Genomic DNA, 72089 nt, shown 5'->3' on the forward strand with positions numbered 1-72089 from the left:
TTCCTGCGATCGATGTGCTCTACTTGGTAACCCTGAAAATGTCCAGCAATGGCATCAACTTCACGGCGATAAGCCGCCATGAGAGGGTCCTTGGAATCCCACTTGCCTGACACTTGTTGGGCCACTAAATCTGAGTCGCCAAAGCACCTTACCCGGCTCAAGCTCATCTCCTTAGCCATCCGAAGACCATGGAGCAAGGCCTCGTACTCAGCTGCATTGTTAGTACAGGGAAACATCAACCGTAGCACATAGCAAAACTTGTCACCTCGAGGGGAAGTTAATACAACTCCAGCCCCCGAGCCTTCCAATTGCCTAGACCCGTCGAAGTGAATAGTCCAGTATGTATTATCCGGTTTCTCTTCAGGCACCTGCAGCTCTGTCCAATCGTTGATGAAATCCACTAATGCTTGAGATTTGATAGCAGTGCGCGGCATGTATTTTAGACCATGAGGCCCAAGCTCTATAGCCCACTTAGCAACTCTTCCTGTGGCTTCTCTGTTTTGGATGATATCTCCTAGGGGAGCAGAACTAACCACAGTGATAGGGTGACCCTGGAAATAATGCTTAAGCTTCCGGCTTGCCATGAACACACCATAAACAAGCTTCTGCCAATGTGGATACCGCTGTTTGGACTCAATGAGTACTTCGCTGACGTAGTAAACCGGCCGCTGAACCGGATACTCCTTACCCGCTTCCTTACGCTCCACCACCACAGCCACACTGACGGCTCGTGTGTTAGCGGCTACATACAGCAATAAGGGCTCCTTGTCAACAGGAGCAGCAAGGACTGGGGGCTCAGCCAGCTGTCTCTTCAAATCCTCAAAAGCAGCATTAGCAGCATCATTCCAGATAAAGTCATCTGTTTTCTTCATCATCTGGTACAGTGGCATGGCCTTTTCACCCAAACGGCTTATAAACCGGCTCAAGCAGCGATGCGACCCGCCAGACGCTGGACGTCGTTTATGCACGCCGGCTTAGCCAGAGAGGTGATTGCTTTGATCTTTTCCGGGTTAGCTTCAATGCCTCTGTGAGAAACCAGAAAACCCAAGAGCTTGCCTGCAGGAACACCAAAAACACACTTGGCCGGGTTAAGCATCATCTTGTAAACCCGGAGATTATCAAAGGTTTCTCTAAGATCATCTACCAAGGTCTCCTTCTCCCTGGATTTAACCACGATATCATCCACATAGGGATGAACGTTGCGCCCAATCTGGTTATGAAGACAATTCTGCACACAACACTGGTAAGTCGCCTGTGCACTCTTGAGTCCAAAAGGCATAGAGACATAATAGAAGGCTCCAAAGGGAGTGATGAACGCCGTCTTCTCCTGGTCCTTAACTGCCATTTTAATCTGATGGTATCCAGAATAAGCATCCAAAAAACTTAAGCGCTCACAACCCGCCGTAGCATCAATAATTTGATCAATACGGGGGAGAGCAAAAGGATCAGCCGGACAAGCCTTGTTTAATTCCATGTAGTCCTCACACATCCGCCAGGTGCCGTTCTTCTTGAGCACGAGCACCGGGTTAGCTAACCATTCTGGATGAAAAACTTCAACAATAAACCCGGCCGCCAAGAGCCGGGCTACCTCCTCACCAATGGCTTTCCGCCTCTCCTCATTAAACCGCCGGAGGAATTGCCTGACCGGCTTAAACTTCGGATCAATATTGAGAGTGTGCTCAGCGAGTTCTCTAGGTACACCCGGCATGTCAGAAGGTTTCCATGCAAAGATGTCCCTGTTCTCACGGATGAACTCGATGAGCGCGCCTTCCTATTTCGGATCCAGATTGGCACTGATGCTGAACTGCTGAGATGAGTCACCTGGAACAAAGTCAACAAGTTTAGTCTCATCAGCGGACTTAAATTTCATTACCGGCTCATGCTCCGTGGTTGGCTTTTTCAAAGACGTCATATCTGCCGGGTCAACATTGTCCTTGTAAAACTTCAACTCCTCTGTTGCACAAACAGATTCTGCGTAAGCCGCGTCACCTTCCTCACACTCCAAGGCTATCTTTCGGCTGCCATGAACCGTAATGGTCCCATTGTGACCCGGCATCTTGAGCTGCAAGTACACGTAACACGGCCGTGCCATGAACTTGGCGTAAGCCGGCCGCCCAAATAAAGCATGATACGGACTTCTTATCTTAACCACCTCAAAGGTTAATTTTTCCGCCCTGTAGTTGTACTCATCTCCAAAAGCCACTTCCAGCTCGATCTTACCAACTGGATATGCCGACTTACCAGGCACCACACCATGGAAAACAGAATCAACCCCATACGACGGAAGGTCTCATAATAGAGGATGTTGATGCTGCTGCCTCCGTCCATGAGCACCTTAGTGAATTTATATCCCCCACCTGAGGAGCCACCACCACGGCCAGGTGACCCGGATTATCAACCCGGGGAGGGTGATCTTCCCTACTCCACACAATAGGCTGCTCAGACCATCTTAAATAGCGTGGAACCGCCGGATCAACAGCATTCACAACCCTTTTATGAAGCTTCTGATCTCGCTTGCAAAGACTGGTGGTAAACACATGATACTGTCCACCATTGAGCTGCTTTGGATTGGTCTGGTATCCCCCTGCTGCTGCTACTGATGACCCTGGCCGGGCTGTTGATTAAAGCCCCCTTGAACATTCTGAGAATTGGAATTTGAACCGCCGCCCGGGCCATGAAAGCCGCCACCGCCTGAGCCGCCGCCCGGGCCACTGTTGCCATTGAAAGCATCGGAATTTTTAAAGGCCTTCATGATGGCGCAATCCTTCCATAAATGAGTGGCCGGCTTTTCCCTAGAGCCATGCCTTGGGCAAGGCTCATTCAACAACTGTTCAAGCGTCGGGCCTGACCTGCCGGCTCGGGGAGGTGGTCTCCCCTTACGCCGGTGGTTGCTACCCTGTGAATTGGCGTTGGCCACAAACTCCATACTGCCATCAGCCTTACGCTTGTTACCTCCCTGGTTCGCCGGGTTATGCTGGGGGCCCTTGCCATTGCCATTCCGTTTTCCCTTCCCTGTCCTTTCATCATCCGACGCGGGATCCTTGGTACTATCAGAATCGGCGTACTTGACCAGAGCCGCCATCAGCGTACCCATATCATTGCAGTCGCGCTTGAGCCGCCTGAGCTTCATCTTCAGGGGCGCAAAATGACAATTCTGCTCCAACATTAAGACTGCAGAGCCGGCATCCATCTTATCAGATGAATGTATTATCTCCTTGACTCGGCGAACCCAATGGGTTGTAGATTCACCCTCCTGCTGCTTGCAGTTAGTCAAATCCACAATTGACATAGATTGCCTACATGTATCTTTAAAGTTTTGGATGAACCGGGCTTTTAGCTCAGCCCAAGACCCGATAGAGTTAGGCGGCAGTCCTTTCAACCAAGTGCGGGCAGTACCATCTAACATCATGGTGAAGTACTTGGCCATTGCCGCTTCACTGACCTCCAGCAACTCCATGGCCATCTCGTAACTCTCGATCCATGCTCCGGGTTGTAAGTCAGCCGTGTAATTAGGCACCTTCCTAGGCCCTTTGAAATCCTTGGGCAGACGTTCATTGCGGAGAGCCGGCACCAGACAAGGGACACCTCCAGTCCTCGTAGGTATACCCGCATCGACAGAAGCCGTCGGATAAGCCGGGGGCGGCTGGTAAGCCGTCAACTGAGGCGCCTGCTCTGCCTCTTGCCATGCTCTGTCTTGGTCTACCGCGTGAAAGGCTCCGTTATGAGCCGGGCCGTGGCCAGGAGGCAAGTCATGGCGTCGGACATTGCTTGAGCCGGTTGCTGAGACCATGTGTCTGCTATAACTCGGGCTCCGGCCTGGACGAGGGGTTGAATGGATCCTGTCCCGGCTATAAGAATATGCCTCCTGCTGCGCCAGAGCCGTCTGAAGGAGTTCTCTGACCCGGCGGGTTTCAACCGCCGTTGGAGAGTCGCCATCGATTGGGAGAGCCGCCAGTCGCGCCGCCGTGGCGACCATGTTTTCCAACGGGTTGGCATAATGACCCGGTGGTATTGGCACGTACTGAGGCGGGGCAGCGTTCACCCGGGGAGGCCCCATCACTTGGGGCTGAATTGACGTTCCAGCCCCGGGCGTCGTGATCTCTGGCGGGTTACTGGGCCCTGCACCAGGCGTGTTGAAGAGGTTTCGTGGATCGTAAACCGGAGGGAGTCGAGATTGGGCCTTTTGATGCCTCCTTCTCATGACCTCATTGGACGCGTTCTGATCCATCGTGAGCTGGAAAGACTGTGCCTGAATCAGCTGAGTCTGGGCGTCGAGAGCCGCCCTCTCCGCAGCCATCCTGATCCCTTCCGCCGCCAGATCCTCCTTGGCTTTTGCTAGATCCAACTTTAACTGTGCCACCTCCGCGTCATGCTGAGCTTGATCCGCTGGGGCGACCGTAGCGGTTAACAGGGCCGTCATCTTGTCTGTGAGATCCATCAGCACCTGAGCCGGCGAGGGCACAGGGCTCCCTGCCCCGGCGGCGGGGTTTTGAACAGGTTGTGCGCCAGCCATGAAGATTCCAACCCGGCTTGGCGGCTCGAAGGGGTCCGGAATACTGTCGCCATCGGAACAACCCCTGAGCCTGTCATCTTGAAGTTGGTATAACGAGTCGGTCTCCTCTGTGGATGACTCGCCGTCAGAGCGAGCGGCCGTCTCCTCGCCAGATCCAGATCTTTCAGGGAGTCCTCCATGGACGCATCCCACGAAAGCATGCTTCAAGGCAGGCAGAGTTCGGGCGGGTCGTGCACGCTGAGCCGTCTCGATGAGATCGGCGCAGAGGTCCGGCTCAAGGCCCGGCTCACCAATCTTGCCAATAAAGACATGGATTCCACCGAAGGGGACCCGGTACCCGTACTCGATTGAGCCGGCGTCGGGGCCCCAGTTTGCATCGTCGATGTAGAGCTTGCCGCGACGACTCTTGGTCATCCGGCCCACAGCGTATCCCTTGAGCCCTTCGAAGCTGCCCTTCAAGAACTCAAATCCACCGTGCTCTGGCCCCACGGTGGGCGCCAACTGTCGTGGAATTATCATGGCAGATGTCCTCGTGCAAGGACTTAGTCGTGGAGCCATCGCAGCTAGGAAGCTTAAAGGGGTTAAGCGGGACAAATGACACGAGGATTATACTGGTTCGGCCCCTTACAGTGAAGGAAAAAGCCTACGTCCAGTCAAGGTTGTATTGATTAGGGTTTCGACGACCAGGAGCTAAACCGCCTTGCCTGGTTATCGATTTGATCTTACTTGTCCCTGAACCGCCGCCGGGTCGTCCCTTTATATAGGGAGGTTGACGCCCAGCGGCTCTCAGAGTCCCGGCCGGCTTATAACAGTGTCCGGCTCGGACTCTTAACTATTCTTGCCTTACACTACAAGTTTCACCATAACGGCAGTTTATCACTACGGGCCTTAAGCCATCTCCGAGTCTTAAGCCCATTACTGACCCGCCGTCCTCAAGATTGGTACTGGGCTTCACGTGATGATCATTATGAGTAACCCGGCCCCTCCTGGGCGGGTGACTCTAATGGTTATATCCTCAACAGATGCCCAATTACAAAGATCTCAAGCCAACGGAAGTCATTGGAAGAATTGTTGCTCATGAGATGTCACTCAAGGATAAGGAAGAGCTTCACAACAAGTCAAGTGGTGCTTACAAAGCCTCATGTGATACTCCCACATCTTCAAGTGAGAAACAAACCTTCAATGAAGAATTGAGCTTAATGGTGAAGAACTTCAACAAGTTCTACAAAAGTAGAAGCAAAGAAAGAAGTTCCAAGTCAAGGTCCTACAATGACAAAAGATCTTCTAGTCGTGAGCGTAATTGCTACAATTGTGGAAGACCCGAACACTACTCCAATGAGTGTACGCCCCCTACAAAAGAAGAGAAGATTCTCCCAAAAGAAGAAGTAGAAGAGAAGAATCACCACCAAGAGAAAGGAGGAGAGATGATCGTTATGAACGAAGACCCTCTCGGAGAAGCAAGGATTCAGAAAGAAAGGAAAAGTCATCAAGGAGCTACACAAAAAGAAGACATCAAGCTCATGTTGGTGAGTAGGTATCCGGCTCCGACTCCGACAATCACTTCGAAAGAAGTTATCACTCTGACTCCGAATATACTCAAGATGAAGGTGTTGCCGGTCTAGCACTTGTGTCAACCAAATCCTATGACATATTTGACTCACCAAATGAAGGAATTGGAAGATGCTTCATGGCCAAAGGTCGAAAGGTAACACATCCCGAGTATGTTGATTTCAATAGTGATGAAGATGATTTGCTAGGTGATGATGATTTACTTGTTGACAACTCTAGTGATCAAAACTATGATGAAACGTCAATTAATCATGCTAATCAAGATAAAACGAATGATGATGATAAGAAGGAGATTGAGCGTCTAACTCAAGAACTAAACACTCTTAAGTTAGCTCATGAAACTACCTTGGAAAATCATCGAGAACTTTTAAAGACTCATGATAAGCTACGCTTTGAAAAGCTCAACCTTGAGCAAGAGCATGAGTTTTTAAAGGCAATCAATGATGATCTTCGCAAGAAAAGTTCTTCTTACATTGCCAAGCGTTTACTCTTGTCTACTTACATGCCACAAGTTAAATCTAGCAACCAGAACAAGAAAGATTCTTCATCTAGTTGTAACAACAATCATGCTAAATCCAATGTTGATGCTTCTAGTAGTTCTCTTAATTCCACTAGTGATTCTCTTAGCCAAGTTACACTTGGGCAAGAAAATATCTTATTGAAGGGAATCATAGAGAAAGGTGTTTACAAGAGTCTTGCCGGAAGTAAGCAATTTGAGAAAATTGTGCGCAAGCAAGGAAGACACCGGAAGAATCAAGGTGTTGGTTTTGAACGGAAGTTTGATGCCAATGGAGTTGAGTGGGAAGAAGATCAATACCCCAAGACGAAGTTTGTTCCTCAACAAGAGAAGTATGATCCTACTTCTTTCAAAGTAACACAAGCTCAAGATGATCTTCCACCACAAGACCACAAGCAAAAAGGCAAGGATAAGCTTCAAGAGGAAATTGATGCATTTGAAGAAGCACCTAAGGCCTTGGTCAAGTGGGTTCCCAAGACTACATCAAGTTCCACTTCATCAAGTACAACCACGACTCCAAGGGTTCCCATGAAAATGGTGTGGATCCAGAAGAAGAAGAACTAGAGAGTTCTTGAGGGTGACTCCGCCAACATACTTCACTCCTATCATTTTGGCAAGGACAAGTGCAAACAACTTCCATATCTTGCACTAGTTCAAGGAGTCACAAACCCTCTTGTTTGTAAGACAAGGGACAAGGTCACCTAATGACTTCATGGACATCATCTTGTGTATGTGTCACTCTATGTCTATGGATATCCTTGTTTGTTCCTTGTGGGACTAACCCGTGTAGGTATTGAAAGTGCAACTCACTCCAAAGGATTGCTCCAAATGATCTACATCAACATTGAGCATCTACATCTTCAACACCTACATGAAGTCATCATCGACAAAACCCAAGGTTAGTTCATTCCCTTTAGGGGGGATATCACATCTAGGGGGAGCTTTACTCAAATCAATGAGCTAAAGCAACTCTAATGGTGTGAACACAACAATGCTTTATCTAAAAGTGGTAACCCCACTTGTGCTTAAACGATGAGTATGACCTATGATCAAGTGTTCTCATTTGACTCCTATGTCAATATACTCATATATAGATGACCTAGTCATCGCCAAATTGCTTGATAGATGCTAGAATGTTTGTGCATGCTTTGTCACATATTTCATTTGCCATTTTAATTGTGTGAGCATGTTGGATGCATATTTTAATCATTCGAGGACATCCATTTGTTGCTATGATTGTTTGGCTCTTTCTCTTTTGCCAAATGGATGGACAAGAATGCCTAAGAACACCCTCTAGCTATCTATGCTTTTCTCGTCTCAAACTCTATTCATGCTACATCACAAAGTTTGATCAAGTCAGATTCGAACCACTCTGTGTGAGGATCACTCGGAGATCGCGATTCGTCATAGACTTAAACCTCCAAAACCTCTTTGTGCATCTCGGTCTGACTGATTCATCCTTTTCGGTCCTACCGAGTCACCAAGTTGATCTAGGGTTTTCAATCTTGGTGCAACCGATTAGAACTTTTCGGTCACACCGAGTTGCAGTAACTGCTTGCAGTTTTGCATCTTGGTGCCACCGAGTCGTTCCACTCGGTCACACCGACAGGGTCAGGTTATATATACCGCTGGGTCAAAATTTGGAAATTTCTCCGAACCCCTTCGCCCATGCGTAACCTACTCTGCCTCCTCTGGTCTCCGGATCGTCCTCTCGTCGCCAGCGACCTCCCGTCGCTGGTCTCCGCCGCCGTCAACGGAAATCTTCTCCGCCGTTGCCGCTGTAGCAAGTTCTTCGCCGCACTATGGTACGGACTTGATCATTGTGCTAATCTTTAACTCCGATTCTTAGCACATTGCTTTGCCATGTTTCTTGCCATAATTGAAATCATCCTGTCCAGCGAAAACGTCCCGTAGATTAGTTTTGATTTGAAAATTTAGGGTCAGATCTCCGCCGAATTCATCTCGGACCGACCGAGTTGTAGAAATCGGTCTCACCGATTTTGGCTTAGGCCAGAGCACACGCATTTTCGGTCCGACCGAAGATTGCAAATCGGTGTGACCGAGATCGATTCTCTGGGAAACCCTAGCAGTCTCGGTACCACTGAACCGTGACTCGGTCTTACCGAGTTCACTAGTTCAGGTTCCAAAAGCTGCTTCGGTATCACCGAGTTTACAAATCGGTAGATCTGAAATGCTTTCTGTGAAGAACTAAAACTAAGTTTTTAAGTCATCTGTTTTGCAAAAACTCCTTTACTTTGTGATGCTCATCTACTCTACCTCATCTACAACCTATTCACAGGGTCTGCTAACAGTTTGCTTGCAAGATGTCTGACCAAAGTGACAGCCAGAACAAGTCAGAGGAACAGGTTCAGTTAAGTGAGGGCACTAGTCCCTCTAGCAGCTATGATGATGGCAGCAGGAGCACTCCAAGCAATCTGCCAAAGGGTGCTACCAGAACAAGGAAGAAGAGGACTTCTGACTCTGAAGATGAAGATTATGTGGCTATTGAAGATGAAGCCACTTCTAAGAAGAAAGTGCTGAAGAAAGAGTATGGCTCAGCTGCTGCAACTAAGCAAGGTCTGAAAACTAAGATGCCAGCAAGAAGACAACCCATGTCTAAGCCAAGGAAAGTTGCCACAGGTGAAACTATGAAGTTCACTATTAAGTCTGAAGAAGAGGCAGCTGGAGAAGATAAGAAGAAGAAGAGGGCCAGAACCACTACTGCCAGAGTTCTTGGCAAGCCCTCAATGAGGAAAGATTCTGAAGAAGAGTAAGAGGAAGAGGATGCAGCGCCAGCACCCAAAGCTCAAAAGCTTATGGGAGATGCAATTAAGGCAGGGGCTGCTCCATCTAATTCCAAAAATGCTCCTAAGACTGCTGCTCCAGCTCCAAAGCCCAAACCCAAGAGGAGCACCAGGAACATCCCTGCTGAGGAGAAGAACAAGGCCCCAGTGCCTCAAGCTGCTGAAGAAGAAGAGGAAGATGATTCTGTGGTTTTGAGGAAGCTGAAGCCCAAGATCCCTGATCACAATGATGCACACCCAGTTGCAGAGAACATGAAAATCAGGAAGGATTCAGGATTGAGGCTATGGAGAGAGTCTGATCCATATGCTACCAGGAGAAGGACTGCTGTGGACTACAGATTCCACACTAAGGAATAGCAGGACTTCTATGAGACTGTTTTACTTGACAAGAAGCCCATAGTGTGTGACATGAGATGGGCTGATTGGGAATTCATCAAGGAGAATGATGATCACTTCCCTGGTGTATATGACAGCTTCAAGGCATGTGGAGTTGATGAGTTTGTGGCTCAGAAGTTCACCAATTGGAATGATGAGCTCATTATGCAATTTTACTCCACTGCACACTTCTATCCAGATGGAAGGATTGTGTGGATGTCTGAGGGTACTAGGTACCAGTCTACTGTTGAAGAATGGGCAAAACTCATAAATGCTCCTGAGGAACATGAGGATGACTTGGATGTCTATGCCAAGAAGAAGAAAGACCACAACTCTATGGCCAATATGTACAAAGAGATCCCTGATGCTGCTTTGGACACACATAAGTTTGGATCTGTACACTATTTGTTGTCTGGTCTGCCAACAATCAATTGGATTCTGAGGACACACTTCTTCCGAAGTCAGGTGATCACAAGATGATCAGAGGACATGCTATCAACTTGCTGCACATATTTGATGTCCCACAAAAGTTCAAGGTTATGAGCCTGATTGTGGAAACAATTAAGAGGACTGCAGCTGATCAGAAGAGAAGTTATGGATATACCCCACACATCCAGGAGCTCATCAACTCAAAGATGGGCAAAGGCAAGTACATCTTGGACAAGGAGCATCTACCCATCTATCCTGAATTTGAGGACAACACAGTTGTCATGACTGAGAATGAACCATCATCTATGCAAGCACAAGAGAAGAAAGCCAAAGCTAAAGCTGAGAAGGCTGCAAAGATGCCAACTATGGATGAGGCATCTCAGGTCTTCTTGAAGAGCAAGCAAGACCAGCTTGGATATCTGATCCAATCCACTCTGAGGATTGAGCAGGGCCTGGCCACCCTGGCCAAGAACCAGGAGAGCTTGGAAAGGATTGTTGAGACAAAATTCTATGACCTTGATGTCAAGATCACAGAGATCCAAACTGCAGTTGAGCAACTTCAGGAGGAAGCAGAGGAGAAGAAGGGCAATTCTACCACAGATGCATTTGCTAGAGTGCCCAGAGGACAGAGATCTGCTGAGTGCCAGTGACAGACACTAGAGCTACAGCATCAGCACCAGCAGCTACAGCTCCAGTTCCAACTCCAACAGCTACTCCACCAGCTCCAGCCACTTCATCAGAAGCTTTCGTCCTTGGCGTTCTCTCAACACCACCTCCCGAAGATCAAGCCTGAGAGTCATTTAGCACTATGCATTTTCAAACTTTTTGGTAACTTGTTGCCAAAGGGGGAGAAAAATGTATAGATCATAGGCTTCGAGAGAGAGAGAGTGTTGGTTTTTATCTCTCTTTGCACTCTTTTTGGTTGGTTTGAAACTTTACTGCGTGCTTGTGTGATACTACTTTGTGTCCTTGTGAGATACTTATTTGGTCAAGTGTTTGATCATATGCTACCCTTAATGCTTGTTGGATAATGCTATCTTTCATATCCTATTATGATCATTCACTTTGCTTGGTGATGAGTGCATGCTTTTAATCTCTATCATTTTGAGCGCTCCACCAAGATGTATGTGAAATGGAAGAGTAACCCATGATCCTAATCGATTGTGCATTTGCATTCAAAAGCAAATCTTAAATAATGCACAAATTTAGGGGGAGCTCTTGCTTATCACATACTTCTCAAAGCGATGATGTTTCTTAATCTTATTTATCATTTGTCGAAGCTTTGATCTATATGTTGTCATCAATTACCAAAAAGGGGGAGATTGAAAGTACAACTATCCCCAGGTGGTTTTGGTAATTCCTAACAACATATAGCTCATTGAGCTAATGCTATTCCAAGATAAATATTTCAGGAAAGCTCAATGTTTGGCATGGCATGGATTAGAAAGTGGACCCTTCAAAATGCTAAGGACAAAGGATTGGCTCAAGCTCAAAGCACAAGACTCTACATTTTCTATTTTAGTGATCCAAGATCACATTGAGTCTATAGGAAAAGCCAATACTATTAAGAAGGGATGAGGTGTTGCTTAATGAGGATCTTGCTCAAAATGCTTAGTGATATGCTCCAAAACCCTCCACTACTTTCTCATATCCACATATGTCCTAAACCAAAAAGTCCAACTCGGCCCCACCGATTCTTTCCATCCGGAGCCACCGAGTTCAGTTGACATAGCCACTGCCAGAAACCCTAATCAATTTGGTCTCACCGATAGGGATCTCGGTCTCACCGAGATGGGATTGCAAACTCTCTGTTTCCCTTCGTAACGTTTCAGTCAAACCGAGATGAGCGATCGGTCCCACCGAGATTGCAATGCAAACTCTTTGTTTCCTTTTCGTAACATTTCGGTCCAACCGAGATGAGCGAAGCAGTCCCACCGAGTTTGTCTGACCAACTCTCTGTTTGTCTATTACCAAAATCGGTCTCACCGAGTTTGTGTAATCAGTCTCACCGAGATTACGTTATGCCCTAACCCTAATAACATCGGTCCCACCGAGTTGACATGTCGGTCCCACCCAGAATCCTAACGTTCACATTTTGAACTAAATCGGTTCGACCGAGTTTAATGATTCGGTCCCACCGAGTTTGGTGATTTGTGTGTAACGGTTAGATTTTGTGTGGAGGCTATATATACCCCTCCACCCACTCTTCATTCGTGGAGAGAGCCATCCGAACATGCCTACACTTCCAATACATATTTTCTGAGAGAGAACCACCTACACTTGTGTTGAGGACAAGATATTCCATTCCAACCACATAAATCTTGATCTCTAGCCTTCCCCAAGTTGCTTTCCACTCAAATCTTCTTTCTACCAAATCCAATCCTATGAGAGAGAGTTGAGTGTTGGGGAGACTATCATTTGAAGCACAAGAGCAAGGAGTTCATCATCAACACACCATTTGTTACTTCTTGGAGAGTGGTGTCTCCTAGATTGGCTAGGTGTCACTTGGGAGCCTCCGACAAGATTGTGGAGTTGAACCAAGGAGTTTGTAAGGGCAAGGAGATCGCCTACTTCGTGAAGATCTACCCTAGTGAGGCAAGTCCTTCGTGGGCGACGGCCATGGTGGGATAGACAAGGTTGCTTCTTCGTGGACCCTTCGTGGGTGGAGCCCTACGTGGACTCGCGCAACCGTTACCCTTCGTGGGTTGAAGTCTCCATCAACGTGGATGTACGATAGCACCACCTATCGGAACCACGGATAAAAAATCTCCGTGTCAACATTGCATTTGCTCCCTCAAACTCATCCCTTTACCTTCATATGCAATTGTTTTACATTCCACTGCTATACTCTTAGAATTGCATGTGTAGGTTGATTGCTTGACTTGTGCTAAGTTGCTAAAATCTGCCAAGAACTAAAATTGGGAAAAGGCTAGATTTTTATTTGGTCAAGTAGTCTAATCACCCCCCCTCTAGACATACTTCCGATCCTACACCCTTCCCCCTCTCTCCCTCTTGGTGGATTCCTACTGGGACTTGGAGTCCTAGTAGGATTCCCCTCTTGGGGGCGTGCCCTAGGGGCCGGCCGGCCTCCCCCTTGCTACTTTATATACTGGGGCAGGGGGGCACCCTAGAACACACAAGTTGACAGTTGTCTTAGCCGTGGGCGGTGCCCCCCTCCACAGATTTCCACCACGGTCATATCGTTGTAGTGCTTAGGCGAAGCCCTGCGTCGGTAACTTCATCAACACCGTCACCACGTCGTCGTGCTGATGGAACTCTCCCTCGGACTCAGCTGGATCAAGAGTACGAGGGACGTCATCGAGCTGAACATGTGCAGATCGCGGAGGTGCCGTGCGTTCGGTACTTGGATCGGTTGGATCGCGAAGACGTTCGACTACATCAACCGCGTTACTAAACGCTTCCGCTTTCGGTCTACGAGGGTACGTGGACACATTCTCCCTGCTCGTTGCTATGCATCACCTAGATGGATCTTGCGTGTGCGTAGGTAAAATTTTAAAATACTACGTTCCCCAACACAGCGCGTCTTCCCAACCCTCGCTGCTACTAAGTCGCAGAAGCCACCTTTTCCCACCCCTCCTCCTCTCCCCCTCTCTTCCTTTCACTTTCCCCTCCTCTCTCCCTCACTTTGCTTCTTCCTCACTACTTCCCCCCCATTACTCTCTTTCTTCTACCTCTCTTTCTCTCTCTTTAATGCTCTCCTAGTGATACATTTCCAACATATCTATAATATTTGATTGTTCCATGCTGTTATATTATCATTCTTGGATGTTTTATAATCATTTTATAGCAACTTTATATCATTTTTGGGACTAACCTATTGACATAGTGCCCAGTGCTAGTTGCGGTTTTTTGCTTGTTTTTTACTTCGCAGAAAATCAATACCAAACGGAGCCCAAACGCAGCAAAACTTTTTGGAGATTTTTTCTGGACCAGAAGACACAATATGGGCCGAAGAAGTACCAGAGGAGTGCCCCGATGGGGGGCATAACCCACCTGGGCGCGCCTGGGGGCCCAGGCACGCCCTGGTGGGTTGTGCCCACCTCTGTAGCCTCCTGCACTGCCTCTTTGCTCTATAAATACCCCAATATTCCAGAAACCCTAGCGGAGTCGACGAAAATCAATTCCAGCCGCCGCAAGTTCCAGAAACCACAGATCCAATCTAGACACCATCACGGAGGCGTTCATCATCCTCATTGGTGCCTCTCCGATTATGCGTGAGTAGTTCATTGTAGACCTACGGGTCCGTAGTTAGTAGCTAGATGGCTTCCTCTCTCTTTTGATTCTCAATACAATGATCTCTTGGAGATCTATTTGATGTAACTCATTTTGCGGTGTGTTTGTTTGGATCCGATGAACTTTGAGTTTATGCTCAGATCTATGTTTTTATCCATGAAAGTTATTCGAGTCGTTTGATCTCTTATATGCATGATTATTTATAGCCTCGTATTTATTCTTCGAATCTTAGGTTTACTCAGGCCAACTAGATCGATTTTTCTTGCCATGGGAAGAGGTGCTTTGTGATGGGTTCGATCTTATGGTGCTTGATCCCAGTGACAGAAGGGGAACCGACACGTATGTATCGTTGCTATTAAGGATAACAAGATGGGGTCTACTTCTACTTAAATAGATCTTGTCTACATCATGTCATCGTTCTTATTGCATTACTCCATTTCTCCATGAACTTAATACACTAGATGCATGCTGGATAGCGGTCGATGTGTGGAGTAATAGTAGTAGATGCATGCAGGAGTTGGTCTACTAATCTTGGACGTGATGCCTATATAATGATCATTGCCTGGATATCGTCACGATTATTTGAAGTTCTATCAATTGCCCAACAGTAATTTGTTTACCCGCTGTATGCTATTTTTCTCGAGAGAAGCCACTTGTGAAATCTACGGCCCCCGGGTCTCTTCTTTATTATATTTGCCTTCGAGATATATTTTCATTGGCTTTTATTTTCAGATCTATTATCCAAAACCACAAAAATACCTTGCTGCAATTTATTGTTATTTATTTTATCTGGCGTTCCCGCGTGATCTATTTATCCAATCTACTACAATTTTACCGACCTTTTTACCCGTGAGGGATTGACAACCCCTCTCTTACGCCGGGTTGCAAGTATTTGTTCGTTGTGTGCAGGAGCCGTTCACGTGGTGTTGCGTGGTTCTCCTACTGGTTCGATAACCTTGGTCTCATCACTGAGGGAAATACCTACTGTAGCTGTGTTGCATCATCCCTTCCTCTTTGGGGAAATACCGACGTAGTTCAAGCCGCATCAAAAGGAATTTCTCACGCCGTTGCCGGGGAGACATCATCAACATCTACTAGGGTCGTAATCACAAATCTCATCTCCTTGAAATTTACATTATATGCCATTTGCCTCTCGTTTTCATCTCCTCCACTTCACAAAATTTGCCGTTTTATTCACCCTCTTTTCCGTTCGTCATTTTCTCGTCAGATCTGTCTTTTTGCTTGTGATCTTGTTGCTATCGCCAGCATGACTCCTCCTTTGGCACTGGATTTTGAAGTTTTATACTTCAAACAGAGACAAGGAGAAAATTTGAAAGATGCTTGGTATAGGCTGATGGAATCCTATTGCATTTAATCTCTAAAAGGGTATGCAAAAAATTTGGGGGGTACCGGCATATTTTTAGACCCAAACCGGCTCAAGGCATCAGCCGCCTCATTCTTCCTTGTATCAAGATGCTCCACTTGATAACCCTTGAAGTGACCAGCAATATTATCAAGCGCCCACGATAAGCCGCCATGAGCTGGTCTTTGGAATCCCAAGTGCCTGAAACTTGCTGAGCCACCAGATCTGAGTCGCCAAAACACGTGATCCTGCTTAAATTCATCTCTTTGGCCATTCGAAGTCCATGGAGCAAAGCCTCATATTCAGCTGCGTTGTTTGTACAAGGTAACATCAACCGTAAAAAATAGCAAAATTTGTCACCTCGTGGGGAAGTCAAAATATCTCCAGCCCCCGAGCCTTCTAATTGTCTGGACCCATCGAAGTGAATAGTCCAATATGTGTTATCAGGCTTCTCCTCAGGCGTCTTCAACTCCGTCCAGTCATTGATGAAATCCACAAGAGCCCGAGACTTAGTAGCTTTCCTTGGCACATACTTTAAACCATGGGGTCCGAGCTCAATGGCCCACTTAGCCACTCGGCCTGTAGCCTCTCTGTTATGAATAATATCCCCTAAAGGAGCAGAACTGACCACAATAATAGGATGGCCAAGAAAATAATGCTTCAGCTTACGACTGGCCATGAACACCCTGTATACCAGTTTTTGCCAATGTGGATATCGTTGCTTAGACTCAATTAACACCTCACTGACATAATAAGCCGGCCTCTAGACTGGGTACTCCTTACCCGTCTCCTTGCATTCCACCACAATCGCCACACTGACAGCCCTATTGTTAGCCGCCACATATAAGAGAAAGGGTTCTTTCTCAACGGGAGCCGCAAGGACAGGTGGCTCAGCTAACTGCTTTTTGAGTGCCTCAAACGCCTCATTAGCAGCATCACTCCAGACAAAGTGATCTGTTTTCTTCATCATCTGGTACAAAGGAATTGCCTTCTCACCCAGGTGTCTTATGAACCGGCTTAAAGCCGCGATACGACCCGCCAAGCGCTGGACATCATTGACACACGCCGTCTTATCCAATGAAGTGATGGCTTCAATCTTCTCCGGGTTACCTTCAATGCCCCTCTCTGAGACCAAAAAGCCCAAGAGCTTGCCCGCAGGCACACCAAAAACACACTTGGCCAGGTTAGGCATCATCTTATAGACCTGGAGATTATCAAAGGTCTCCTTTAAATCATCTAACAGAGTCTCCTTCTTTCTGGACTTGACAACGGTAGCATCCACATAAGCATGAACATTGCGTCCAATCTGGTTATCAAAGCAGTTCTGGACACAACGCTGATAAGTCGCCTGTGCACTCTTGAGCCCGAAGGCATAGACACATAGTAGAAAGCCCCAAAAGGTGTGATAAAAGTTATATTTTCTTGGTCTTTAGCTGCCATCTTAATCTGATGATAACTAGAATAAGCATGCAGGAAGCACAAATGCTCACAATCCGCCGTGGCATCTATGATCAGATCATTACGGGGAAGAGCAAAAGGATCAGCTGGACAAGCCTTATTAAGGTCTGTATAATCCACACACATACGCCAGGTGCCATTTTTCTTATGCACCAGCAAATGGTTAGCCAACCACTCAGGGTGAAAAACTTCAACGATGAAACTGGCCGCCAAGAGCCGGGCCACCTCTTATCTAATAGCCTTACGTCGCTCTTCATTAAAGCGGCGAAGGAACTGCATCCCCGGCTTAAACTTAGGATAAATATTAAGAGTGTGCTTAGCGAGTTCTCTCGGTGCACCTGGCATGTACGAAGGCTTCCATGCAAAGATGTTCCGATTCTCATGAATGAACTCGATGAGCGCGCCTTCCTATTTTGGATCCATGTTATCACTGATGCACTACAAAAAAAGACACATCCGTGACATTTTGGGCCGAACGAAGTTTTTTCCTGTCATGCTTATGACACTTCTATGATGGTAATTGTGACAAAACCCGGTATCATCATAGATGTGGTGGGCTCCTACTTCTATGACAAAAAATCATGACATAAAATGGGCTTTTCGTCCTGGGTGGGCCAGAGACGCAGCTGCATGACATTCTTTGGGCCGTCCATGACGGAAAAAACTGTGGTAGAAGCGAGGGCGAGGAAAATATCGGGGAGTACCAGGTTATGGTGGGTGGTCGGGGGCCGAGCGATGCGCGTTTCGCTCGTACACGTATGCACGTGGGTGCGAGGTGTTGGGATCTAACTGAACCCGAGCGAGGGTTCGCCTACTGAACCCGAGCAATTACACGGCAGGCTACACGTTACTGAACCCGAGCGATTGATCGAGCTGGCTGTTAACTAAACCCGATCGAGAGATTCCTTCGCTACTGCTGCTAACTGAAGCCGATCGAACCCTGCTGCCTCCTTCCCTTGCTGAACAGTGAGTGTTGTTGGGGGGGGGGGTTTGGATGAATAGTTCCCGATGGGGGGTTGGATGAACAGGGCACCGTGGTAGTAGAGGCCGTTGCCGCTGGATGAACAGGACCCCGATCGAGCCGGTTGGGGGTGGATGAACAGGACCCCGTGGAGGGCTGGATGAGTAGGACCCCGTGAAGGGCTGGTTGAACAGTAGCCGGTGGAGGGCTGGATGAATAGTAGCCCGTGGAGGGGTGGTTGAACGGGACCCCGTGGAGAGGGTTGGTTGAACAGTAGTCGGTGGAGGAGCGGTGGAGGCTGGATGAACATGAGCCCGTGGATGAACAGTCACAGGTGGAGGCAGAAGGGGAGACGCTGTGGATGAACAGTCACAGGTGGAGGCTGGTGGAGGTCGATGGTGGATGAACGGTAGCCCATGGAGGCAGTCAACGGTGGAGATGAACAGTATCCCGTGGAGTCCCGTTTTGCAGTACGCCACACCCCTCCCGATGAACAGGACCCCCGTTTCGACCGTAGAGCTCCAACACAAGTCTGTTTCCTACGTTTTGCGGTACGCCACACCCCTCCCGGTCAACAGGACCTCGTTTCAACCATAGGAGGTCCATGAGAAGTCCGTTTCCTCCATTCTGCGGTACGCCAGACCCCTCCCGATGAACAGGATCCCGTTTCGACCGTGGCCGGTCGAACACAAGGCCGCTTCCTCCATTCTACGGTACGCCAGGCCTCGTTTCGATCGCCTGTTCCGTCCAAGCCGGTTGGCTCCCGATGAACACGGCGTATTCCGTTGCCTCCCGATGAACACGACGCATTCCGTTGCCTCCCCATGAACATGACGCAGTTTCTCCGTTCCGACCCAGCCATTTACACGAGCCCTGGCCAAACGTATGCGCAAGTAGGTGTTCGAGACCCCGCCCGTATGTACGTACGTGGCTGTATTTACTTTCTTGCACCCTGGCTGATGCGGAGCATCCTACGGTCATCCCCATGGACCTACAATCGTCTCATCAAGAGCCAAGAGGACCTATCACACGAGCACGAGCTAGAGCTCTCGAGAACGAGGTGACTTCTTTCCTTAGTGATATCACATATGATCCACTCGAGACATGGCTACTACCTAAGTCCGATATGCTATGCATGATTAGGTGTCAAGAGGACCCTCCTGGATATGTACATGATGACGGACAAGTCGCCAAGTCCATGGATGAAGAAAACCAACGGGAAGAGTCAAGAACACCTCCCAGGCCCCGGACATCCGGCCAGGACCCCAGACATCCGGCCCATGGAGCATCCTCCTCAGCAGCTTCCCAGCCGCCCACCATCTACAAGCCCCGGACATCCGGCCCCAGCCAGGACATCCGGCGCCACGCACCAGAACCTACAGAAGCTGCCTCCACCAGCCCGAACATTCGGCCTCCTAACCCGGACATCCGGCTCCGTCTGTCTGCGCACAGTAAAGGGCCGAGGCCCACGTACCCTTTCGCCCCCTAGACTATATATACTCCTCCTCCTCCCTCTTTCTAGGGTTAGCATTGGTTTAGCTCATATGTGAGATAGAGCATTGCTCATCCATACGGATCTACTCCCCGAGAGAGATTGCGGCCCCTCTACGGAGACGATCCACGTTGGATTCAAGACCCCCTCTTGGGTGGCCCCATCAAGACCTCCTCACGGAGAAGAACCGGTTACCTTTGTATCGTCCTTTGTTGGATTTGGATCTTGTATCTCCCCTTGTGTTTCGAGGATCTAGCATATGTGTGACTATATCTTGTTGGTTTAGTGATTCCTCTTGTGTTTTCCCTCGTTTTCTCCACGTGTTCTTCGTGTTCTTAGTTGAGATCCACTCCTTTCGTGAAAGATCGGCCGTCTAGGGTTCCACCCTACATCATCTTGGTATCATGTGCCACGTTGATCACGATTTCGGAGCCCCCTCTCTTTGTTTTCTAGCCTAGTTTTGTTGATTTTGTCCCAAATTCGAAAATTGCCCCACAAAAATAGCCCCAATTTTTTTTTGTGATTTGTTGGTGTGATGAAGTTTTGTTGGATTTGATCCGCGGATTTCGTGTGTTGCAGGTAGATCTAGCTTTTCCCCCATTTTTCCCCAATTTCCATCCACAAAATCTTCAGAATTTTGCCCCGGATTTTACCTCTCCACGCGGTGTTCATCGAGTTCGTCCACGGATCCAGAGCCCGGACATCCGGCCCGACAGCCTGAACATCCGGCCTACCCCGGACATCCGACCCCTAACAGCAACACTTCCATCCACCGCTTCCTTTCCGTCTAACTTTCGTCCAATTTTGTCTCGGATACCACCACCACTTCCGCATAGCACCACCATAGCCTTTCCCGCTACCAACTCCAACAATTTTTGACCCGTTTTTGCTTTGAGAATTTGAGTTGTGGTTTCTGTGTCCTATTGTGTTTCGGCTATCTAGGTACGGTTCGACATCAACATCACCACCGCTCATCTTCGCCAAGGACTACTATGAACGGCTACATCACTTTGGTATCACCCTCACCTTGGTATCATCTTGGTATCATGATATCATCATACTTTCTTGCATTTGCATTGATAACCCCATAGCCTTACTTTCGCGTCACTTACCCATCGAGACTAGCCTTTGAGTATTGCCGGCAACGTGACTTGTGCACATTAGTGATCATACTTCGAATAGCATACATACAATATCATCGTGTTGCATATCTTGGTATCATTTCTTGTTTCACAAAGTTGTCATCACATACACAATTGCTATCTTGGTTCGTGAAGCATTGCATGAGAAAAGAGCTCAAACAACAAAGAGCCAAACAAGCTTTTAAGCAAGAAGGAAAGATAAGCAAAGAGCTTATAAGCAAGAACCATAGCATCATACAACATTAAGATTGTCATACTCGATCATCTTGGATCATATCATCGGAATACCATACATATAGCATACTTGGGGTAGAAGTCGTTGCATTTTTGCTTAGTAGGTTGTGCACAAGTTCGTATCCGCCTATTGTGCAATCGTGCTAGCGTCTCTCTAGTGTTGTGCAACAAGAGCATTTTCGTGGGTTCCACATTTTGGCTCACCCCTTGGTTGCCCGACCCCACTTATCTATTTGCGTGTGTGTTTCCATGTACTTTATCTTGCTATTGGTCTACTTGTTGCATTTAAAAATTTGCGAATATTTTCCAACATTATTGAATCTCACTTACATTCGCATCAAATTTTGTGCCACCATCCTAACCGAGCTCCACCATAAGCTTTTACTTGTGTAGGTGTGAGAAACCGACAAGAATTGGTACCAATTGTGTTATTTCCTTGTTACACATTGAGTGATCTTTGATCCATCTTCAACATCGGTCAAGGTACATTTGGTATAAGTTCTTCTCTTTCTCCCACTCACATGTCTTTGTTTGGAATGATGGATAGGCCAAGTACCTCTACCAACCCACTCTTCCTTGAGCAAGACGACGACCCGAACAACTACGTCACCAAACTACACCTCTTTGGTACACAACGAGCTTTGCATGAAGAGCAACTAGCAATGAGCGACCGCATCGACAACCTCGCCGCCGACTTGCGACTCTCCGAGCGAAGTACAAGAGACTACTTCGACAACAAGCTCGACAAGCACAAGCATGAGAATGACGCAAGAATGGACGAGATTCGTGGCTTGTTGGTCAACCGCTCTTCTACCACTTCGTCCTACTCAAGACGGAGCCGCTCGAGTCGACACTCTGACGACACTATCTCCGGCTCAAGTACCCCGACATCGAACACTCTTTGTCGTGCCGCGCGTCAAGATCGTCAAGCAAACCGCAATCCTCTCCACGACAACGACTCTCAAGAGCAAGCTCGCGTGCAAGAACGTCGACACCGTCAAAATCAAGCTACATTCGTGCAAGCACAAGAACGGCAACACCAACGACAATAAGAACAATAGGAACGAGCGCGACAACATCAAGATGCACAAGACGCCGAGGCACAACATCAAGAACAACAACTATGAGAAGCTCAATCACTTGAGGCGCAACGTGCCCTTCGAGATTCAAGTCATGCCGTAGCCAATCGAGGCCGACAAGCCCGTCTACATCAAGAAGCACTTCGCAACGAAGCTCAAGAAAGGATTTACCAAGCACGTGTGCATCGACAAGCTCCTCCACAAGCTCGCCAAGAACATCACGTTCAACAAGAGCAAGATGACAATGGAAATCCTCCAAGACAAGAGCAACATGAGTTCGACAACCCTCCTCGCCAAGAGCAACATGAGATTGTCAATCCTCAACGACATGGGCGTCATCATCCCCGACCCCAACATAATGAAGAGCAACGATATGGCAAGCTAAAGTTCACCATGCCCAAGTTCACCGGAAGCAATGACCCCGAAGAGTACATATCATGGGCATTGAAGGTTGACAAAATCTTCCGCTTGCACAACTACGAAGAAGAGAAGAATATCGCAATGGCATCACTTGAGTTCCAAGACTATGACCTCATTTGGTGGGAACAAGTCATTGAGCGCCAAGAGGCAAGAGGCGAAGCACCCATCACTACTTGGGCGCAAATGAAGGATGTCATGAGAGCACGATTCGTGCCAAACTACTACAACCGCGACCTCTTGAAGAAACTCCAACTACTCAAGCAAGGAACCAAGAGCGTTGAAGAGTACTACAAGGAAATTGAGATTGCCATGATACGAGCCAATGTCACGGAAGCTGATGAGAAAACTATGGCGCGTTTCTTGAATGGACTCAACCATCCTATCAAGAAGATCGCCGACTTCCAACCATACTCGAATCTCATCGAGCTAGTGCATCAAGCTACCAAAGCGGAACGCCAAGTGCAAGATGACCTCAAGTACACCAAGTTTGCATCCAAGTCCTACGGCTTCTCCAACAATCAAGCTTCAACGGCTCCAACACCTTCTACCTCAACCAAGCCTTCTACAAGCAACGACGACAAGTCAAGTTACAAGAAAACTTCGACAAGCTCAAGTCGTCCTCCTACTTCAAGCAACTTCAAGCCGAAAGCTTCATCATCATCTACCCCAACCGATGAGACCGTCAAGACAAGTTCCTTCAAATGTTTCACATGCGGAGGCCGAGGCCACAAGTCCTTTGAGTGCACAAACAAGCGCACCATGATCCTCAACGACGATGGAACCTATGATTCAATGAGTGAAGGAGAAATGGAAGCCCTTGAGTAAGTGGCCATGCACCGGCAAGTGAACAATGAAGAAGAAGATGATCAAGTATTTTGTGACGAAGATTCGAGCCCCGCTCTTGTTGTGTCCAAGGTCTTGACTATTCAACATCAACAAGACGAAGACCAACGATGCCACATCTTCCACACAAAGGCCAGCATCAATGGAAGGTCCGTCAAGGTAATCATCGATGGAGGGAGTTGCCATAACTTCGCAAGTGAAGAACTATGCTCCAAGCTTCAATTGGTCAAGATGAAGCACCCGCACCCCTACAAGGTTCAATGGCTAAGCGACACCGGCACCATCCAAGTCGAGCATAGAGTACAAGTTCCTTTCAAGATTTGAGCTTACGAAAGACACTTTGGAGTGTGATGTCCTTCCGATGACCGTGTGCCACCTCCTTCTTGGACGGCCATGGCAATTCGACCGAGGTGTCATCCACAATGGTCGTACAAACGACTATAGCTTCAAGATGAAAGGAAAGGAGTATGTGCTACGACCTATGTCTCCAAGCCAAGTGATCGCCGACAAGCAAGCGACACATCATGGAGAGAATAGTGAGAGAGCGAGCCACCAAAAAGAGAGTGAGCGCCACAAGCCCAAATTAAGTGCCTCCACGATGAGCGACAAGAAGAACTTAGTCCTATTTGCCACCAAACGTGAGATGAGAGAACTGTGCGAGAACCCATCAAGTGTTATGCACTATGTCCTTTTGTGCAAGGACGGAGCACCAAAAGCTAACACCTCTCACGATCTACCTTTAGTGTTATCTTCTTTATTGAAGGAATTCCAAGATGTTTTCCCCGACGAGCTACCTCCGGGTCTACCTCCACTACGCGGGATCGAGCACCGAATCGACCTCATTCCCGGATCGCCACTTCCAAACAAGGCTCCCTACCGAGTTAACCCCGAAGAAACCAAATAAATACAAAGGCAAGTAAAGCATCTCATTGATCATGGACATGTGCGTGAAAGTTTGAGTCCTTGTGCCGTACCGGTCATTCTTGTGCCAAAAAAAGACGGTAGCTTTCGCATGTGTTCCGATTGTAGACCCATCAATGCTATCACCATTCGCTATAGGTGCCCCATTCCACGCCTTGATGATATGCTTGATGAGCTTAGCGGTGCCACTATTTTTTTCCAAAATTGATCTCAAAAGTGGTTACTATCAAATCTGCATACAAGAGGGTGATGAATGGAAAACCACTTTCAAAACTAAGTTTGGTTTGTATGAGTGGTTAGTCATGCCTATGGGTTTATCCGAAGCACCTGGTACTTTCATGCGTCTTATGCATTATGTGTTTCGCCCTTACATTGGTGAATTTGTTGTGGTCTACTTCGATGATATCCTTGTTTTTAGCAAATCTCTCAAAGAGCATGTCACCCACCTTCGCACCGTGCTACAAACTCTTTGAAAAGAGCAACTTTATGCTAATATGGAAAAATGCCATTTCGGTGTTGATAAGCTTGTTTTCTTAGGTTTTGTAGTATCTTCTAAGGGTGTTCATGTTGATGAATCTAAGATCAATGCTATTAAAACTTGGCCCCAACCAACAAATTTGCAACAAGTGCGTAGTTTTCTTGGTTTAGCCGGTTTCTACCGTAGATTTGTGAAGGATTTTAGCACTAATGCTTCTCCTTTACATGCTTTGAGCAAGAAGAATGCACCCTTTGTTTGGGGACCATCGCAAGATAGAGCTTTCAGTGAGCTTAAGAATTTGCTTACTCATGCTCCCGTGCTTGCATTACCCAACTTTGACAAACCTTTTGAAATTCATTGCGATGCTAGTGGTAATGGCATAGGAGGTGTGTTAACACAAGAGAAGTGCCCCATAGCATACTTTAGTGAGAAACTTTCCGGAGCGCAACTCAATTACCCCATCTATGACAAAGAGCTATATGCTTTAGTGCGAGTTTTGCATGAATGGGAACATTACCTTCGCCCTCATGAATTTGTCATCCATACCGACCATGAAACGCTTAAGTATCTTAAGGGTCAAACTAAGTTGAAAAAGCGTCATGCTAAGTGGAGTGAGTTTATTGAGTCATTTCCTTATGTCATCAAGTATATCAAAGGAAAGGAAAATGTTGTGGCGGATGCGCTTTCCCGTATATGCATGCTTGTTACTCAAATTGAATTGAATGTCATTGGCTTTGAGCACATAAAAGACTTGTATGAGCATGATCCTACTTTTGCTATTACTTATGCCAAGTGTTTGACGCATACATCTTGGGAACGCTATTACATCAAAGATGGTTATCTTATGAGAGCTAACAAACTATGCATCCCGGAGTCTTCTCTTCGTTTGTTGCTTTTGCAAGAATCTCATGGTGGAGGACTAATGGGACACTTCGGATGCGACAAGACATTTGCCACGCTCTCCAAGAACTACTTTTGGCCAAAGATGTTTCGTGACATCAGCCGCTTCACCAACCGATGCTCTACATGTCGCAAAGCTAAGTCTAAAGCTAAATCTCATGGACTCTATATGCCTCTTCCAATTCCGTATCAACCATGGGAAGATATTAGCATGGATTTTGTGCTTGGTTTGCCTAGAATAAGAAATGGCAAGGATTCCGTTTTTGTTGTTGTGGACCGATTCTCCAAAATGGCTCATTTCATTCCTTGCAACAAGATAGACGATGCTTCACATGTTGCAAATTTGTTTTGTAGGGAAATCTTGCGCCTTCATGGAGTGCCAAAGACGATTGTCTCGGACCGCGACGTCAAGTTCTTGAGTTACTTTTGGAAGACCTTGTGCGCCAAGCTCGGAATCAAGCTTTTGTTCTCTTCGGCATACCATGCACAAACCGACGGCCAAACGGAGGTGATGAACCGCATGCTCTCCACTCTACTACGCGTGTTGATAAAGAAGAACATCAAGGAGTGAGAGGAGTGCCTACCTATCGCCGAGTACGCCTACAATCGTGCAAGACATTCGACTACCGGCAAGTCCCCCTTTGAGGTCGTGTACGTCTTCAACCCGTTTTCCCCATTGGACATTCTACCTCTACCGCTACAAGAGCGCACAAACATGGACGCGAGTGCCCGAGTCAACTACGTCAAGAAGATGCATGAAGATACAAGGCACACCATCGAGTGCCAAGTACAACGACTCGCGACCAAGCTCAACGTCAACAAGCAACCCATGATATTCAATGTTGGAGATCTTGTGTGGCTACACCTTCGCAAGGACCGCTTCCCCAACGAACGCAAGTCCAAACTTCTACCACGAGACAATGGACCCTTCAAGGTGCTTGCACTCTACAACAACAACGCCTACAAGATCGACATCCCACGCGACAAGTACTCCGTGAGCGACATCTTCAACATCAAAGATCTCTCCTCGTACCATGGTGATGAGGATTTTGATCCGAGGTCGGATCTTTCCCAAGGGAAGGGAGATGATGCGGAGCATCCTACGGTCATCCCCATGGACCTACCATCGTCTCATCAAGTGACAAGAGGACCTATGACATGAGCACGGGCTAGATCTCTCAAGAACGAGGTGACTTCTTTCCTTAGTGATATCACATATGATCCACTCGAGACATGACTACTACCTAAGTCTGATATGCTATGCATGATTAGGTGTCAAGAGGACCCTCCCGGAGATGTACATGAAGACAGACAAGTCGCCAAGTCCATTGATGAAGAAAACCAACGGGAAGAGTCAAGAACACCTCCCAGGCCCCGGACATCCGGCCAGGACCCCGGACATCCGGCCCCTGGAGCATCCTCCTCAGCAGCCTCCCAGTCGCCCACCATCCACAGGCTCCGAACATCCGGCCCCAGCCCGGAAATCCGGCCAGAAGCCCAGACATCCGACGCCACGCACCAGAACCTACAGAAGCTGCCTCCACTAGCCCGGACATCTGGCCCTTCGGGAAGGCCCGGACATCCGGCCCATCGCCCGGACATACGGCTCCGTCTATCTGCACACAGCAAAGGGCCGAGGCCCATGTACCCTTTCGCCACCTAGACTATATATACTCCTCCTCCCTCTTTCTAGGGTTAGCATTGGTTTTGCTCATCCATATGGATCTACTCCCCGAGAGAGACCGCGGCCCCTCTACGGAGACGATCCATGTTGGATTCAAGACCCCCTCTTGGATGGCCCCATCAGGACCTCCTCACAGAGAAGAACCGGTTACCTTTGTATCATCCTTTGTTGGATTTGGATCTTGTATCTCCCCTTGTATTTCGAGGATCTAGCATAGGTGTGAATATATCTTGTTGGTTTAGTGATTCCTCTTGTGTTTTCCCTCGTTTTCCCCTCATGTTCTTCGTGTTCTTAGTTGGGATCCGCTCCTTTCGTGAATGATCGGCCATCTAGGGTTCCACCCTACATCACTGGCTGTACGTACGTGTACACGATATTAACGGGACTGTGTGACATGCTATGTGCACGCCTCTACTACGACACCCCCCTTGCTTACATGGCCACGGTTCATCGCTGCAGCCTGCAGACAGACCGGTCGTATGTACGTACACTTTCGCGACCAGAATGACAACGCTACGTACGCTTCGACCAGGTGGGTCCCGACTGTCAGGTACTTCCTTGCGTGCGAAGATGTAGCTGGTGGGTCCCAGTAGTCAGGGGGCGAATCATTTTTTCCCTGTAATATAGACGCACTTCCTTGCTGCGGCCGTGGACCCAGCTGTCAGCCTCCCCACGCACGTATTTTTTTGCCGTGGAAGTCGTTCGTTGACCACATCGACCACACCGTGCCGAGAGCACCAGGGCGGTGGACGACGGCGAGGCCTAGGAAGGGGACGACGCGGAGCCGGGGAAGACACGGCAGTGGATGCCAACGCGGAGAGTAGTATGAGGGTTCACTGGTTCGGCTGCGGTGTGAGGCTGCAGTCGCCGCAGAATAACAGGGGGTGTGGGTGAGTAGAGGGATGGCATGGCCAGCGGAGAGTGTAGTAGGGGGCGGTGAGGCCTCCACGGCATCACAGCCGGCCACGGGAGGCAGGAGCACGTGGCACGACCGACGCTGGTTTGGGCGTCCGGAGCAAGAAGACCAGAGGTTGAAGAAGCACTATGGCCGTTGGATGGACATCGTACGGCCACTGGAGCTAGAATCGTTCATATTGACTAAGTTGACAAAGCCCTCCGTCCGCGTCAACTTAGTAGGCCCACAAGTCAGCCTCCAACTATGGTGGGTCCCTGCTAGCAGGGGGAGTATTCATTTTTGTGTGCGGAATAAGGAGGCACTTCCTTGCGTGCGAAGATATAGCTGGTGGGTGATACGTCTCCAACCTATCTATAATATTTGATTGTTCCATGCTATTATATTATCTGTTTTGGATGTTTAATGGGCCTTTATATGCTCTTTTATATTATTTTGGGACTAACCTATTAACCGGAGGCCCAGTGCCAGTTTCTGTTTTTTTTGCCTATTTTAGAGTTTCCCAGAAAAGGAATACCAAACGGAGTCCAAACGGAATGAAACCTTCACGATGATCTTTCTTGGACCGAAAGCAATCCAGAAGACTTGGAGTTGAAGTCTGGAACACCACGAGGCGACCACGAGGTAGGAGGGCGCGCCCAGGGGGTAAGTGCGCCCCCACCCTTGTGGGCCCCTCATAGCTCCACCGACGTACTTCTTTCGCCTATATATACTCTTATACCCTAGATCGATTAGGGAGAGCCACGAAACCACTTTTCCACTGCCGCAACCTTCTATACCCGTGAGATCCCATCTTGGGGCCTTTTCCGGTGATCTGCCGGAGGAGGAATCGATCACAGAGGGCTTCTACATCAACACCATTGCCTCTCCGATGAAGCGTGAGTAGTTTACCACAGACCTTCCGGTCCATAGTTATTAGCAAGATGGCTTCTTCTATCTCTTTGATTCTCAATACAAAGTTCTCCTCGATGTTCTTGGAGATCTATTCGATGTAATACTCTTTTGCGGTGTGTTTGCCGAGATCCGATGAATTGTGGATTTATGAACAAGATTATCTATGAATATTATTTGGTTCTTCTCTAAATTCTTATATGCCTGATTTGATATCTTTGCAAGTCTCTTCGAATTATCGGCTTCGTTTGGCCTACTAGATTGATCTTTCTTGCAATGGGAGAAGTGCTTAGCTTTGGGTTCAATCTTACGGTGTCCCTTCCCAGTGACAGTAGGGGTAGGAAGGCACGCATTGTATTGTTGCCATCGAGGATAAAAAGATGGGTTTTATATCATATTGCTTGAGTTTATCCCTCTACATCATGTCATCTTGCTTAATGCGTTACTCTGTTCTTATGAACTTAATACTCTAGATGCATGCTGGATAGCGGTCGATGTGTGGACTAATAGTAGTAGATGCAGAATCGTTTCGGTCTACTTGACACGGACGTGATGGCTATATTCATGATCATTGCCTTAGATATCTTCATAACTATGCGTTTTTCTATCAATTGCTCGGCAGTAATTTGTTCACCCACCGTAATACATGCTATCTTGAGAGAAGGCACTAGTGAAACCTATGGCCCCCGGGTCTCTTTCTTATTATATTACATCTCTTTTATTTACATCGCATCTCGTTTACTATTTTGCAATATTTACTTTCCAATCTATACAACAAAAATACCAAAAATATTTACTTTACTATCTTTATTAGATCTCACTTTTGCGAGTGACCGTAAAGGGATTGACAACCCCTTTATCGCGTTGGTTGCAAGGTTCTTGATTGTTTGTGCAGGTACTAGGTGACTTGTGGGTTGTCTCCTACTGGATTGATACCTTGGTTCTCAAAACTGAGGGAAATACTTACGCTACTTTGCTGCATCACCCTTTCCTCTTCAAGGGAAAACCAGCGCATGCTCAAGAGGTAGCAAGAAGGATTTCTGGCGCCGTTGCCGGGGAGATCTACGCCAAGTCAAGGCATACCAATTACCCATCATAAACCCTTCTCCCTCGCATTACATTATTTGCCATTTACCTCTCATTTTCCTCTCCCCCACTTCACAAAGATTTGCCCTTTTCTTTCGCCCTTCTTACGTTCGATCTTGTGTTACCATGTGCCTTCTTTTTGCTTGCATCTTCGCTTGCTAAAAGTTTATGGATCCTCATCCTCTTGCTAATCTTTTTAAAAGATCCAATTATGATGAACCAATTGCTAGTGAGTTTAGTGCACTAGATTATCTTTATGAGGTTTTGCTTGAAATTCATGAATCTGAAAATTGTGATGAAGTGTTGAAAGAAGAAACTTATGAAGTGATTCATGATAGCTCCTTGAATGAAAAGCATGATTGCAATGATATTATTAAAAATTCTATTAATGTCAATTGTGTTAATGATATGCAAAACCCTAAGCTTGGGGATGCTAATTTTGCTATGTCTACTACTTGTTGCAATGATCATGATTGGGGTGATTCTTCTTATGATCAGGAAAATTTATTTAAGCCCCATGATGAATATGAGATTGATAATAATGTTTGCAATAATACTGAAAGTGGGTTTGGAAGAGTGTCAACTTTAGATCCCACATATTTGGATAATGTTCAATCTTATGAAGTTTTTGATAAAAGTGGGTTCGGAGATGTCATGACTTTAGTTAATGATATTCCCACTATTTTGGAAGAGTGTCAACTTTGCATGTATGTGGATCATGTAGAGAAATTTTTTTGTGAGAGCTCTATTGTTGAAATTGATTATGGTCCTACATGTAATTATTATGAGAGAGGGAAATATGGTTGTAGAAATTTTCATGTTGCTAAATTACCTCTCGTTATGTTGAGATTGCTATTGTTTTTATCTTATTCCTTGCATATGGTAGTTTTTGTTTGTCTTGATAATTTGTTTCCTTATAAAATCCCTAAGAATAGGAAGCATGTTAGACTTAAACTTGTTTGTCACATGTTCTATGATGTTCTCTTTGTGTTTCAATCATTATCTTTCATGTGAGCATCATTGAAATCTCAATGCCTAGCTAAGGGCGTTAAACAATAGCGCCTGTTGGGAGGCAACCCAATTTTATTTTCGTTCTTTGCTTTTTGTTCCTGTTTAGTAATACATAATTCATCTAGCTTCTGTTTAGATTGTGTTTTTTATGTTTAATTAGTGTTTGTGCCATGTAGAACCAATAGGATCTTCTTGGGTGATAGTTGTTTGATCTTGCTGAAAAAGACAGAAACTTTGTGCTCACGAAAATAATTGTTAAAATTCACCAGAACGTGATAAATGCTAATTATTTTTGTAGTAGATCAATATACAAATTATACAGGTTGTCCTAGTTTTTCAGAATTTGTGGAGTTCCAGAAGTATTCGAACAAATCAGATTGCTACAGACTGTTCCGTTTTGACAGATTATGTTTTTCGTGTGTTGTTTGCTTATTTTGATGAATCTATGAGTAGTATCGGGGGTATGGACCATTGAGAAGTTGGAATACAGTAGGTTTAACGCCAATATAAATAAATAATGGGTTCATTACAGTACCTTAAAGTGGTGGTTTATTTTCTTATACTAACGGAGATCATAAGATTTTCTGTTGAGGTTCTGTGTTGTGAAGTTTTCAAGTTTTTGGGTAAAGATTTGATGGATTTGGGAATAAGGAGTGGCAAGAGCCTAAGCTTGGGGATGCTGTAACACCCCGGATGTAACTTTCCATATTTGTAACTCCAACTCTTGCCATTTTCGGCTATGTGTTATGATATTCCCTTCGTGGTCGGGTTTGTTTTTTTTTTCGTTTTGCATTTTGTTCATGTCATGCATCTCATATCATGTCATCATGTGCATCTCATTTGCATACATGTTCGTCTCATGTATCCGAGCATTTTCCCCGTTGTCCGTTTTGCAATCCGGCACCCCCACACGCACCGGCGCACCCCTCTTGTTTCTTTTAATGAGCGGGTGTTAAACATTCTCGGAATGGACCGAGTCTTGCCAAGTGGCCTTGGTATACCACCGGTAGACCACGTGTCAAGTTTCGGTCCATTTGGAGGTCGTTTGATGCTCCAACGGTTAACCGGGTAACCGTAAAGGTCTTTTGTGTGTTGCAGCAAAAACCCCCTCCAAACAGCCCAATAACCCACCTAAGCCACTTCCATGCTCTCGCTCGTTCGATCACGATCGTGTGGGCGAAAACCGTGCCTAATTTGGACTCTCCTAGCTCCCTATGCCTATATAAACACCCCCCCTCCGAATTTGCGTCCAAACCCTAGTCGTCCCCTTCCTCCGCGCGCCGGACACGTCCGCCTGGCGCCGGACGCATCCGCCGCCGCGCCCTGTCCAACCAGAGATCGACACGTGGCAGCGCCGCCGCCCCACCGCCCGCGGCCCGGAGAACCTCGACGTCCGTACCCGGATCCGATCTGGAGAGGTTGACTTTCCCCCCGAAATCCTCGAAGTCCCGAAGTTTTTGCATTATATTGCTCTGTTCATCGCATAATATCTCATTGCATACTGCTCCGTTTTGTGTGCATGATATATCGAAATGTTCATCACAAGATGCTCTTCATTTTGTTTCATTATGCCATGCTCGTTTGAGTCCATCTTGGTGCCCAAATCTCTGGTCCAAGAGTGCTATATGATGTTTACTACTGTTACTTATCAGAACTTGGTGATTTGTTATTTTTGTTGCAATTGATGTGTGCATCTTATGAGCATGAGCTCTACAGATGTTTTGATCTATGCCATGCCATCTTTACAGAGGTGTATGCCATGTATTTGTGTGATCTATGTGGTGACTAGCACAAGCATGCAAACTAGGCTTCGTGATGTTTCTGTTTTCAGGGACTTAGGATTTTGCTATGTATCCATGTGACTACAGAGAGATCCATGCTTATTTTGACTATGTTCAGTAAGGATATTTTGTAGATATAGTTGTGCTCTATCCATCCATGCCCCTGTTTGCAATTATGGAGTGCCCTAGCATTTCTTAATATTGCTCTACTTTTGCTATAAAATATTCCTGACAGAATGTTAACATGATATTCAATTTTGCCAAGGTTGTTGTAGTTGATCCATTCATGCTATGAACTTGCTCTCGCCACGGTTAGCTTCATAGACATGCCATCTTGCTGTAGGTATGCTTGTTTTGTCATGCATTGATTTGAGATGAGTGAATCAAGCTCACCAAGATGCCTTCATAATTCTGTTAATGCCATGTTCTGTTTTCTGCCAAGTCTGAAAACTGTTAACTAAACTTGCTATGTTTACATGGGTGCCATCATATGTTCTGATCCTTTTTGGCGGCTGTTGTGGTTCTAAGACTGACAGTAGAATGGGGGGTAGGTATGAGGAGGCAAGATCCGAGCTATGGTGAAGTTGTACACACAAGATTTACGAGTTCAGGCTCTTCACGGTGGAAGTAATAGCCCTACGTCTCGGTGCCTGGGAGCTCGGTAGATTGGATTATGTGTGTGGAGTTACAGGGGGTGCGAACCCTTGTCCCTGAGGAGGGGATGGCTTATATAGAGTTCGCCAGACCCCTCCGGCCCTCAGTTACACAGGGTTTAAGGTACATAAAGATGGGGCGTTACTGGTAACACCAGTAATAAAGATATATAAATGACCATTAAGTCGAGTAAATGCCCGACCGTTGCTATACAGAGTGGCTTTAGATCTTCTGGTCGTCGAGTGACTATTGCTATGGTCGAGTGACATTGAATCTTCCGAGTGGAATGCTTCTAGTCGAGTGGATGATGTTATCCCTTGAATGCTTCTGACTTTAGGGTAATGTCCTCGGGGAGGGTGTCGAGGTCAGGCCTATGACCCTACCCTAGGTACATGTCATAGTCATTAGCCCCCGATGGTTCGGGGCTCGAGTGGAGAAGGAGTTGAAAATAATTCCGACTCAGTCTTGCGCTTCGGAAGCGTCCTGCTGGGATCAATGAACAACGTGACGACTTCAACTTCTTTTTCAGTTGCCTTGATCCATTCTTAGTTTGTCGAGCGAACTTTGCCGTTAAGCTTCGAGTGTTGATATGGAAAAAATCTTCAGTTTGACGGACTGCTCTGCTGCTCCCGGATCTCGCGGGATTCGAAATTTTGGGAAGCGCGCGGGACGGAGGAGGCCACAGTAAACGAAGTGGATTAGGTAGGGGCGCCTCGATCTCCGTGCCACCTTTTTCGCCACGTACTGCGCACGCGACTGTTGCGGGATTTGACAGGATTGCCTGGGTCCACGGATCGGCCACTCGGGAGAAGACCTTATATAAGGCGGCGCGGTTGGGGTTTTCTGCACAGTGCGCCCCATTTCTCTCCTTCCTCCTCTGTTTCTCCATCGCATCCACCTCCTCCCTCGGCGCCGCTGCTCTGCTTGAGCTCCACCCTCCACAATGGGGAAGGAGAAGACTGTGGCTCTGGAGCGCGAGAAGAAGGCGACGGCGAAGGCGAAGGGGAAGAAGACGAGCCGGGGAGGGTCCTCGTCGAGATATGGTTTGCTGCCCGGCTGGATCGAGGGCGATTGGATTCGGTCAAGGATCCAGCTGGAGGACATGGATGATTTGGCCGAGGGGGGACTGATTCCCCACGGATCTTGGCGGCTTTCGGAGGGCGAAACCGAGCCGCGCCCGCAGGAGGGTGAGTGCGTCCTTCTTGCCACTCATGTTGACCGTGGTTTTTCTTTGCCTCCACATCCTTCCTTCCAAGGCTTTCTGAACTTTTTTGGAGCTCAACTTCATCATTTTTCCCCAACACCATCACGTACCTCGCCGCATTCGTGTCGATGTGTGAGAATTTTCTGGGTTGTCGACCGCACTAGGGTCTCTTCAAACACATTTCCACCTGTCGTTCTCAGTCGGTCAAAAAGGCCAACCCGAGTGATGAGACGACGCACGTGATCCAGATGTGCCTGGGTCTTGGGATCCAAATGAGGGGTAAGAGTACTTTCCGAGCCATGATTCTTCCCGAGGCAGTCAGAGGGTGGCAGTCGACCTGGTTCTACTGCAAAGACCAGCCGACTCCGGGCCAGTCGACTGGACTTCCCCCCTTTTTCATGGCTCGAGTCGAGAAGCCCTCTACCTTGAAAGTGACTCCGGCGGAGAAAGCGGAGGTGAAGGCGTTGGTCGAGCGAGTAGTCCAGCTTGTCGGCGACGGCGTGACTGGCATGGATCTGTTGGAGGTCTTCCTCAGACGACGCATTCAGCCGCTTCAAGCTTGTGACCATCCGATGTGGCTGTATTCGGGCATTGATGACACCACTCGGATTCACCCAGAGGAAGTTGACGAGGATACGCAGTGGCTGAAGGGCATCACTGGTAACAAGGATAACCCGAGAGGGTCCAGGAGGATTCCTCCACTCGACAACTCTTATGAACCAGACAAGGTCCAACTCTAAATTTCCGAGTGTTTTCTTGATCTATCGTGTAATTGCTCTTGTCAACGGACTGTCATTTGTTCAACTTGTTGTCTTTTAGGCCTTCACTGAGATGTACTCGATGCCCAACAGAGAGCAGGAGCAAGATCCGGAAGGGGAGGCGAGCGGAGGCGAAAGCGGCGAGTGGCACTCTGACGGAGGAGAAGATGATGAAAGCGATGACTCTGGTGACGGCGAGGAAGTCGACTCACCACCTCGCACCGAAAGGCGATCCAAGCAAACCCATGATCCAGCAAGTATCCGTGGCAAACGACTGCGCTGACTGGGCAAACCTCAATGCGCCCTCGGACGTCCTCTCCAGCGCCGACTGAGAAGGCCCCGAAGCAGTCTAAAGCTACGCCGTCAAAACCGCGGAAGGCCTTGCCCAAGATCAAAGTGGCCGTTCCCATTGCTTGCGGGTAATAGTTGGACTCGATTTCTTAGTTTGGCATGAACTGAACTTTGGTCGACTCATTTCGGAAGATCTGACCGACTGAAATTTGAGATTTGCAGTGCTGCTACCTCTGGGACTTCTGTTTACAGAGATGAAGACGAGGAAATGGAAGATGCAGTCACCTCTAATCCGGGTACGACTCTTGTAATCTTGTCTCTACTTTCTCAGCCATTTTACTGGTCGACTAAATTCTGGCGATTGATTCTTTTTGCAGCTCCTCCCAATGTCATTGATCTTCCAGACGACGATGAGGATGTGCCGCTGAGGCCCATGGGAAGAAGAAGTAGGAAGACATCAACTCGCAAGGTGCCTCAGTCGACGCCAGTGACGGAGCCAGTGATCCAGGAGACCGGCGATGCCAACCGGGCTTCTGCGACTTTTGCCGTACCATTGTGGAGTGCCCAGCCTTCAGCGTCGACTGCACAGGTTCCAGTTGATCCATCTTCACTCTTCACTGCGCATCACGTCCTAGAGGACCAAGTGGGTGCTGCCAAAGAGGCTATACACCAGGCAAGCATCATGATGGAGCAGATGAAGGTGGTTTGGGAGGCCAGTCAGGCTGCTTACGACGCCAGCTCAGCTCTCCAGAGCAACGTCCAAGTTAGTTGACTACCGACTGATCCCTTAGCTTGTCGCTTGTTCTGTTAGGATATGCTACCTGAAAATTTTCCTCGTGCATCTTTTCGTCAGTCTGCATTTTGGATTTATACACCCACTGGGTGTTTAGTTTACTGCTGAATAGTTTTGCTTCTTGAGTTGACTAGGTTGTGTTGATTGAGTCTTTGAACCAGTGGGGGCACGCTGAGTGCACCCACTGGGTGTAGTCCCTGAGACCATAGTTCACTGCGGGTAGTCGGCTATGGTCTGAGAATCAGAATTTTCTCACTCGGGCTGAATGGGTCATGTCGAGTGGAACCTGAACTAGTGGGGGCACGCTGAGTGCACCCACTGGGTGTAGTCCCCGAGACTACTGTTGGATGTTTGATTCAGCAGTAGTCTTAGAACTTGTTGAATTCGTCACTCTGTTGTTCTGAAGTAACCAATCATCGCATCTGTCGACTGACCAACCTCTGACCACAGAAATCCTGTGAACTTGGAGCTCGCTTTGCTGACCTGGAGCAGAAGCAGATTCAACTCAATCTCGATCTGGAGCTTGCCAAGACAAACTTGCAGAAGGCCAAGGACAAAGCCGCTGGTAAGAAAAACTGGTCGACTGACTTGTTCCTGAACCGGGTGTTATTTGCTTTTTCTGAACCGAGCGTTATTTCTTTCAGAAACAATGAACCAGGCTCTGGCGAAGAAGGATCTGGACCTTCCAGCCGCACGGAAAGCAGTCGAAGAGAAAACTGCACTCGTCGACCAGAAGCTGGCTTCAGTCGGCAAACTGGAGGAAGAGAACGCCAAGCTGAAGACTGCCCTTGATGAAGCCAACAAGGAAGCGACTCGTCCGAAGAAGGAACAGAGGGCCCTGACCGACAAAGTGGAAGACATCGCCCGCAAGAGAGATGACTTGGAGAATTATCTGGGAGGACTTGCCAAGAAGTTGTTCGTCATGCTTGAAGGTGCTTTCCTTTGTCCGTCTGACTTGTTGTGTCGGAGTAAATGGCCACGGGTAGCCTAACCGACTGCCCCTGGCTCTTCGGAAAATTTATCAGGCCTTTGGGCCTTCAAGCACTCCAAGCATTTGGGCCGCCTTCCCTGGTCGGCTACCACTAAAAGCCGACTCCCGGAAGGCGACCCAGCCTCACCGACTCCTCCCTAGGACGACCACGGGGTGGCCGACTCCAAGAAGCCGGTCAAGAAGGACGCCGACTCCTAGGAGCCGGCCAAGACCACAACCACTCCTACATAACGGCGACGTGACGGGGTGTGGCCACAGTGCGGCCCACGACCCCCAAAGCCCGAGGCGGGCATGGCTACATGAGGCCGTACGGGATGGACGTCTCCCGTGCGGCTCGGCACTGTAGCCACGCTAGCCTCGACGTCATCCACGACCCACTCCTGTGCGGCCCAAGGGCTGCGGGCCCCTTTAGCCAGAGAGAGGCGTGAAGGCGGCCCGGCTTTTCCTAGTCGGCCAAGAGTATAGCCGGCCTCCAGAAGCCGGCTACTCCCTTCCTCGAAGCAGGAGCCCCATTAAGGAGACAAGACGAGGTGAGGCTACAGTGATAGCCCCCGAGGCGGCCCACTGTAGCCACGCTCACCTCGACAAAGCCCTCATCATCAGAGGCGCGGCTACAGTAAGCAGCCGCCGACAAGACCCTAGGTGGTGGGACCGGCCTGTCGACCAAGTAGCCGGCAGCCGGCTGGACCCACCAGCTGGCGGGACCCAGCAGCCGGCGGAGAAGCCGGCGAGCGTAGACACTGACGGCTGGGACCAGTTCCCAGTCGGATTACCATTGTATCCCCGGGGGGTAGGCCTATATAAACCCCCCGGAGCACCCATGCAAAGGGTTGGCTTCTAGGTTCGCACCCAAGCATAGCACACACACCATAGATAGAGAGAAGCAGGAGCTAGCCTTGCTCTTCTTCTCCCTTGACCTCAACAGCTCTAGGAGCGATTGTAGCTACCCTTTATCGATCTAGAGATCATGCGGAGACCCCGCAGAGCAGGACTAGGGGTGTTATCTCCTCGGAGAGCCCCGAACCTGGGTAAGATTCGCCGGCGTGCATGTCTTCGCCTCATCCCGTTTCCAGGCACCGGCGACGTTTTATTGGCTCCCACAATGATAAGCCATCCCTTGGCATATGTCGCACCAACCACCCGACATTTGGCGCCCACCGTGGGGCCAGGTGCACCGTCGTCCGGAGACCTGTTCTGGACGGGAACCCTCTTCCTCCCCCGCGAGCGCAGCCAGCCTGCTGCGCCCGATGGCGTTTGCCTCGACGCGCTGCAAGGCGTCGACGACGCCTGCGCAGCGAGCCGCCTCGCCGATCTGCTCTGCGAGACTCGCATATCCGACGAGCCTGCGTCCGACGCAGGCACCGACTACCCCGAGAGCCGCCTCGTCAGCCTCCTCGACCAACTTCACGTCTCCAGCGAGCCCGCTGCGAACATGGAGTCGGTCGGCTCCACCGACCCGATGCTCATCGACTCCGACACCGCGTCGCTCGACGCCTACCCCTCCGACGTGGTGGTCTTCGACGACCCCCTCCCTCGAGCTGACAGCGGCAGCAGCGCTGTCACCGAAGTGCTGGTCATCAGCCACGTCTCCAACTCGGGCGAGAACGCCCGCGACGCTCAGCAAGCGGCGATGCACGACCTCTCCGTCCCCATCCCGGCCGACGCCGACGCCGAGGCCCTGGAGGCACGCCGCCTTGCCCTCATCGCGGAGGGCAAGAAGATAGCTTCGATGAGACGCCTCACCGAGGCCCACCAGCGCGAAGTCGACCGCGCCGCCTTCGGGACGCCGCCGCCTAGCGGCCCGAGCCGAGCCGGCTTCGTCCAGAAGCGCGGCGCGGCCGTTGCCAGCATGCTGGGCGCAGATCGCCCCGTCTACGCCACCCCGCTCGAGAACCTGCAAGCCGCTCAGGCGGCTGCAGAAGAGCTCAATGGGCTGGGAGCCGATGAGCTCCCTTACATGACAAGACGGATCCAGCAGCTGATCGACGCGGCTGCGGAACGGCACGAAGCCGGCGCCCGAGCTGATAGCCACCCCCCGCGCCGGGAGCACGCCGCGACGTCCCGCTCGCCGACTACGAGCGGCGCGCGCCAGAAGAATGACAAGGAGCCGGCTGCCAGCCGTAGCCGGACTCGCATTACCATCGAGCGCGACGCGGATGGCCGCTCTCGAGCTGTAGAGCACCAGGGAAACCTGCCTCCTCCCCCGCCTCGAAGAGAAAGACGCCTCACTCCACTGCCTGTCACCCATCCGACTCTTGGCGACCGTCTCGGCCGCCGAGAAGGAGTCGGCGAAAACAACGCCCGCCACAGGATCGACCGCCTTGCTCGATCCTTGGCGCTAGAAGAAGAAGACGATGTCGGCCCGCCATGCTTTGGCCCCCGCATCCGCGACGAGCCCTTTCCCAAAGGGTTCTCGCTTCCCAGAGACACGCCCAAGTACAACGGCTCGGTGAAGCCGGAAGATTGGCTCATCGACTACTCCACAGCCGTCAGCATCGCCAACGGCAATCGGCGCATTGCCGTGAATTACGTCCCCCTGATGCTGCAGGGCACGGCGCGCACATGGCTCAATAGCCTCAAGCCCCACAGCATCAACAGTTGGCTGGACTTCACCGAAGTTTTCGTCCGCAACTTCACCAGCACTTACAAGCGGCCTCCCAAGCCTCGCCAGCTCTCCCTCTGCATCCAGGGGCCCAACGAGTCGACCCGCGACTACCTCACGCGATGGGCCGAGCTCCGCAACTCCTGCGAGGGAGTACACGAGGTCCAGGCCATCGAGTACTTCACTGCCGGGTGCCGAGAGGGCACCCTCCTCAAGCACTGACTCCTCTGCGACGAGCCGACTACCCTCGACGAGCTACTAGTCATCGCTGACAAGTACGCCACTGCCGACTCCTCCATGAAGACCGAGCTCCGAGTAGACGCCTCGGGGAAACTAATTGCTCCGGCTCCCAAGACGTCGGCTGGCGACCCTAACCGGCGCCCCTACCAGAACGACCACAAGCGCAAGGGCCCCATGCCGACTTCCTCCAGTCGGAAGGTGGCCACAGTTGAAGACGAGCAGACCGAAGAGCGGCCCGCTCCCAAGAAGAAGGGTGGCCGGCCGCCCTGGCAGCCGTGTTTCTTCTACGGACAAGCACTCGATGCTCCCTGCAAGTTCCACAGCGGCGCGAAGCCGTCCAACCATACAACACGGAAATGCCACTGGCTCACCCGCATCTCCAAGGGTGAAGGGATGGTGCCGCCTCCGCCTCCCGGCCCGCCGCCTCCAGCTCCCCAGCAGCCGGCGGCCCGGCCGGCAGTCGGCGCCATCCAAGACGAGTTCCCTGAAGCGCACGACGCCTACGTCGTCTTCACAAGTCAAGTCGACGACAAGCGCAGCCGACGCCGGCAGCACCAAGAAGTAAACACAGTCGCTTCTAGCACCGCCGAGTTCATGCACTGGTCGGAAAAGCCCATCAGCTGGAGCCAGGCCGACCACCCAGAGGTGATGCCTTCGCCGGGCTCCTATGCTATGGTCTTGGACGTCACCCTTGCGACGGAGAGGCGAGCTGCCAGATTTTCCCGCGTCCTGATAGAAGGCGGAAGCAGTATCAACATACTGTACCGCGATACCATGGACAAGCTGAACATCAAAGCGAAGCAGCTCATGCCGAGCCGCACCGTCTTCCATGGTATCGTACCCGGCCTATCTTGCTCTCCAATCGGCAAGATCAAAATGGATGTTCTCTTCGGAGACAAAGATCACTTTCGCCGGGAAGCAATATGGTTCGAGGTGGTGGATTTGGAGAGCCCCTATCATGCACTGCTTGGCCGACCTGCGTTGGCCAAGTTCATGGCTGTGCCCCACTAGGCCTACCTGAAGATGAAGATACCGAGCTCGAAGGAGATCATCACGGTAGCCGGCGACTACAAGAAGTCCATCGAGTGTGCCATGGCCAGCAGCCGGCTGGCCGAGTCCCTCGTGGTGGCAGAAGAAAAGAAGATGTTGGAACGGGTTGTGGCCATGGCCGGCAAGCAACCGGCCTTGTCCCCCAACCCCAAGGACTGTGATGCGCAGGGCTCCTTACAGCCTGCCAAAGAGACAAAGAAGATACCTCTAGACCCGGAGCACCCGGAGAGGTTCGCCGTGATTGGGGTGAACTTGGACAGTAAATAGGAAGGCGAGCTCGTCGACTTCCTCCGTGAGAATCGAGACATCTTTGCGTGGTCCCCAAAGGACATGCCAGGTGTCCCGAAGGATTTCGCCGAGCACAAATTACATGTCCGAGCTTATGCGAAGCCGGTCAAGCAACCCCTCCGCCGACTATCAGAAGAGAAGTGAAGAATCGTGGGAAAAGAGATAGCCCGGCTCCTTGCAGCCGGCTTCATCATGGAAGTGTTCTTTCCAGAATGGCTTGCCAATCCAGTTCTGGTTCTGAAGAAGAATAACAAGTGGCGCATGTGCATAGACTACACAAGTTTGAACAAGGCCTGCCCAAAGGATCCGTTTGCTTTGCCACGGATTGACCAAGTGATAGACTCCACAGCCGGATGCGAGCTGTTAAGTTTTTTGGATGCATACTCAGGGTATCATCAGATCAAGTTGGACCCGACTGACCGCCTGAAATTTGCCTTCATCACACCCTTTGGAGCTTTCTGCTACTTGACGATGACATTCGGCTTGAGAAACGCCGGTGCCACTTTTCAGCGTTCCATGCAGAAATGTCTCTTGAAACAACTCGGCAGAAATGCCCACGTCTACGTAGACGACATTGTGGTGAAGACAGAGAAGCGCGGTACCTTGCTGGAAGACCTAAAAGAAACATTTGCCAACTTGCGCCGATTCCAGATCAAGCTCAACCCCGAGAAGTGCGTGTTCGGAGTGCCAGCCGGCCAGCTACTAGGCTTCCTGGTCTCCGAACGCGGCATTGAGTGCAACCCTGTCAAGATCAAGGCCATCGAGAGGATGGAGATTCCCACCAAGCTGCGAGATGTGTAGAAGTTCACTGGCTGCTTAGCCTCTCTGAACCGTTTTATCAGCCAACTAGGAGAGAAGGCTCTCCCCCTGTACCGACTCATGAAGAAGTCCACTCACTTTGAGTGGAATGATCAAGCCGACCAAGCCTTCCATGAGTTGAAGAAAATGTTGACCACTCCGCCTGTCCTGGCTGCGCCGACTGAGAAGGAGCCCATGCTCCTCTCCATCGCCGCGACAAGCCGAATCGTCAGCACCGTTGTTGTGGTCCAGCGCCCGGAGGAAGGCCGAGCCCAGCTAGTCCAGAGGCCGGTCTACCATCTCAGCGAAGTACTGTCCAGCTCAAAGCAAAACTACACGCACTACCAGAAGATGTGCTATGGGGTGTACTTCGCTGCCAAGAAATTGAAGCCCTACTTCCAAGAGCACCCCATCACGGTCGTGTGCACTGCCCCGCTCGCCGAGATCATAGGCAGCCGGGATGCATCCGGCCGGGTCGCCAAATGGGCCATCGCCTTGGCGCCCTACACGATTTTCTATCAACCCCGCACTGCCATCAAGTCGCAAGCATTGGCCGACTTCCTCGTCGACTGGGCCGAGACCCAGTACTTACCGCCGGCTCCCGACTCTACCCATTGGCGGATGCACTTTGACGGGTCCAAGATGCGCACCGGCTTGGGAGCCGGCATCGTCCTCACCTCTCCCAAGGGCGACAAGCTCAAGTACACGCTGCAGATCCACTTCGCCGCCTCCAACAACGTGGCCGAGTACGAGGCGCTCGTACATGGGCTCCGGCTAGCAAAGAACTCGGCATACGCCGGATCCTGTGCTACGGCGACTCAGACTTGGTGGTCCAGCAATCATCTGGCGACTGGGACGCCAAGGACGCGAACATGGCGAGCTACCGTTTCCTCATCCAGCAGATGAGCGGATACTTCGAAGGGTGCGAGTTCCTTCACGTGCCAAGGGCCGACAACGACCAAGCAGATGCCCTAGCACGGATCGGCTCCACCCGACAAGCCATACCGACTGGCGTCTCCCTCCAGCGCCTCCTCAAGCCGTCCATTAAGCCGTCTCCAGAGTCGGATTCCATCTTCGTGCCGCCTACGCCAGAAACAGCCGGATCCGACTGGAGAATTCCCGCAGGCGGCACGGGGACTTCGACGACTGGCCCGGGGACTGTTGTAGTCGCACCCGGCCCGGGGACTGTAGCAGTCGGCCCGGGGACTGCAACGACACAAGAAGCGGTGGTCGACTCCAATGCAACACCCAACCCACCCACCCGAGTCATGGTGGCCACATTAACAGCAGAAGAAGTCACAGCTCCCTCATGGGCCCAGCCCATCCTCAAGTTCCTAGTCAGCAGAGAGCTGCCGGCTAATGAGATCGCAGCAAGACTAGTGCAACGACGAGCCGCAGCATACACAATAATCAACAGGGAGCTTGTGAAGCGCAGCGTCACTGGAGTCTTCCAGCGTTGCGTCGAGCCAGAAAAAGGAGTGGCAATCCTCAGAGACATCCACCAAGGCGAATGCGGCCATCACACCGCCTCAAGATCCCTCGTGGCCAAGGCTTTCCGCCATGGGTTCTTCTGGCCGACTGCCTTGGAGGATGCTAAAGAAATAGTCAAGAGCTGCAGAGGATGTCAAGTCTTCAGTTCCAAACAACACCTGCCGGCTTCTGCCCTCAAGACCATTCCCCTCACCTGGCCTTTTGCCGTCTGGGGACTGGACATGGTGGGCCCTTTCAAGACAGCCCGCGGTGGCATGACACATCTACTCGTTGCTGTGGACAAGTTCACAAAGTGGATCGAAGCCAAGCCGATTAAGAAGCTGAACGGGCCGACTGCCGTGACATTCATCACCGACATCACTACTCGGTACGGCGTGCCGCACAGCATCATCACCGACAACGGCACGAACTTCGCCAAAGGCGCACTGGCACGTTTCTGCGCGACGCAGGGCATCCGACTGGACTTAGTGTCCATTGCCCACCCGCAGTCAAACGGCCAGGTCGAGCGAGCAAACAGACTTATCCTCTCCGGCATCAAGCCCCGACTGGTTGTACCACTGGAGCGATCGGCCGGCTGCTGGCTCGAAGAGTTGCCGGCTGTCCTCTGGAGTCTGCGCACTACACCCTACAAGTCAACCGGCTTCACCCCATTCTTCCTTGTGTACGGTGCCGACGCTGTCATCCCAACAGACATCGAGTTCGACTCGCCTCGGATCACCATGTACACGGCGGAGGAAGCCAAAGAAGCAAGAGAAGACGGCGTCGACCTACTGGAAGAAGGCCGGCTGTTAGCCCTCAGCCGGTCCGCCATCTACCAGCAAGGCCTGCGCCGCTACTACAACCACAAGGTCAAGCCAAGATCCTTCCAGGAGGGCGACCTTGTGCTCCGGCTGATCCAGCGAACAGCCAGCCAGCACAAGCTCTCGGCCCCTTGGGAAGGCCCCTTCATCGTCAGCAAGGCACTCGGCAACGACTCCTACTTGATCGACGCGCAAAAGCCAAGACACGCAAGAGAGACGACTCCGGCAAGGAGTCAGAGCGACCATGGAACGCAAACCTCCTAAGACGATTTTACAGCTGAAAAGCAGTATGTATCACGCTACCCCTTTTTGTATTAAGTACAAACCAACAGGCCCCCCGAACAGTACTCGGGGACTGCCTTTTATTTATCTATGAATGACGAGTGTCATATCCATGAATGTATTATTACATTTTGAATTTTTGTCCGGCACCGGGTTCGACTAGTCGGCCCGGGGACTGGCCGCCTTGAGCTATATTCAAAGTTCTTCCCGAAGTCAGCAAAGTAGTGCGCCGGCTCCCAAGTCCTCTCTTGTTGAAAGTCGCAGCTCAAAGAACTGACTGTCCGACTAGCAAGAGAGAAGACAGAAAGGACGCCCACACGAAAAACGGCTAAGGAACAACTAACCTATATAGCAAAGAGACAGCCTCCAAATATGCCTGCCGGCTGTCAAAGCAGCCGGCTGGCCGGCTTCCTAAAAAACTTAGCTTAAGTCCGGAAGAGCTAAAAGTACTTCCCCCTCCCCAATCGGCCAGGCACTCCCCGGCTACAGATTGCAGAGCAACTGTTTTACTAGGGCGGCGGCAACCAAGGGAGGGCGGCAAAGGAAAAAAGCAGAAGGACAAAAAGCGAAAGTACAAGGAAAGACCGGTTGCATAACTTATATACATAAAGCCGCCCACAGGCCGGCAACAGACTTGAGTTTGAATACACCTAGTGGGTGGAATTGTGCAGACTTAACCAAACATTGTTCAAAAGAAACAAGACAGGAAAACAAAAGAAAGAAGACTAAGGCGCGACAGGAAGGCCGAGCTGGTCGGTGAAGGCGGCCTCGCCGGCTGAAGGAGTGGCCGCCTAGCTGGTCCCGGCTTGACCACCTCCCACGGCAGGAGACGCACTCGCACGCGACGTAGTGCTGGAGGCGCGGTCAGGCTGGCCGGCTACTCCACTAGCCGGCCCAGCGTCTTCACCCTCCTCCTCCTCCTCTTCGCCCTCGTCGCTGGAGTCGATCTCCTCCGCGGAGTCCTCGCCGTACGCCGGGTCCAGCCCGAACCAATCTTCCGGCTGGGCGACTCCATTGTCGTCCACCTCGGGGGCGAAGACGTTGGTGTCGGTGTAGTCGGCGATCGCTGAAGCCCGCCGAATGATGGCCGGCCGCGCCGGCTCCAGCTCCGTGTCGGCTTGCTGCCGCCAGGTAGCCAGCTGGTCCAGGTTCAGGCCGGGATACCAGGCCTTGACGAACTCCAGCGCCCGCCTGGCACCGGAGCGAGCCGCTGACGCCTTCCAAGCCTCGAAGCGGCCGACTGCCACCTCCAGCCAGTCGGCGGTCCGACTGGGGGTGCGAGGGACCACTTGGCCGGGCCAGAGGGCGGCCAAGACCTGCGACCCCGCGCGCTGAAGCCGGCGGAGCAGCCTGTGAGCCGGCTGGATGCGAGCCTGGATCGCCAGGAGGTGTTCCTCCAGCGAACGGCCGGCGGTTGGCGAGATCTTGAAGCCGGCTTGCCTCTTCGCCTGGCGACGGGCTTCGATGGCCTGGTTGGCGGCAGTTGAATAGCCGGGGAAGTACTCTGCGCGAAGGAGAAAAGAAAAGAAGAACACCAAAATCAGAAAAACAAGTCAAAGTGGCAGATGGCAAGAAAGGACGAAGGGGTAGACGACTTACCGTCAACCAGATCCTCGATCTGGCCATAGCCGGAGACCAGAGTCTGCCTGGCCTCTGCCCAGCCGGCCGCCTCCGTCTCGAACTCGGCCTGGAGGGTGGCTTCGCGATCCTGCGCAGCCTTCAGCGCCGCCTTGTGGCCTTCCTCCTGGTCGGCCAGCTTCTTGACTAGGCGGTCGCGCTCCTGCACCAAGGCGGCGAGCTCCGCATCCTTGGCACGAAGAGCAGTCTGGGACTCCCCCAGCTGTGCCCTCAGACTGGCGTTGGCCGCTGCAGAGATAGAAGAAGAAGAAGAGCAATGAGAAATCATCAAGGAAGATCCGAGCCGACTGCTCAGCAGTCGGCCCGAATCTCGGGGACTACACCCAGTGGGTGCGCTAACGCGCCCCCACTTGAGATAAAGATCAAGTCACATACCTCGGCTCTCAGTAAGATCGGCGGTCTTCTGAGTCAGCTCCCGAGCCTGGGAGTTGAAGGCGGCCGCTCGGAGGTTGTGGTAGTCCTGCAAGACGGACAGAAGACCAAAGTGAGAACAAAAGCAGCAAAGACAAAATCTCCAAGAAGTTCCAAGCCGCCTGCTCAGCAGCCGACTCGGAACTCGGGGACTACACCCAGTGGGTGCGCTGACACGCCCCCACGAGAGAAATCAAGATCAAGAAAGAACAAGATGAGAATACTAACCCGGATGGCTGCCCACGTTGCGAGGAATTCGTCGGTGAACTGCCTCAGCGCCGCGGCTTGGCTTTGGAGCCGGGTCCGGACGTCTTGTGCAGCGACGTTCACCACGGCTGTCCCTCCGCCCAGTGTCCACCCCGAGGTAGCGCTGGCCGCTTCCGCATCTCGGGCCGACGAGCTGGAGCGCACGGCCGGATGTGGCTCCGACGCAGCCTTCTGCGGCTCCGACGCGGCCTTCCCTGCACGCCGGCTTGGGGGAACCCGGACCGCCACCTCAGCTCCCGCGGCCGGCTCGCCCTCCGCCGACTGTGCGGGCGCAGGCTCAGGCTGGCCGCCTTGGGCCGCCCTAGTCGGAGGAGTCGGCCCCGGCACCTCCCCAAAGATGATGACGTCGTCGCCGCTTCCTCCCAGCCCCGGCTGGGAACCGCTGGCTCCCCCTGGCGAGGGATCCACGTCCCCTGGCGCCATGGCGCGCAGGGGGGTGACCATCAAAGCCTCCCCTGCCGCCGCCTCGGCCTCGGCCTCTGCCTGGGCCTTGGCTGCCGCCTCGGCGAGCGCCTTCGCCGCCTCCTCCTCCCGAGCTGCCTGGGCGGCGGCTGCCCTCCGTGCCTCCGCCTCCCGTGCTTCCCGCTCCTCCCGCACCTCCCGCGCGTTCCTTTCCGTCGCCTCCAGGAGGGCGGCGCGGGGATCTACGCGGCGGGTGGTGCTCCCAGAGCCCCCCGGCGACTCGACGACGGAGCCGGCAGCCGCCCGCTCAAGTGAAAGCGGAGCTCTGACCGTTCAAAAAGAAGACGAAGGTTCAAGAACCACCCAAGAAAAGAAAGAAGGAGAGTACTTAGTAAGAGAGAACTTACACCGACACAGTCTGCGGCTGCTTCACCACTTTGCGGAAGCGAGCCGCCTTCGCGGCCGCCTCTTCCCGCCTGGTGGCTGCCGCCCCACCCCTGGGCTTCTTCGTCTGGCTGCCGAACATGCCCTGGGCGGCGCGACGTTTCTGGCCTCTACCCCGAGCAGGCTGCGCGCCGGAGGAGCCCGCGCCACGTCCGGATGCCGGCTGGCGGTGCGGGACGGCTTCGGCTTCGTCCTCGTCCGGCCAGTCGTCGAAGGTAGCGGTGAACCCGGAGCCGCCTGCTTCGCCGCCGGCTTGGCCACCTGCCGGCTCGACGGCATCCTCCATATGGACCGCCCCCAGGTCGGGGTCTTCCTGGTCGTGCTCGGTCCGATCGGGGATGAAGCGGTGCTCCACGTCTGTCCCGCTGGCCGGCCAAAGCAGAGGACTCTGTCAAAAGACCAAGCCGACTGAGTTAGAGTCGGCCCAGAGGAACTCGGCGACAAGGCTGAGAGAGAGAGAGAAAAAAAAAGAAGCGAGGGGAGCGTACCGCAGGCGGAGGATTGGCACGGCTATATGGCTCCTTGCCGAATTGCCAGTCTTCGAAAAGTTGGCAGTTGGCGAGATAATTCACCATGGAGGCGGCGTCGTGCTGCGGCATCTCCTTGGTGCACATTCGGCTCGGATCGAGCTGGCCGCTCATCTGACAGATCAGATGAGGCCGGCTCTGGAGCGGAAGAACCCGGCGCGTGACGAACGCGGCCAGGAGGTCGGGCCCCGTCAGGCCCTCCGACTGGACCATCACCCGCAGTCGGGCGATGGCGGTGTTTCCAGCCTGCGACAGCGTCACGGCCTGGAAGGACCATTGGGGCAGCCTGCCCGCCGTTGGGCCGGCTACTTAGGCCGGCAAGTTGAGGTAGTCGCCCCGGGGAGCGATGCTCCGCACGTAGAAGTAGGACTTCTGCCACTTCTTCACCGATTGGATCAGCGTGATGATGGGGAAGGGGTTGTCGGCGCCTGATCTCCGCGACGCGATGAAGGCGCCAGTCTGAGCCGGCACGCCCCGCACGCGCGTGCCCAGCTTTGACTGGAAGAACTCCCCCCAGAGCTCGAGGGTGGGGAGGACGCCGAGATAGCCCTCGCACAGGGTGACGAAGGCCGACAGCAGCACCACCGCGTTGGGGGTGAGGTGGTGCGGCTGGAGCTGATAGAATTCCAGCCAGGAGCGGAAGAAGGCGCTCACTGGCAGGCCGAAGCCGCACAAGAAGTGCGAGCGGAAGACCACCCGCTCGCCCTCCCGCGGCGCCGGCCTGTTTTCCTTCTCCGGCACGAGGCGGACCTCCACTTTGTCCGCGCTGGGCAGACGCCGGGTGTCGCGGAGGAAGTCGATGTGGTCGTCATGGACGTGGGAGCCGTCCCAATCCCCGCCAAGCTGCTCTACGTGAGGAGGCATGGCGAGGGCTAGCGCGGCGGCAGAGGAGCGTGCGGAGGAAGAGCACGGCGGCAAGGCGCTGTCGCGAGGACGAGCAAGGGAGGAAGATGGTGGAAGTAGGAGGAGCGTGCGAGGGCCTGCCGCCCTCCGCCTCCCCCTACTTATAGCCTCACGAGGCCGAAGAGGCCGGACGTGGGGAGGGGACGTGGGATTAACTGCGCCCACTCCCCCCACGTCTCGCGTTTATTACGCATAAGGGCGAGCCGAAACTGCCGCACGAAACGTGCGGGCGGTTTCGGGATGCAAAGGATCCGCGCCTGGGCCGGGGCGAGGACTTGGCGGGCCCCCTCCCTGCGGCGACGTCCCGTCACGCGCGTGGGCTGGCAGGCTTTTCAGCCACGTGGCACGCCGACGGCCCGAGGCCGGCCCGCGGCCCGGCGCATGTGCCTGCGGGTTCCCGCCCCCCGACTCCAGAAGATTTCGACTAAGGCGGCGTGCCTGACCAAGGCCGGCTCCCAGCTGCCGGCTTGTCACGATAGGAAGCTGATCGAGCTTCTTGAACCCCACTCCACCTCGAAGCCCAACCAGCTTCGGGGACTACTGTCAGAGTAAATGGCCACGGGTAGCCTAACCGACTGCCCCTGGCTCTTCGGAAAATTTATCAGGCCTTTGGGCCTTCAAGCACTCCAAGCATTTGGGCCGCCTTCCCTGGTCGGCTACCACTAAAAGCCGACGCCCGGAAGGCGACCCAGCCTCACCTCCTCCTCCCTAGGACGACCACGGGGTGGCCGACTCCAAGAAGCCGGTCAAGAAGGACGCCGACTCCTAGGAGCCGGCCAAGACCACAACCGCTCCTACATAATGGCGACGTGACGGGGTGTGGCCACAGTGCGGCCCATGACCCCCGAAGCCCGAGGCGGGCATGGCTACATGAGGCCGTACGGGATGGACGTCTCCCGTGCGGCTCGGCACTGTAGCAACGCTAGCCTCGACGTCATCCACGACCCACTCCTGTACGGCCCAAGGGCTGCGGGCCCCTTCAGCCAGAGAGAGGCGTGAAGGCGGACCGGCTTTTCCTAGTCGGCCAAGAGTATAGCCGGCCTCCAGAAGCCGGCTACTCCCTTCCTCGAAGCAGGAGCCCCATTAAGGAGACAAGACGAGGTGAGGCTACAGTGATAGCCCCCGAGGCGGCCCACTGTAGCCACGCTCACCTCGACAAAGCCCTCATCATCAGAGGCGCGGCTACAGTAAGCAGCCGCCGACAAGACCCTAGGCGGTGGGACCGGCCTGTCGACCAAGTAGCCGGCAGCCGGCTGGACCCACTAGCTGGCGGGACCTAGCAGCCGGCGGAGAAGCCGGCGAGCTTAGACACTGACGGCTGGGACCAGTTCCCAGTCGGATTACCATTGTATCCCCAGGGGGTAGGCCTATATAAACCCCCCGGAGCACCCATGCAAAGGGTTGGCTTCTAGGTTCGCACCCAAGCATAGCACACACACCATAGATAGAGAGAAGCAGGAGCTGGCCTTGCTCTTCTTCTCCCTTGACCTCAACAGCTCTAGGAGCGATTGTAGCTACCCTTTATCGATCTAGAGATCATGCGGAGACCCAGCAGAGCAGGACTAGGGGTGTTATCTCCTCGGAGAGCCCCGAACCTGGGTAAGATTCGCCGGCGTGCATGTCTTCGCCTCATCCCGTTTCCAGGCACCGGCGACGTTTTATTGGCTCCCACAATGATAAGCCATCCCTTGGCATATGTCGCACCAACCACGCGACATGTTGCCAAGGCACGATTTCCAATCCTTCATGGAAACTTTCATTGCTGCTGCCACTCGGATTGCTGACGGAATCGACCTGGACGAGTTCGTTGAGCCTGCTAGCCCTCCTCCCGCGGAGTGAACAAACTTTATGCCTTGCCTTAAATTTGCCTCGGAATGCTGAATGATTTTGTAACAGTTAAACTCCTTCGGGCCTGATGCCCGAGTACTTTAATCCGTGGTCTGGATCCGTAGGATTTATCTGAACTTGGTTTATCTCTGAATATGCTGGTGTTTGCCTCCGAGTAGAACTTGTTTCTTCACTCGAAATAGTCTTTATATTTGTGATGCAGCTCCGAGGAGAGGGTGGCCGTCGACCTGCACCTCGTCGTCCTTGCGGATCAGGACGGAGAGCGCATTGTACTTATGGCGCAGCTCCGAGGAGAAGATCGCAGTCGACCTGCACCTCGTCGTTCTTGCGGATCGGGATGGAGTGCATATTGTATTTATGGCACATCTCGGAGGAGAAGGTCGCAGTCGACCTGCACCTCACCGTTCTTGCGAATCGGGATGGAGCACACATTGTATTTATGGCGCAGCTCTGAGGGAAGTTCGGTCTTCACTCGGAACGTATTTTGAACTTAGGCGAGTACTGGACAGCAGCTAAGCCCCTGAGTGAGAGGCTTGCTCACCACTCGTTAGGATATTTTGAACTTAGGCGAGTACTGGACTGTAGCTAAGCCCCCGAGTGAGAGGTTTGCTCACCACTCGGTAGGATTTTTTAAACTTAGGCGAGTACTGGACTGCAGCTAAGCCCCTAAGAGAGAGAGGCTTGCTCACCACTCGGTAGGATTTTTTGAACTTAGGCGAGTACTAGACTGCAGCTAAGCCCCCGAGTGAGAGGCTTTCTCTTCACTCGGTAGGATTTTTTAAACTTAGGCGAGTACTGGACTGCAGCTAAGCCCCCGAGTGAGAGGCTTGCTCACCACTCGGTAGGATTTTTTAAACTTTGGCGAGTACTGGACTGCAGCTAAGCCCCCGAGTGAGAGGCTTGCTCACCACTTGGTAGGATTTTTAAACTTAGGCGAGTACTGGACCGCAGCTAAGCCCCCGAGTGAGAGTCTTGCCTCGGGGGGATACTAAAACCACCCCAGCACCAGAACCATTCAACATCTTGGATCCATCAAAGAACATGGTCCAATGCTCCGAGTGAATCTCAGTCGGTTGTTGCTGCTCAACCCACTCGGTGAGGAAATCTTCTATTGCTTGGGACTTGATAGCTTTCTTTGCCTCAAACTTGATATCCAATGGAAGGAGTTCAATCGCCCACTTTGCCACTCGACCAGTTGCATCTCTGTTGTTCAGAATTTCTGACAATGGTGCATCGCTGACGACTGTAATGGAATGATCTGAGAAATAATGTGCAACTTTCCTCGTGGTCATGTAAATTCCATAAACAAGCTTTGGATAATGCGGATATCTCTGCTTGGACGGAGTCAAGACTTCAGAAATATAGTATACTGGGCGCTGAACTTTATAGGCTTTTCCTTCTTCTTCCCGCTCGACCGTGAGTACTATACTGACAACTTGTCCAGTGGCTGCAATATAAAGTAGTAAAGGCTCTTTGCTGATTGGGGCAGCGAGTACCGGCTGGCTGTAAAGCAGGGCTTTGAGCTCTGCAAACGCTGCGTTAGCTTCAGGAGTCCACTCGAACTTATCAGATTTCTTCATCAGTCGGTAAAGAGGCAATGCCTTTTCACCGAGGCGAGAGATGAATCGACTCAAGGCGGCCAAACAACCAGTAAGCTTCTGAATGTCATGCACACACACAGGGCATTTCATCCGGAGTATGGCCCCAACTTTCTCTGGGTTCGCGTCGATCCCTCGTTCGGAAACGAGGAAACCGAGTAACTTTCCTCCCAGAACTCCAAATGTGCACGTCGACGGATTAAGCTTGATATCATACCTTCTCAGGTTGGCAAAGGTTTCAGCGAGGTCAGTCAGCAGGTCGGAACCTTTACGCGACTTGACCACAATGTTATCCATATATGCTTCCACATTCCGACTGATTTGAGTGAGCAGGCACTTCTGAATCATCCTCATAAATGTTGCACCAGCGTTTTTGAGACCGAATGGCATGGTGAGATAGCAAAAGCACCCGAATGGGCTGATGAAAGCTGTTTTTATTTCATCGGGCCCATACAGTCGGATCTGAAGATACCCGGAATATGCGTCCAGAAAAGACAAACTCTCACACCCCGTAGTTGAATCGACAATTTGGTCGATGCGGGGGAGAGGAAAATTATCTTTCGGGCAGGCCCGATTGATATGCTTGAAGTCAATACACATACAAAGTGACTCATCCATCTTGGGGACCATGACAACATTGGCAAGCCACTCAGAGTGGTAAATCTCTCGGATGAACTCAGCTGCCAGAAGCCGAGCCACTTCCTCGCCAATTGCCTTTCTCCTCTGTACGGCGGACCGTCGAAGATGCTCTTTGACTGGTTTCACTTTCGGGTCGACTCGCAAACGATGCACAGCCAGTCCCCTGGGTACACCCGGCATGTCGGATGGTTTCCACGCAAAGATGTCCCAGTTCTCATGGAGGAACTGGATGAGCGCTTCTTCCTATTTGCTGTCGAGTGATGTTGAGATATGCGTAGGAGCAGCATTAGGATCGGTCGGATGAATATGAATAGACTTTGTTTCACCAGACGACTGAAATGCAGAATCTTTGGCAGGCTTCTTGGCTCGCAACAAATCACTCGGATCTGCATTCTTCTGATATTCTTGCATTTCAACAGCTTCCATTTGTGCATCGGCAATTTTTGAACCCTTCTGGAGGCACTCTTCTGCCTTCTGCCGATTGCCAGTGACTGTGATCACTCCTCTGGGACCAGGAATTTTCAATTTGAGGTACACGTAACATGGTCGAGCCATAAAACATGCATATGCAGGCCTACACAAAATAGCATGATAAGCACTCTGGAAATCCACCACTTCAAATGTCAACTTTTCCTTACGGTAATTCTTTGAATCACCGAAGACCACGTCAAGAGAGATTTGGCCGAGTGATTCGGCTTTCTTTCCAGGGACAACGCCATGGAAACTCATGTTGCTCTCGCTAAGCTTGGACATCGGAATGCCCATCCCCTTCAAAGTCTCGGCATAAAGAATATTTAGGCCGCTACCACCATCCATCAATACTTTGGTCAGTCGAGTGCCTCCAACAACTGGGTCGACTACCAGCGCTTGCCACCCTGGAGTGGCAACACGTGCAGGATGATCAGATTGCTCGAATGTGATAGCTGTTTGTGACCACTTTAGGTATGTTGTCATTGCCGGAGCAACCATATTCACTTCTCTGTTTATCACTTTCAGTCGACTTTTGCACTCAACATCGGCAAAAATCACCAGAGTGGAATTGACATTGGGAAAACCATCATCTTCCTCTTTGTCCTCATCCTTGTCCGACTCATTTTCCTTCTCATCGGGTTGCTTCTCTCGGAACTGCTGGATCAGAACACGACACTGTCGGGTGGTATGTTTAGGATAAATCAGATTACCTTGTTCATCCTTCTTGGTGTGAACGTGACATGGAAAATCCAACACATCATTTCCGGCTTGATCTTTTACTTTCTGGGGGGTCCAGGGCCCCTTAGGTTTCCCTTTAAACTTTCCTTGAATCACTGCCGCAGTTTCACCAGGCCCTGCAGGCTCAGCTTTACGCTTCTGTTTCCGATTGGAATTGCCTCCACCGGTGTCCTGACCGACTGGTTTACTCTTTCCACTGTGGAGTCGATCCTCTTCTTCTCCATTAGCGTATCGAGTGGCTATTTCCATCATTCGAGTCAGAGACATATCTCCTGTCTGACCGAATTTCAAGTTAAGCTCTCGATACCGAATGCCTTCCTTGAAGGCACAAACTGCTTGATGCTGGGATACATTTTCCACCGTGTGATGCAAAGTGGTCCACCTCTGAATGTAATCCCTCATAGTCTCATTCGGCTTTTGCACGCAATGCTGCAATTCTGTTAAACCTGCTAGCCATTTGCAAGTACCCTCGAAAGTTCTGACAAACACTCGGGCAAGTTCTTCCCAATTGAATATACTGCCTGGGGTCAATCGATTTAGCCATGCTCTGGCCGAACCTTCCAACATCAGAGGAAGATGCTTCATGGCCACCTCATCATTGCCACCACCAATCTGCACAGCCACTCGGTAATCCTCAAGCCAAGTGTCGGGCTTGGACTCACCAGTGAACTTACTGACTCCAGTCGCTAACCTGAAGTTGGGAGGAATCTCTGCAGCCCTGATGGCTCTGCTGAAACACTCTGGACCTGAAACACGAACTCAGCTGCCAGTTGGGCGATCTCTGTCAAGGCCCTCTCTATGTGCTCTGTTCCTGTCGACCAAACCTTGAACGAGAATAGATCTCGCATCAAAGCCTGGCTCTCTTGGGTCGACTGGTATTCTTTGCTCGCCACAGTGCGGGTGTCTATCATCATATTGCCGAGGCACATAAGACCCACTCCTCAGAGGAGGTGTGGGCACTCGACGACGATCATCACGGCCAAGTCGGTGATCATACTACTCGTGGTTCCGTCCCATGTACCGATCCTGCCGGTGCCCACGTCCCTCACGCCGCGGGGGCGATCTTGGGCTATGGGCCAACTGAACTGTATCTGCCACCACAGATCTGCTATGAATCCTATTCCGCGACTGAGACACTGACGTGTTCTGTTCTCCTGCTGCCCGCAGTAAGGCCCGGATCTGCATCAAACCTCTACCAGCCTCTGACTGGGAAGGCTGAATTGACTCCGCTATACGGGCCGCAACTGTGAGATTTTGAATCGGAGTGCGGTATACCTGTGGTTGAGGCGGCAAAAGTTAACGCTGCCGTCGACAGGACTCAGGGATCCGCTGCCGAGCACGCTCGTCAAGTGCATGCTGAAGGTTCTCCAGTCGAGTGCGCTCAGCCAAATTCGCCAGGCGCGCCTCTTACAAGGCCCGAGCCTCAGAGGTTTCCCCAATGATGGGCGTGTGGAGCGCCTCCATGTTGCGGCGGTGAAGCTCCTCCCTCTGCTGCGAAGAAAGGGTTTCAGGGTGGTACTCCTCGTGAACGCGCGATGGATCACCGCCACCGCCGCGGCGGAAACCAGGCGGACTGCGTGGCCCGTCGACCATCAAGACTTCAGCCGTAGGATCGCTGCTATCGCACTCGGATGTGGTATCGATGGAGCCAGTCAAACAGGCCGTTGATAACCCACAAGTGTAGGGGATCGCAACAGTTTTCGAGGGTAGAGTATTCAACCCAAATTTATTGATTCGACACAAGGGGAGCCAAAGAATATTCTCAAGTATTAGCAGTTGAGTTGTCAATTCAACCACACCTGGATAACTTAGTATCTGCAGCAAAGTATTTAGTAGCAAAGTAATATGATAGTAGTGGTAACGGTAACAAAAGTAACGGAAGCAAAACTAATATTTTTGGAGTTTTGTAGTGATTGTAACAGTAGCCACGGAAAAGTGAATAAGCGAAGAACAATATGTGAAAAGCTCATAGGCATTGGACCGGTGATGGAGAATTATGCCGGATGCGGTTCATCATGTAACAATCATAACATAGGGTGACACAGAACTAGCTCCAATTCATCAACGTAATGTAGGCATGTATTCCGAATATAGTCATACGTGCTTATGGAAAAGAACTTGCATGACATCTTTCGTCCTACCCTCTCGTGGCAGCGGGGTCCTAATGGAAACTAAGGGATATTAAGGCCTCCTTTTAATAGAGTACCTGAACAAAGCATTAGCACATAGTGAATACATGAACTCCTCAAACTATGGTCATCACCGGGAGTGGTCCCGATTATTGTCACTTCGGGGTTGTCGGATCATCACACATAGTAGGTGACTATAGACTTGCAAGATAGGATCAAGAACTCACATATATTCATGAAAACATAATAGGTTCAGATCTGAAATCATGGCATTCGGGCCCTAGTGACAAGCATTAAGCATAGCAAAGTCATAGCAACATCAATCTCAGAACATAGTGGATACTAGGGATCAAACCCTAACAAAACTAACTCGATTACATGATAGATCTCATCCAACCCATCACCGTCCAGCAAGCCTACGATGGAATTACTCATGCACGGCGGTGAGCATCATGAAATTGGTGATGGAGGATGCTTGATGATGACGACGGCGACGAATCCCCCTCTCTGGAGCCCCGAACGGACTCCAGATCAGCCCTCCCGAGAGGTTTTAGGGCTTGGCGGCGGCTGCGTATCGTAAAACGCGATGAATCCTTCTCTCTGATTTTTTTCTCCTCGAAAGTGAATATATGGAGTTGGAATTGAGGTCGGTGGAGCGTCAGGGGGCCCACAAGGTAGGGGGCGCGCCCTAGGGGGGTAGGCGCGCTCCCCACCCTCGTAGGCAGGGTGTGGGCCCCCTGACGTGGAATTTTCTTCCGGTATTTTTCTTATTTTCCAAATAGATGTTCCGTGGAGTTTCAGGTCATTCCGAGAACTTTTGTTTTTGCACATAAATAACACCATAGAAAGTCTGCTAAAAACAGCGTCAGTCTAGGTTAGTTCCATTCAAATCATGCAAGTTGGAGTCCAAAACAAGGGCAAAAGTGTTTGGAAAAGTAGATACGACGGAGACGTATCAACTCCCCCAAGCTTAAACCTTTGCTTGTCCTCAAGCAATTCAGTTGATAAACTGAAAGTGATAAAGAAAAACTTTTACAAACTCTGTTTGCTCTTGTTGTTGTAAATATGTAAAGCCAACATTCAAGTTTTCAGCAAAGATTATGACTAACCACATTCACAATAACTCTTAGGTCTCATGTTTACTCATATCAATAGCATAATCAACTAGCGAGCCATAATAATAAATCTCGGATGATAACACTTTCTCAAAACAATCATGATATGATATAACAGGATGGTATCTCGCTAGCCCTTTCTGAGACCGCAAAACATAAATGCAGAGCACCTTTAAAGATTAAGGACTGACTAGACATTGTAATTCATGGTAAAAGAGATCCAGTCATAGTCATACCCAATATAAATTAATAGTAATGGATGCAAATGACAGCTGCGCTCTCCAGCTAGTGCTCTTTAATAAGAGGGTGATGACTCAACATAAAAGTAAATAGATAGGCCCTTCGCAGAGGGAAGCAGGGATTTGTAGAGGTGCCAGAGCTCGGTTTTGAAATAGAGATAAATAATATTTTGAGCGGCATACTTTCATTGTCAACATAACAACCAAGAGATGGCGATATCTTCCATGCTACACACATTATAGGCGGTTCCCAAACAGAATGGTAAAGTTTATACTCCCCTCCACCAACAAGCATCAATCCATGACTTGCTCGAAACAACGAGTGTCTGCAACTAGCAATAGTCCCAGGGGGAGTTTTGTTTGCAATTATTTTGATTTAGTTTGCATAAAGCATGGGACTGGGCATCCCGGTGACCAGCCATTTTTTCGTGAGTGAGGAGCGGAGTCCACTCCTCTTGAGAATAACCCGCCTAGCATGGAAGATAAGGGCAGCCCTAGTTGATACATGAGCTATTCGAGCATACAAAACAGAATGTTTATTTGAAGGTTTAGAGTTTGGCACATACAAATTTACTTGGAACGGCAGGTAGATACCGCATATAGGAAGGTATAGTGGACTCATATGGAATGACTTTGGGGTTTAAGGGATTGGATGCACAAGCAGTATTCCCGCTTAGTACAAGTGAAGGCTAGCAAAAGACTGGGAAGCGACCAACTAGAGAGCGACAACAGTCATGAACATGCATTAAATTTAATGAACATTGAGTACAAGCATGAGTAGGATATAATCCACCAGGAACATAAATATCGTGAAGGCTATGTTGATTTGTTTCAACTACATGCGTGAACATGTGCCAAGTCGAGTCGCTTAAATCATTCAAAGGAGGATAGCATCCCACTATACCACATCACAACCATTTTAATAGCATGTTGGCACGCAAGGTAAACCATTATAACTCATAGCTAATCAAGCATGGCACGAGCAACTATGATCTCTATTTGTCATTGCAAACATGTTTATTCATAATAGGCTGAATCAGGAACGATGAACTCATCATATTTACAAAAACAAAAGAGGTCGAGTTCGTACCAGCTTTTCTCATCTCAGCCAGTGCATTATATATCGTCATAATTGCCTTTCACTTGCACGACCGAGCGATGTGAATAATAATAAGAGTGCACGTGCATTGGACTAAGCTGGAATCTATGAGCATTCAATAAACAGGAGAAGACAAGGCAATATGGGCTCTTGGTTAAATCAACATTAAAGAATATAAGAGCCACTTCAACAATTTAATTATGGTCTTCTCCTATCGACCCCCAAAAGAAAAGAAAAGAAATAAAAACTATTTACACGGGAAAGCTCCCAACAAGCAAAAGAAGAACGGGAAATCTTGTTGGGTTTTCCTTTTAATTATTACTACTACAACAAGAAAGGTAAACTAACTAAAAGCTACTACTAATTATTTTTTTTGGTTTTTCTTTAGATTTATTAAACACACAACAAGAAAGCAAGAAAAAGAAAATAAACTAGTCATGGATATTACAATGTAAAAGTATGAGCACCGACATCTAGCAATGAGTGTGTGAACATAAATGTAATGTCGGTGGGAAATACGTACTCCCCCAAGCTTAGGCTTTTGGCCTAAGTTGGTTCATTGCCACGGATGGCCTAGCGGATACGCGTAGTTGTAGCTGGGGTCGTACTGAGATGAAGAGGACTCTGACTGCCACTGGCTGGCAGTCATCTCCGGATCCCAAAAGTAATCAGACTGTCATTGAGGCTCAAATTGTGGTTCCGGCTCCGGAGCTGGTGTAGGGTTCCGGTAAGGGTGAATGGCCGCCCACGGAACGAGATACGGACCTGTAGATAAATTAAACAAGGAGGGAGCAGGCAAGGTAAATAGTCTCAGGGTGATGTTTATCAAAGAATAATTTGTATTTAAGAGCCCCTTCCTTATTCTTAACAATAAAGTCATGCGCTATCATACTCTTATAATGTAAATAAGCATTGGGCAGCAATTTTTCTTCTTTTTCATAGTGCCTAATAGGTATGTTATAATGTGCAGCAAGACGTGAAGCATAAATACCTCCAAAGATGGGGCCCTTTGTACGGTTCAGACTTAACCGTTTAGCAATAATACCGCCCATACTAACAGTGTTTGGAGAAAATAAACCATGGAACAAAATGATAATATCAGGAACACTAAGGTTTCCATAGTTTCCGCGACCAATTAAGCAACGACTAGCAAATATGGCAAAGTAGCGTAAAACTGGAAAATGTATGCTAGTGATTCTTGCATCGGAAACCTTCCTAGTTTCCCCCACAGTGATGGTGCCAATAAACCCGTCCACATCTTTACGATGTGGTTCATCTAAGGTACCCTCGAAGGGTATTTTGCAAACCTTGCAAAATTCATCTACTGGCGTCTTCTTAACAACATCATATAAATGAAACTCTACTGAAGGAGGTGATTCCTTAGGAAAGTAGTAGAAGTTTTGAACAAAAGTATTGGTGAGTAAGAGATACTGATGACGTTGGTCGCGGAGGAAGTCGGTGAGGCCAGCATTCTCAGCCAATGAATAGAAATCATCATAAATCCCGGCTTCTCTCAAGAAATCATCGGAAGGCCATTCACACGGCCGAACCTCCGCAGTGCGAGGCAAATTATATTTGGGCCTCTGTGCTTCTTCATTTTTCTCTTCCTTCGAGCTTCGGCTCGATGAGCCCCTCAAAAATCTCTTCATTATTTTCTGAAAAATTCTGAAATTTTTAGTAACTTCAAATAAAAGTGAGCCAAGCTCAATAAAATTGATAGCAACTACTCCTACAAGTGATTAGAGCCTATATCAAGCATTAGAACTACTTGGAACCATATAAATTTGACATGCAAGCTCAAGAACATGGTCACCTAGGTAGCACAAATTTGCAATGAATAAAGCACTAGAACAAAAACTAATTGGACCAATGGAGGAGTCACATACCAAGGAACAATCCCCCAAGCAGTTTTGTGAGAGGTGCTTTGAGCAAGGAGATCGAAAATCGCAGCAAAATGAGCTAGAACTCGTGCTTGAGCTGGATATTGGTGTTTGTGGGAGGAAGAAGGAGTGTGTGGGTGCAGGAATAAGTGGAGGGGGGCCACTGTGGGCCCATGAGGTAGGGAAGCGCGCCCTGGGGGGTGGGGCGCGCCCTCCACCCTCGTGGCCAGGTGCTTGCCCCTCCTGATGTGTTCTCAGTGCCAGATATTCTCAAATATTCCAGAAAAATCATATTCCATTTTCAGGGCATTTGGAGAACTTTTATTTTCGGGGTATTTTTATATTGCACGGATAAATAAGAAAACAGACAGAAAAATACTATTTTTACTTTATTTCAACTAAATAACAGAAAGTAGAGAGAGGGTACAGAAGGTTGTGCCTTCTAGTTTCATCCATCTCATGTTCATCAAAAGGAATCCATTAACAAGGTTGATCAAGTCTTGTTAACAAACTCATTCCGAATAACATGGAACCGGAGAAATTTGAAATAACACTATGTTACCTCAACGGGGATATGCACATCCCCTATAATAAGAATATCATATTTCTTCTTAACAGTAGGTAGAGGAACTTCAAAACCTCCAATAATAATCGATGGAATTTTTCCAATAGAATTGATACTATGAACTTGAGGTTGTTTCCTTAGAAAGTGTACCGTATGCTCATTACCATTAACATGAAAAGTGACATTGCCTTTGTTGCAATCAATAACAGCCCCTGCAGTATTCAAAAAAGGTCTTCCAAGAATAATAGACGTACTATGATCCTCGGGAATATCAAGAATAACAAAGTCCGTTAAAATAGTAACGTTTGCAACCACAACAGGCACATCCTCACAAATACCGACAGGTATAGCAGTTGATTTATCAGCCATTTGCAAAGATATTTCAGTAGGTGTCAACTTATTCAAATCAAGTCTACGATATAAAGAGAGAGGCATAACACTAACACCGGTTCCAAGATCACATAAAGCAGTTTTAACATAGTTTCTTTTAATGGAGCATGGTATAGTTGGTACTCCTGGATCTCCGAGTTTCTTTGGTATTCCACCCTTAAAAGTGTAATTAGCAAGCATGGTGGAAATTTCAGCTTCTGGTATCTTCCTTTTATTAGTAACAATATCCTTCATGTACTTAGCATAAGGATTCATTTTGAGCATATCAGTTAATCGCATACGCAAAAAGATAGGTCTAATCATTTCAGCAAAGCGCTCAAAATCTTCATCATCCTTTTTCTTGGACGGTTTCGGAGGAAAAGGCATGGGTTTCTGAACCCAAGGTTCCCTTTCTTTACCGTGTTTCTAGCAACAAAGTCTCTCTTATCATAACGTTGATTCTTTGATTGTGGGTTATCAAGATCAACAGCAGGTTCAATTTCTACATCATTGTCATTACTAGTTTGAGCATCATCATGAACATCATCATTAACATTTTCATTAGGTTCATGTTCATTACCAGATTGTGTTTCAGCATCAGAAATAGATATATCATTTGGATTCTCAGGTGGTTCAGCAATAGGTTCACTAGAAGCATGCAAAGTCCTATCATTTTTCTTTTTCGTATTTTTAGAAGAAGTAGGTTCATCAATATTATTTCTCTGAGAATCTTGCTTGATTCTCTTAGGGTGGCCTTCAGGATACAAAGGTTCCTGAGTCATTCTACCAGTTCTAGTAGCCACTCTAACAGCATAATCATTTTTCTTACTGTTTAATTCATTGAGCAAATCATTTTGAGCTTTAAGTACTTGTTCTACTTGAGTGGTAACCATTGAAGCATGTTTAGTAATGAGTCTAAGTTCACCTTTAACTCTAGACATATAATCACCCATGTGTTCAAGCGTATCGGAATTGTATTTCAATTGTCTACCAAAATAAGCATTAAAGTTTTCTTGTTTGACAATAAAATTATCAAAATCTTCTAAGCATTGTCTAGCAGACTTATAGTGAGGAATATCACCTTCCTCAAATCTATAGAGAGAATTTAGCTTTACTACCCGTGTCGGGTTATCAAGACCATGAGGTTCTTCAATAGGTAATGGATTAGGATCATATATTTCTTCAACAGGCGGTAGATTAAGACCATGTATTTCTTCAATAGGAGGTAAATTCTTAACATCTTCAGCTTTAATACATTTTTGTTTCATAGATTTCTTTGCCTCTTGCATATCTTCAGGACTGAGAAATAGAACACCTCTCTTCTTCGGAGTTGTTTTAGGAATAGTCTTGATACCCACAAGTGTAGGGGATCGCAACAATTTTCGAGGGTAGAGTATTCAACCCAAATTTATTGATTCGACACAAGAGGAGCCAAAGAATATTCTCAAGTATTAGCAGTTGAGTTGTCAATTCAACCACACCTGGATAACTTAGTATCTGCAGCAAAGTATTTAGTAGCAAAGTAATATGATAGTAGTGGTAACGGTAACAAAAGTAACGGAAGCAAAACTAATATTTTTGGTGTTTTGTAGTGATTGTAACAGTAGCAACGGAAAAGTAAATAAGCGAAGAACAATATGTGAAAAGCTCGTAGGCATTGGATCGGTGATGGAGAATTATGCCGGATGCGGTTCATCATGTAACAATCATAACATAGGGTGACACAGAACTAGCTCCAATTCATCAACGTAATGTAGGCATGTATTCCGAATATAGTCATACGTGCTTATGGAAAAGAACTTGCATGACATCTTTTGTCCTACCCTCTCGTGGCAGCGGGGTCCTAATGGAAACTAAGGGATATTAAGGCCTCCTTTTAATAGAGTACCTGAACAAAGCATTAGCACATAGTGAATACATGAACTCCTCAAACTATGGTCATCACCGGGAGTGGTCCCGATTATTGTCACTTCGGGGTTGTCGGATCATCACACATAGTAGGTGACTATAGACTTGCAAGATAGGATCAAGAACTCACATATATTCATGAAAACATAATAGGTTCAGTTCTGAAATCATGGCACTCGGGCCCTAGTGACAAGCATTAAGCATAGCAAAGTCATAGCAACATCAATCTCAGAACATAGTGGATACTAGGGATCAAACCCTAACAAAACTAACTCAATTACATGATAGATCTCATCCAACCCATCACCGTCCAGCAAGCCTACGATGGAATTACTCACGCATGGCGGTGAGCATCATGAAATTGGTGATGGAGAATGGTTTATGATGACGACGGCGACGAATCCCCCTCTCCGGAGCCCCGAACGGACTCCAGATCAGCCCTCCCGAGATGTTTTAGGGATTGGCGGTGGCTCCGTATCGTAAAACGCGATGAATCCTTCTCTCTGATTTGTTTCCCCGACAGTAAATATATGGAGTTGGAGTTGAGGTCGGTGGAGCGTCAGGGGGCCCACGAGGTAGGGGGCGCACCCTAGGGGGGTAGGCACGTTCCCCACCCTCGTGGGCAGGGTGTGGGCCCCCTGACATGGATTTTTCTTCCGGTATTTTTCTTAATTTCCAAATAGATGTTCCGTGGAGTTTCGGGTCATTCCGAGAACTTTTGTTTCTGCACATAAATAACACCATAGAAAGTCTGCTGAAAACAGCGTCAGTCCGGGTTAGTTCCATTCAAATCATGCAAGTTAGAGTCCAAAACAAGGGCAAAAGTGTTTGGAAAAGTAGATACGACAGAGACGTATCAGCCGTAGAGAGTTTCGTCGGGCTCTATTTCTGCGACTTGTGGGGTGGCAAACTGGCGAGTGACCGCGTGTTTCACCCACAGCTGAAGCCGCGACCGACCGGATCGCTTGCGTCGGCGAACAGCGAGGAGCGGGGACACCGCAAGAGTCGACCGATACTGGGTCGTCGGCTGCCGGAGATGGACGTCGCGAATGCAGGCGCGAAAGTGCGTCACCCCGCGGATGGGAAGCGTCTCGACGTTGAGGGCAGCTTCCTGAAGCCAGGCGGAGGCGTCGGCAACAAAGACGAGGGCGCCGAGACGGATCTCACGGCTCTCAGCCAATCCACCGCCGGAAACCATGATGATGGGAATCGGAGAAATTGCAACCTCACCAAAAAGTCGCTAAGACACCTACCGCACGGTGGGCGCCAACTGTCGTGGTTCTAAGACCGACAGTAGAATGGGGGATAGGTATGAGGAGGCAAGATCCCAGCTATGGTGAAGTTGTACACACAAGATTTACGAGTTCAGGCCCTTCACGGTGGAAGTAATAACCCTACGTCTCGGTGCTCGGGAGCTCGGTCGATTGGATTATGTGTGTGGAGTTACAGGGGGTGCGAGCCCTTGTCCTTGAGGAGGGGGGTGGCTTATATAGAGTTCGCCAGACCCCTCCGGCCCTCAGTTACACAGGGTTTAAGGTACATAAAGATGGGGCGTTACTGGTAACGCCAGTAATAAAGATACATAAATGACCATTAAGTCTAGAGTAAATGCCTGACCGTTACTATACAGAGTGGCTTTAGATCTTCTGGTCGTCGAGTGACTATTGCTATGGTCGAGTGGATGATGTTATCCCTTGAATGCTTTTGACTTTAGGGTAATGTCCTCGGGGAGGGTGCCTAGGTACATGTCGTCGTCAGCGGCGGCGATCCGTCGTGTGTTCATGAAGAACACCACCCAGAAGCCCTCTCTTCGCAGCAGAGGGAGGAACTGCACCGCCGCAACATGGAGGTGCTCCACACTCCCATCGTCGGAGAAACCTCTGAGGCTCGAGCATTGGAGTCCGCACCCCTGGACACTTTGGCTGAGCGCACTCGACTGGAGATCCTTCAGGCACTCGACGAACGTGCTCGACAACAGATCCCTGAGTCCAGTAGGCGGTGACAATTGTTCCCGCCTCAACGTCAGGTATACCGCACTCCGATTCAGAATCTCACAGCTGCAGCTCGTATAGCAGAGTCCATCCAGCCGTCCCAGTCAGAGGCTGGACGCGGTTTGATGCAGATCCGGGCACTGCTCCGGGCAGTAGGAGAGCAAAACACAACAGTATCTAAGTCGCGTAATAGAATCCATAGCAGATCTGTGGTGGCTGACACAATCCAGTCGGCTCACAACCCTAGATCGCCGATCATCGGCTTGGTCGTGATGACCGCCGTCGAGTGCCTACGCCCCCTCCGAGGGACGGATCTTAGGTGCCCCGGAATTATGATGACAGGCACCCGTACAACTACGAGCGGAGGTTGCCAGTCGACCCCAGAGAGCCGGGATTTGATGCGAGGTCAATTCTGGTGCAAGGCTTGGTCGATAGAAACCGAGCACACAGAGAAGGGCAAGACAGAGATCGCCCAACTGGAAGTAGAGTGCATGTTTCTGGTCCCGAGTGTTTTAGCAGGGCCATTAGAGCCGCAGAGATCCCTCCCAACTTCAGGCTGGCGACTAGAGTTAGTAAGTTCACTGGTGAGTCGAAGCCTAACACTTGGCTTGAGGATTACCGAGTGGCTGTACAGATCGGTGGTGGTAATGATGAGGTGGCCATGAAGCACCTCCCCCTGATGCTTGAGGGGTCAACTAGAGCTTGGCTGAATCGGTTGACTCTAGGCAGTATATTCTGCTGGGAAGAGCTAGCCAGAGTGTTTGTCAGAACGTTCGAGGGCACACGCAAACGACCGGCAGGTTTGGCAGAATTGCAACATTGTGTCCAAAAACCGAATGAAACTTTGAGGGATTACATACAGAGGTGGACCACTTTGCATCACACAGTGGAGAATGTATCTCAGCACCAAGCAGTTTGCGCCTTCAAGGAGGGAGTTCGGTATCGAGAGCTTAACCTGAAATTCGGTCGGACAGGAGACATGACCCTGACACGAATGATGGAAATAGCCACTCGGTACCCGAATGGCAAAGAAGAAGACCGACTCCGCAGCGGTAAGAGCAAACCAGTCGGCCAGGACACTGGAGGAGGTAATTCCAATCGGAAGCAGAAGCGCAAAGCCGAGCCTGCGGGTCCTGGAGAGGTCGCAGTTGTGACCCAGGGAAAATTTAAGGGAAAGCCTAAAGGGCCCTGGATCCCCAAGAAGGTAAAAGATCAAGCAGGAAATGATGTGTTGGATTTGCCATGTCACATTCACACCAAGAAGGATGAAGAGGGTAATCTGATTTATCCCAAACATACCACTTGACAGTGTCGACTCCTTATCCAGCAGTTCCGAGAGAAACAACCCAGTGAGAAAGAGAAGGAATCTGATAAGGATGAGGACAAGGAAGAGGATGATGATGGTTTCCCTAATGTCAATTCCACTTTGGTGATTTTTGCTGACATCGAAAGCAAAAGTCAGCCAAAAGTCATCAACAGGGAAGTAAACATGGTTGCTCCGGCAACGATGACATATTTGATGTGGTCAAAGACTCCCATCACATTTGACCAGTCCGACCACCCTCCACGTGTTGCCACCCCCGTGAGGCAGGCGTTGGTGGTCGACCCGGTCGTTGGGGGCACCCGATTGACAAAAGCCTTGATGGATGGCGGCAGTGGTTTGAACATTTTGTATGATGAGACCCTCCGAGGGATGGGCATTCCGATGTCCAAGCTCAGCAAGAGCAACATATGGTTCCACGGAGTCATCCCTGGAAACAAAGCAGATTCACTCGGCCAGATCACTCTTGACGTGGTTTTCGGTGATTCGGAGAATTACCGTAAGGAAAAGTTGACATTTGAAGTTGTGGATTTTCACAGTGCTTATCATACTATCCTAGCAGAACTGCATATGCTCGTTTCATGGCTCGACCATGTTACGTGTACGTCAAGCTCAAGATGCCTGGCCCTAGGGGCGTGATCACAGTCACTGGTAATCGGCAGCGAGCAGAAGAGTGCCTCCAAAAGGGCTCGAAGACTGCCGATGAACAGATGGCAGCAGTAGAAATGGAAGAATACAAGAAGACTGCAGATCCGTGTGATTTGTTGAGAGCTAAGAAGCCTGCTTCAGACTCTGCATTTCAGTCGTCTAGTGAAACAAAATCAGTTCATATTCACCCGACCGATCCCAATGCTGCTCCGACTCATATCTCAACAACACTCGACAACAAATAGGAAGAAGCGCTCATCCAGTTCCTCCATGAGAACTGGGACATCTTCGCATGGTAACCTTCTGACATGCCAGGTGTACCCAGGGGACTGGCTGAGCACCGTTTGCGTGTCGAGCCAAAGGCAAAACCTGTCAAAGAGCATCTCCGACGGTCCGTTGTGCAGAAAAGAAAGGCAATTGGCGAGGAAGTGGCTCGGCTTCTGGCAGCTGAGTTCATCCGAGAGATTTACCACTCCGAGTGGCTCGCCAACGCCGTCATGGTTCCCAAGAAAGATGATTCACTATGTATGTGTATCGACTTCAAGCATATCAATGGGGCCAGCCCGAAAGATCACTTCCCTCTTCCCCGCATCGATCAGATAGTCGAATCGACTGCCGGATGTGAGCGGTTGTCCTTTCCGGACGCATATTCCGTGTACCACCAGATTCGACTATATGGACCCGACGAAATAAAAACAGCTTTCATCACCCTGTTCGGGTGCTTTTGCTATGTTACTATGCCCTTTGGTCTCAAGAATGCTGGTGCCACATTCATGCGCATGATACAAAAGTGCCTGCTCACTCAAATCAGTTGGAATGTGGAAGCATACATGGATGACATCGTGGTTAAGTCGCGTAAAGGTTCCGACCTGCTGACTGACCTTGCTGAAACCTTTGCCAATCTGAGGAGATATGATATCAAGCTTAATCCGTCGAAGTGTACATTCAGAGTTCCAGATGGAAAGTTACTCGGTTTCCTCGTTTCTGAACGTGGGATCGATGCAAACCCAGAGAAAGTTGGTGCAATACTCCGAATGAAACGCCCTATGCGTGTTCACGAAGTTCAGAAGCTTACTGGTTGTTTAGCCGCTTTGAGTCGATTCATCTCTCGTCTCGGTGAAAAGGCATTGCCTCTTTACCGATTGATGAAGAAATCTGATAAGTTCGAGTGGACTCCTGAAGCTGACGCAGCGTTTGCAGAGCTCAAAACCCTGCTTTCCACCCAGCCGGTGCTCGCTGCTCCAATCAGCAAAGAGCCTTTACTACTTTATATTGCAGCCACTGGACAAGTTGTCAGTACAGTACTCACAGTCGAGCGGGAAGAAGAAGGTAAAGCCTACAAGGTTCAGCACCCAGTATACTATATTTCTGAAGTCTTAACTCCATCCAAGCATAGATATCCGCATTATCCGAAGCTTGTCTATGGAATTTACTTGACCACGAAGAAGGTTGCACATTATTTCTCAGATCATTCGATCACAGTCGTCAGCGATGCTCCATTGTCAGAAATTCTGAAGAACAGAGATGCAACTGGTCGAGTGGCAAAGTGGGTGATTGAACTCCTTCCGTTGGATATCAAGTTTGAGGCGAAGAAAGCAATCAAGTCCCAAGCAATAGCAGATTTCCTCGTCGAGTGGATTGAACAACAGCAACCGACTCAGATTCACTCGGAACATTGGGCTATGTTCTATGATGGATCCAAGATGCTGAATTGTTCTAGTGCTGGAGTAGTCCTGGTATCCCCGCGAGGCAACAAACTCAGTTACGTCCTCCAGATTCACTTTGATTCCTCCAACAATGAAGCTGAATACGAGGCACTTCTGTATGGGTTGCGTATGGCCATTTCACTCGGCGTCTGTCGCCTAATGGTCTACGGTGACTCAGATTTGGTGGTCAATCAAGTGATGAAGGAGTGGGACGTCAGGAGCCCAACTATGACTGGCTATTGCAATGCAGTGAGAAAGTTACAAAAGAAGTTTGAAGGGCTAGAGCTCCACCACATTCCCCGACTGAAGAACCAAGCAGCTGATGACCTGGCAAAGATAGGTTCCAAGAGGCAGCCCATTCCCAGCAATGTGTTCTTGGAGCATCTTCACACACCATCAGTTCAAGAGGATCCCTTCACAGAAGAGCCCCCGCAGCCTAAGAGTTCTACTGATCCGACTGAAGTTGAAATCCCAGCCGTAGTGTCGACTTAATCATGGAGGTTTTGGTCATCATTCCTGATTGGACAGTACCATATATTGCATATATTCTCAGGAAAGAGCTTCCAGATGATGAAGATGAGGCACGTCAGATTGTCCGTCGATCCAAAGCCTTCATGGTAATAGGTGGACAGCTTTACAGCGGTGCATCACGCCAGAAGAAGGTCGAATGATTCTCGACAAAATCAACTCGGGGACCAGTGGTCACCATGCGTCCTCTCGGACCATTGTGGCCAAAGCATACCGAGCGGGATTCTATTGGCCGCGAGCAAATGAAATGGCAAAAGATATAGTCGACAGGTGTGAAGGCTGTCACTTCTACTCCAACATGTCTCACAAGCCTGCATCAGCCCTGAAGACGATTCCACTCGTCTGGCCCTTTGCAGTTTGGGGATTGGATATGGTTGGACCTCTGAGGACTGGCAGGAGTGGCTTCACTCATCTGCTTGTTGCAGTCGACAAGTTCACTAAGTGGATTGAAGCCAAACCCATCAAAAACCTCGACTCAAGTACCGCCGTCAGCTTCATCGGAGAGTTAACACTCAGATATGGGGTCCCGCACAACATCATAACGGACAACGGTTCAAACTTTGATTCAGATGAGTTCAGGGCTTTCTGTGCTTCCCAAGGCACTCGAATCGACTATGCTTCAGTCACTCACCCGTAGACGAATGGACAAGCAGAAAGGGCAAATGGTTTGATCGTCCAAGGGCTGAAGCCCAGGTTGATGCGTGACCTCAAACACGCGGTAGTGCCTGGGTGGACGAGTTACCATCAGTATTGTGGGGTCTAAGAACAACGCCAAATCGGTCGACTGGTCGGACTCCCTTCTTCATGGTCTACGGAGCTGAAGTTGTGCTGCCGTCTGATTTACTCCACAATGCTCCGCGAGTAGAACTTTTCTCAGAAGCAGAAGTAGAACAAGCCCGGCAAGATGCTGTTGATCTTCTGGAAGAGGAAATAGAGATGGCCCTGATCAGGTCGACCATTTATCAGCAAGACCTCCGTCGATTCCATGCTAGGAACGTGAGAGGTCGAGCATTTCAGGAAGGAGACCTCGTGCTCCGAGTGGATCAACAACGATCTCACAAAACTTGCTCCCGCTTGGGAAGGCCCCTTCATCATCACCAAAGTGCTCCATAATGGAGCATACCACCTGTCCGATGAGGAACACAAGAAAGACAAGCCACACGCTTGGAATGCGGAACTGCTCCGCCATTTTTATACTTAAGCGTTCAGACTGTTGAGATGTAATAAGAAGTACCTTTCAGTTTGTTTATCAAAGACATGGTTTTACAGTCTCCTAAATGATTATTGTTACTTATACATGTGCTCAAATCCCCCAGTGGGTGGCTTAGCTACGAATCCGATTCGC

General features: G+C 49.9%; 1 pseudogene; it reads left to right on the forward strand.

Annotated features, from left to right (window-relative positions):
• Positions 1 to 9247: 9247 nt before the first annotated feature.
• On the forward strand, positions 9248 to 43051 carry LOC123049336 (uncharacterized; annotated as a pseudogene).
• Positions 43052 to 72089: the final 29038 nt, after the last annotated feature.

The sequence above is a fragment of the Triticum aestivum genome, chromosome 2D, assembly GCF_018294505.1.
Source record: "Triticum aestivum cultivar Chinese Spring chromosome 2D, IWGSC CS RefSeq v2.1, whole genome shotgun sequence".
NCBI classification, from domain to species: Eukaryota; Viridiplantae; Streptophyta; class Magnoliopsida; order Poales; family Poaceae; genus Triticum; species Triticum aestivum.